The 72089-nt window shown below is 37.5% G+C and overlaps 2 protein-coding genes, 1 long non-coding RNA gene and 1 other non-coding gene across 4 annotated transcripts in view; 1 reads left to right on the top strand and 3 right to left on the bottom strand.

Moving 5' to 3' along the window:
• The window catches only part of LOC139969090 (tachykinin-like peptides receptor 99D), a 90188-nt gene extending 79320 nt beyond the window's left edge, over positions 1 to 10868 (top strand). Inside the window, exons 3-4 of the mRNA XM_071973867.1 lie at positions 7318 to 7514; positions 9819 to 10868. Coding sequence (XP_071829968.1) covers positions 7318 to 7514; positions 9819 to 10056 — 435 coding nt within the window. The 3' untranslated portion in view covers positions 10057 to 10868. The remainder of the gene's footprint in view (positions 1 to 7317; positions 7515 to 9818) is intronic.
• Positions 10869 to 21068: 10200 nt separating this feature from the next.
• Positions 21069 to 21140, bottom strand: Trnad-auc (transfer RNA aspartic acid (anticodon AUC)). Its single transcript has one exon. It is a non-coding gene; the product is annotated as a tRNA-Asp (tRNA).
• An 8909-nt stretch (positions 21141 to 30049) lies between these two features.
• Positions 30050 to 64428, bottom strand: LOC139969085 (isovaleryl-CoA dehydrogenase, mitochondrial-like). Its single transcript, XM_071973848.1, has 11 exons — positions 64195 to 64428; positions 54942 to 55031; positions 54047 to 54098; positions 52755 to 52924; positions 51308 to 51401; positions 49074 to 49207; positions 47472 to 47568; positions 46864 to 46957; positions 38321 to 38402; positions 36810 to 36987; positions 30050 to 34675 (listed from the first exon to the last, which is right to left on the bottom strand). Exons 1-11 carry the CDS (start codon positions 64354 to 64356, stop codon positions 34533 to 34535), a joined length of 1296 nt encoding a protein of 431 aa, XP_071829949.1. The 5' UTR covers positions 64357 to 64428; the 3' UTR covers positions 30050 to 34532.
• Positions 64429 to 67716: 3288 nt separating this feature from the next.
• Positions 67717 to 69875, bottom strand: LOC139969253 (uncharacterized). The gene is made up of 2 exons (XR_011793686.1): positions 69734 to 69875; positions 67717 to 68067 (listed from the first exon to the last, which is right to left on the bottom strand). It is a non-coding gene; the product is annotated as an uncharacterized lncRNA (long non-coding RNA).
• Between the last annotated feature and the right edge of the window lie 2214 nt (positions 69876 to 72089).

Genomic DNA, 72089 nt, shown 5'->3' with positions numbered 1-72089 from the left:
GGTTCAGTTGTCATACATGTTTATGTTATATGAAAGAGGACAATGAAAGAAACACAATGGTGAAAAAAACTGTTCAAATATCTTTTTCGGTTAAAGAGATATTCAAGTGTAAAGTTTTATCAGATTGTGTAGAAACTGCTGAAATCTGACTAGCTATGATGTCACATCCTCACATTCCTGAAAAGTCTTTGTTTTTTTCTCTAAATATTTTGTGAGATTTCATGACTTTCAACCAAAAGATATGTCAGGAGATCTCATATTTGTCAAAGGAAGTATTTGAGATTAAACATCTGAAGAAATTTTGATTATAGTATTTTCAAATGTGTTAAAAAATGTAAATAATTTTTAAAGAAATATATTCACAAATGTTAAGGAAGTGAGGATGCGACGTCACACCCTCACAGTAAGTCTTTCTACACCAGTCGTTTTCAAAGAAATTTTGATATCTTCAAAGTGTCATATCTCCTTAACAGAGCATGCTATCATGGTAGTTTCTTCACTGTTATTTTGTCTTTTTGTACTCTTTCATACAAAATAGACATGTCAAACACCTGAACCAATCCTTTAATGGAAGCAACTGCTAACGTTATAACTACCATGGTATCATATATTGTGTTACTATATATACGGCCTGCGCAGGGTTTTTTTATCCGTCGCCGCAATCCCGGGAAAGGGACCACACAGAAATTCCGCAAATGCTACACATTGTACGCAGCTGTGTTCCCGGTATATATAAACGAATTCATAAAAGCCGGAAATAAACTTAAGGAAAATCCTGGTAGGATGACAAAAAAAAAAGAAGAAAAAACGCAACGCAATCAAAAATTTGCACATGCCGTGTATGATCTTAAAAAAAAATCAGCAAGAAAAAAGAATTACAAAATTAATCTATGATGTGATAATTTATTCCCTTGTAATAATTAATTCCATCTTGAGAGCAATGCCAAAAAGAGCAGAATTTATTATCGCCACAGATGTCCTTGTTGTTTCTAGTATAGTAAGATCTTTCAAAGTGCATTGGCGCCAATGTCAAGTAACGGGATACGTCCTTAAAAATATGACCAATTCCGTAAAGGACATCTTAAGAAGACGGAATATATCTTGTTTCTTGAAGCCTTTATAGTAACAGCTGTTATACAGACAAAATATGTTCCAGATAAAGCTTAGAAACCAACCAACATATAAGCCTGTATTGGTATTTATTATATTTAGAAAAAAAAGTATATGTTTACAGTTGGAGAAAGCCTCAAATTAATTACTTATTACTATTCTATACACGACGGTGTAAGATGTTAGGCCGTCCGATGGAAGAAGTTGAAATATTTTGGTAGAAAACTAAGAGGTAAATGCATTTGCAACTTTTAGAGTAATGTTGAAGAATTTTCTCCTGTTAACCTTGTACTGCGCATATTTGTTGTATATTAATCTACTGCCAAGGTGCCAAGATTTCTTTTGTAACATTCTGCTTGCCGCTGGGGTGGGGGGGGGGTGTAGAGCACCCCTTGACTTAATTCTGGGAGATGGGGATAAAACACTAACTCTCCCCTCCCAGAAGGGTACGTGGTTGCGCCTCTGACCGTAACAGTTTAACCACATCATGTTTATGTTACAGAAGGGTGCATGTTTTGTATGTTTTTGCTGCATATATTTCAGTATGGTGGACTAATGCTTTAATATAGTTTGGAAAATTCCATTTTAATCGATTACAAATTTAAAAATGTTGATACAAAGATATCACATTCAATATTAAAAGGAAACCACTTTCATAGTTATTAGTCAGAGTTGATCCTTCCATTCAACATTTTAATGTTCATGTATACCGCTCTACGCCAGAGAGCTGCAACTTGGTCCACTTTCTCATTTTCCAAAGTGGGCGGGGCCTCGTTGCTATGAACCGTTGATACAATATGAATAATGAAGATAGTGGCAAAGAATTATGTCGTTAGTTAGATTTGTTTTATATTAAGTTCTAAAACCTAGCATTTGCTGAACTGTCAATCGACCGTTGTGGGCTATTGTGCGCAATAATTTATACAATACAAATATGCATATTCATGTCGTGTTTTTGTGGTGTATGCTGATTTGGTCCTTCGATTCTTATGGATCAAAGAAACCAATTTTGAGCGTCCATACGTTGTAGATTTACATGAGAAGAAGGAAAACGTGGAAAAGTAGGATCAACCCAGCCTAGGTTAACTATATAGGCCTATTCATCGTCAACGACTGGCTTTGCAAAACCTATCCCCTTTAATTATGAAGTCAGGGAAACAGTGTTAACAAGTTAAGTAAAACTTATGATATATAATATATATATATATATATATATATATATATATATATATATATATATATATATATATATATATATGTATATATATATATATATGCACATGGCTTAATACACTGTTACTATACTCATAATTTCAGTCTCTCCTTTATAAAAACTGCCAAGTCTTTTGCACACACAAAAAGACGGAGAAAATATAAACAGACCTGTCTGAAGTGGCTTCCTGAACCTTTTTTGTTTTGTTCAAAATATAAGAGAAAAATAAAAACTTCTCCCAAAGTGAGTAAAACACACATGGAACATCTGTTTTAAGAACAACATGCTAAATGGTTATATTATACGAACAGGGTCTATGTAAAATAACGTAATTGCACTTTGGTCATTTTGTAACAGACATATACATGTGTATACGATTCGAACAACGTTTCTGTCCCACTTGAGACTGAGTTTTCGCGATACTCTTCGTTTGCCTCGAATTTGGGGGGAAACCTGGGATGTTTTTGTAATTTACTGGCATGTCCTGGGTGGCCTTTCGTTTTGTCCGGAGGGCAATGTTTTGTGCAGATTGTTTCCGATGAACAGCTTGGAAAAATTCCCATCGGAGTAAGATTAATTTAATTATCGAAAGATACCGATCGATCATACAAGAAACTTAAAGGTTCGTCTTAGCCTGGTGATCGTCAGTTCTGATGGTTTACATGGCACTTTATAGTGTACTGGCTGGTTTGGGATACGATCGAATTTGTCAAGTGTGCCGACGCATACGAGGTACTATAGGTAGAGATAGTACTCAGGACCTTCCGCTGTTCTGAGGGTATTACTCCCTCCCTCTAAAAGTACACGCTACGGTAAACCATGGAGGTAAAAACAGATGGGTATAAACAGAGGACCATGTTTTGCGTGGAACAAACCAGTCAGTGGGATTAAAGGCATTGAAGACTCGCCCCAAACCGCGTGCCGCCCTGTGAAAAAGTTAACTTTCCGTTACTTGCAAGTAAAGTTTTTCTCTTGTCGCCACAAAATGCAGACAGTAATGAAACGTGATACCTTGTTATCTTTAGCTGGACCTGAGATGTCCATCGCTGTATCGTTTGTACACTGTGCTGTGGGTATTGACCGCAGCTGTATGTACTGACTGTACACTAGTGTCTAATTACCGACAGTAGCAAGCTGTGTGTGTATTTTCTGGGATCGATGGTGATGTCTAACACTTCTGTTACACCACTTTCGAAACTATAGGTCAGATTACCGGCATTAGACGTTTCTTTTTGCGCGAGTCTTCACACCCTTTAAAGGAACAGACTAAACAGAAAAAACGTCAAAAACAGGGGTCGTACAAAACCAATTGTTTCTGATCAGTAATAATTATGACTACCACCGACAGCATGAGTAAGAGCAGGGAACTGCTACTCTAGAGTAGCAGCTCCCTGGTAAGAGTACAGGAAGAACTCCCCTTGGTATATGAGTATACGCGAGGTACAAGTACCTGCTCTCAGCGCAAGTACGGGTACAAATATTCCAAAATGCCTAAATGTAAGAGTACAAATGCCACGAGGGCTACACGCTAGTTAAGACCCAGCACTACAAGCATGGTCACTTTTGTCACCTATAGTTGGGGACAATTTTTTCTATACTATACTGTCATGCCTGCTTCAGAGCACTTGTAGTGTCAGTATGAGCAGTGTATGAATATCAGGTTTCTATCAGATAAAGGCTAGGAACTGTTTGTTCTGTCAAAACTGGTGCTCTGAAGCATGACATGGGAGGACAGTTTAGAGTGGTATTAGCATTAAAATCAGATAAAGGTTAGGAACTGTTTGTACTGTCAATACTAGTGCTTTAAACCATGATATGGGAAAACACAGTTTAGAGTGGTATTAACATTAAAATCAGATAAAGGGTAGGAACTGTTTGTACTGCCAACACCAGTGCTCTGAAGCATGATATGGGAGGACAGTTTAGAGAGTTATTAGCATGAGGAAATTGACTACGTCGACGAAGTCATTGGAGGATTGCTCAATATAATGTTTTATATAGTTATACAGTTTTTCGCTGTCTTTGAAAATATTTCATATGAATAAAAAACACGATTAATCATATACCTTGCCATATATCAAGCGAAAGATAGTGTTTGAAAATTTTATAATTGCAAATCATTGTGACAACTTGATAAATGACAAATTTGAGTTTCATATCAACCCCTTATTTCCTTCCTCTTTAAAAAAAGTTATCTATATGTAAATATGTATATACGCACTTCGTATATACGCACCTCCCACGGTCCAATACTAATCACTTGAGCTGCAATAAAACGTTGTTAAATAATAAAAGATGCCTTAGCTGTGTCATAAAACAGTAACGCAAAATAAATATTAACATAAAAGAAAACTCAGTCATATTGCTGTTTAATATTTATAAATTCGATTACTGCTTCCGGAAACTGTTATTAGATTAAATGCACAAAAAGTTGAGAATTATTTAACAGAATAATGATGAGAAATCGCTACTTGAAAATGTTCCTCTACAAATGTAATTTACAATATCTACATTCGTTATGATTGACAGGCATAAATGAATGCATGAATTCACAGACACTCGAATACAGCGATACATTGGAATAACGCCCCACCCCTGTTTGAGGTGCATAAGTCCCAAATATTTAATAGCTGCCGTAATTCGCACAGTGGCGGCGGAACCGGGGGGCTTGGGGGGGCTCAGCGCCCCCAATGAAAAAGTTGAGGGGGCAAATGCATGATAAGCCCCCCCCAACATTTACCAAGGCTCCGAAACGTGCATCTGCCCATTTTTCAATGCATACTTGTCGATCTGTCCGATGCACACGTATACTATATAGGTGTAATAATTTTAGTAAATGCTGGGGGGACCCTTGGCCCGTCCCCTGGCTATAGACCACATTGTCACCTCAACCGCGTCTTCACGCCCCTTGAAAAGTGGAAGCAGTGAGTGTGAGTACCGGTAAGCGCAACACAACTTCGTCTTAGGACAATTACTTGCCTCATTTCAGCCAGTTCTCCAACATCCCCTTACTCAGTGGCGGAGCGTCCATAGAGTCAGGGGGCGGATGCCCCCCCCCCCCCGACGAACTACTGGCGCCCTTTTCAGCTTTTCACTACTTTTTACTTATTCGTGATTATTGACTATTTTATTGCGCTCTCATCTACCTATTGACATTTGTCATATTCTGTTGGTGTAATTTTCCGACAAAATGGCGACGACACCTATTTATTCTCCGTTTATCTGTAAATTAGCAAGGCCCGGAAAGGGTCATTTCCTGCAATCTGTAGAGTATCTTTACTCAAAAATTTTCTGTACGCTCCGCGCCAACCTGTGGTGGCGCTCTGCTTAGATAGTGTTGAAAGCGCCCTACAGACCATTCTTGCCCCCCCCCCCCCGACCAATACCCCTAGCTCCGCCACTGCCCTTACTACACTCAAAAACGTCTTTGCGAGTACACTACGAGTAATAGCTACACTCTTAAAACACCATCGAATATACAAATTACAATGTTTTTACAGACTTTCTCGTGCAATCTGAGAAATTGCAGGCTTGAGACCCATATTTTAGGGCTAGGTATTCGCAGCATAAAACACTCGGGAAGTGCCGTTTCCGGCCATCTGGGGGTTTGAAAAAACCCAAAATTTTCTTGTACGCTCCGCGCCAACCGATGGTGGCGCTCCGCTTAGATAGTCTCCACGCATTAGCCCCCCAATAATTTGTCCGTTCCGCCGCGCCTGAATTCGCACAGACAAAAACGTCACATCTATGGCGTGCCATGGACATCAGTACACGCGCGAGTTTTGCAGACAGCCGTACGTTTTTGACATAATGATTTCTTGCAGCGCGTTTGTATACACTTAACGATGAAGCAAATTTGCGCTAATAATGCACGTGTATTCCCCTTGACTTGGATGTTCATTTCGCGAAACTGCTTTGCCGTCATTTCTTAAAGATGGCGACCGAAACACCTGTTTTTTTTTTCGTAGTACAGACAAGGAACCATATAACAGTATAGGATAAGAACCAAGAACTCGGGCATAATTTAAATGTTAATTTGGATGTAATGTCAGAGAACTGTATTGTTTCTAACAAAATATACAGGTACGGAGAAAAGAAAGTATGTAGAATTAGACCGGAATATTCCAATTTATTTGCAGCTACGATGTACCTTATCTGTTATGCAAAAAAAAATGTTCCAAAATACGGCTGCAACAAAATTACAGTTCAGCTTTAGTTTCAGTAAGAAGTCAAGTCTCTAGCGCCTCCGGCGCTGTAACATATATCTCAGCTTAGTCTATCGATCTAAGCGCCAAAAATCTCCCCAGTTATTGAACCGGAGATATCTTTAAGCGCCGAAGGCGCTGGATACTTCACTTCTTACTGGACATGAAGTCGTAATTATGATGGAAGACGGCTCAATCTAAAGGGGTGCTTGTATGTGAATGGGGGGGGGGGGGCATAAACTTTGATGAAAGTGCTCTCGATTAGCAGGAGCAAAAGCACAAAGTAACCTCACAAGTTTCCGACGAAAAGTCGTCCTCTGTGCGTTCCTTACCAAATTCCAGTATTTCAATATTTCCCAACAAGAGGGGGCACTTCTCTTCTTCATTTAACATGACACAACATTTTTCAATAACCATTCTTTCTAATTTTTCGACAGAAAGGTTACACAGTTAGTAACGAAAGGTCACGAAAATGGAAAATGGAACATTTTGTTACCCACTGACGTACAAGAAGGGGCGGGGGGGGGGGGGTACTATAAAGAGATGCCTCTGAGGTATTTCATAAACCTGAAGGGACACAGGCTAACTGTGCCCTGGCTATATACGCGGTCTGGGAAGGATAAGACAAAATTCTTCTAACCATAAGACTGTGGGTCTAATATCATTTCTATTAACAATTTGCATTAATCTTAAACCTTCCACGGATCGTTCTTGTCATTTACTTTATACTGTTGAAATGGCTTCATGTTTTGTTCATCTCCTCTCTTTGTCTTTTATATCTTCCTCCAGGTCGTTAAGATGCTGGTTATCGTCATTGTCCTATTCGGAATATGTTGGTTACCTATACACGTCTATCAGTTTCTAGCCTTTCTAGCACCCGAGGTCTACCAACAACACTTCTCTATACATATGTATCTCTTCGTCTGGTGGCTGGCAATGAGCAGTAGTGTTTACAATCCATTCATTTACTATTGGTTAAACGACAGGTAAGTGTGTTACGTCACAATATGTTTTTCCTCCAATCCCTGCAGGGCATTTTCGTCGTCTGCTAGGTTTTTTTATATTTTTTTGCACGTTAGCCTACGTTTTGGTATTTGCTGGTTAGACTGGATGTAAAGGCCTGAGTTTTAATTTAAACTAGGTTATGTTGTCTGGTATACACTCTGCTCTGTTAATCAACACACCTGGTTGGTCTGGAAGAAGCGAGAGTCATTCATGCATTGCACGAATTTAAATTCATTGAGGAAGATATTTACGTTATATATCACGCCACCAAATTATTTAAACCCAGGATCGACCGTTCCGGTATCACTTGAAGATCGTCATTACATAGCCTCCAATAATTCTAATTGGCTAAGATATGTGATAATGTGTAAACAAAACAAAACAAAACACAGTAGATCGCTCATCAAAAAAAGAAAGAAAAAAGGCATGATCATACGATTACTGCAGCCTCCGTGCATGTAAGGGGACTGGGGTTGAGAGTGGATCTAGTCGTATTGGAATGTGGGTTTCACCCTCTACAAAGATAAGCGGCCGAATCCAAAAATGGAGGACAGAACAAGACTAGGTGTCAGTTATTTGAAACTGCATATCTTGAACTCCAACCAATTCAAACAAAGATTACAGTAACTTTATTGTGAATCTTGAAAGTTTTATACCACAGTAATAGAAAATGAATCGTGCTGACAAATCTGATAATACGGTAGCATGTGCTATTAGGAGTGTTAGCTCAGTGGTTAATACCAGTGCCTTCCAATCATAAGGTCCCCAGTTCGAGTCACTCCAAGATTAATGTATGTCGTCTAGTTACAGAGTTGTTGACAATTGACAATTCATAATCATGGACGTTAAATATGAATCTAAGAGACTGACTTCGGTCAGCTTGCGGCTTTGATAAGCCAATGAGGCTTCTCCACGAGTTCCTGCTTGCAGGAGGATCTAAACTACATACATACACACAGGATTACAGGATTACAGTAAGAAGTGAGGATATGTGTCATTCCAGCAAATGCATCAAACTGGATTTGTTGGGATTACACATATCCTCGGTTATTAGCACATTATAGCACATGCTATCGATTTATAGCACGATCCAGTTTCTACTTTGGTACAAAACTTAATATATTTAATATATAATATATATATATATATATATATTTAATATATAATATACTTTAATATATTTAAAGTAGTACCTGCATGTGTTCTCTGTGTGTATCGGGTGTGAACTTATATCAATTATCTTAACTGACCAACAGCCAATGATGAACATATTGTATTCGTGATATTCCGTTGTATGGGAACCACCCTTCACTGACACGGTGGATAACTTAGTTGAACTTATCGGAAACGGTTTTCGTTCCTATTGAGCAACAATTTACAGTTTTGAATCCTTGAATTGATCACTCTATGCAAGATCTTAACATAAATATGGTATTCACGACAATGGGCCTTCTTAGCGAATCTTTGACGGGACGTATTTTCTTCTTCGAACCAGGGAAAACACAAACGGTGGATCGTATGAAATAAGTTTGTGTGTCATAACTAACTGAATGTCATATTCAGAGCCGTATATACGGCTCTGGTCATATTCTTAAGATAGCGCCCTCAATAATAAAAGTTATGGGTAACGTCATTCCGTTACAGTATGGTTTTCGTGTACAGGCTATATACTTTGAGTGACTTTCCTCACCAAATTTATAACGGTTCTCAGAGTCTCGGATTTATTTACGCCTCCAGATTATTTACAGGTAGTGAAAAGTGATAAATTTAGACATTTAAAATAATGAAATAATCTCAAAGAGGAAAAAATATCTCTAAATGAGTAAAAGAAAAATTGACTGTAAGAAAAGAAAACACCGCTTGTCGAAGTTTGAACATAATTCATGACAATTGTCTTGATTTCCAAGCATATCTGAGCGCAGTACTGATGTTATTTCAATATTTCGGTTTCATAATTCCCAGGTTGTCATGGTAATTCACTCATCAGTGTACCATCAAATCTATTCATTTCTTTTCTTCAATTTATTCCTTTTCATATTTTCATATTTTTCATATTTTTCATATTTTTCATGTTTTTCATATTTTTCATATTTTTCATGTTTTTCATGTTTTTCATATTTTTCATATTTTTCATATTTTTCATATTTTTCATATTTTTCATATTTTTCATATTTTTTCATATTTTTCATATTTTTCATATTTTTCATATTTTTCATATTTTTCATATTTTTCATATTTTCATATTTTTCATATATTTCATATTTTCCCCCTTTCTCTCACTACAGATTTCGGTACGGGTTTCACCGCATATTTCGCTTTCTTCTTCCCTGCATACGTTTTCGGCGTATGCGCCTCTGTACAATACCGCAGGAATGCGTTCCCGCTCCTCTCAGCAAAAGGCTTCAAAATTGTTCCAGTAACACACTTGCCTCTCAAAGATCGCAATCAAATTTCCTCCTGCCGACAGCAACTTCAAGTGGAAACGAAAGTGCCATAGACGAAAATCAAGAACAAAATGTATGAAGAAAACTTAATTTAAAACAGCTTTTTGAGTTGAATTTAATATAAATATGTTGATGTTTTTTTCTTCACACCAATCCGCACCCCCAAAGGTTTACTTCATTAGCCAATCTAGTCGAGTTGAATTTCAGATATTATGGATTATATATTGCGAAAAGAAATTTTCCAATTTGCTTTGGTGACAGGTGGTGATAGATGGAGCTCTTCAGCCACGCTCAAAATTATACAGAGGGCGCTATAATATCTAGTGCCTATCTGGTTCCGATCAACTTGACAATAAAACAGCGCCCTCTGTTAAACGCTGAAGAGGTCCATTCTAAAGGCAAACACATAGAACTTGTCACCAAGGAGCTAGTCTATACGACATCATTGTAACTGTTACCATGAAAAGCAAGTCTTTGAGATGTAAACAATACATGTACGGTTACATATATAAATAACGGGTCATTGTTCTAGATATTTAAATTTGCATGAATACAAGTCCATACATGAGGAATCGTAAAACAAAGACATCAGACTGTCGCAAATTAGACAAATGAACGTTAAGTCTAACGAATTTCAGTTTCAGTTGGGACATATAGTTGTCCATTTGTGTTCCTGACTGAAGCCGGGGAAGAGTAAAAGTCGGATCAGTGAGATTCAAAAAGGAAAACAAATGTTTTCTGATAAATGCCCTGTATAATACTTTGTAATGTTAACATAGATCCTTCTTCCATTTACATTCACCCACCCGCACCCGCCCCCCCCCCCCTCCGCGCTCTCCCCTTATCAAGCAAAGTTTGTATTAAAATTGCTTCTTGTCGAAATACTTATTGTTGATATTACCACAGTTTGTACCATGAACATTAAGCAGACACACGTCATTGCAGCTTCATAATATTTTGTATTTCTTGAATTTTAGGGGAGTGGAGGGCGAGGTGGGAGGGGGAGGGAGGAGGGGAGGTTGGTTCCTAAGTACAGAGTATAACGAGTTTGGTGTATTCATACTGTAGTCCCAGTTATAAAGAACACTTAATATTCGTGTACAATCTTAAAGAACAAACGAAAATCTTGCCAGATAATGTGTAACGTCACATGTGGTTGTTTCGAGTTTACTTTGGATTCAAAACGTAGCAACAGTATATTTTCGTATCTGTTAGAAACGTTACTGAACGTGTATTTCAATAAAATGTTTAAAAACAATATACGTTCCTCTTTAAATCAGTCAAATATCAAGCTGGCTCTTGATTATAAAATTTAAGACACTGAGCGAAGATGAGCACTGTACCGTTAGCGTATAATCTAGTTGTTCCAGCCGTTTTCACTAAAATGATATGCAAGGCTGTGCATGTATTATAAACGATTGAGTTGATTATTAATTCACCTCATTTCGCAACGTGTTACTCGTGACGAGCGACACCTTGATGAAGTAATGATTTTCTTTCACTTAACAAGTGATGTCCTACACGTTTACAGACACAAATAGCTTCAAAGAGAAGAAATTTATGGTCTTTCTGACAGATAGCTTGTCACAAAGATGAAGTAAAGAATAATAAGATACGAAGTTTGCATGGTCAATTGAACCAGGAACGTAAAGTCCCTACAAACCTGCACGGTTGCCTAGTACCACGGGCGCGAATACCTTTTTGTACTGGGGGTTGGTGAGCAGGTGAGGTGAGGGTGGGGGTGGGTGTACATTTAAGAGCCGACGTTATCATCAAATTTGGGTCAAATTTTACAAGCAAATTTACACAAAAAGAAAATCGAACACGCAAATTAGAAAAGTGAAAAAGGAAGATGAAATTTGAATTCAGTCTTGGCTATATATAGAACTAAAGCATGATCTTGTCGTCTGTTTTATAATTAAAACATCTAACTGGAAAGCTTCATTCATATATATTGAACAATCCCTTGTAGCGACAATGTTTTTACATTAAATTAACAGTACGTAACTTTCTAACAACGCAACCGCCAGTTAGGCCTATCACTTTATATGTCAGAAAGATAACAATGTTCACACAACGTAGCGGTTACGGGGAGGGGATGGGGGAGGGGGTGGGGGAGAGGGGATGGGTTGGGGTTATTAGTTAATGTTCTACGAAGAACAAAGAGGACTATCAACTGGATGAAAGGAGCAGAGAGAAACAAAATCTTACTATAATAGATTGAACAATGTGTAGCAGGCTAGGACGTTAGAGTGATATGGCCCTAAGGCCCAGACACGTAGCTATGGGTGGGGGAGGGGTCGGTGGGGGAGGGGACCCCTCCCCCAGGACAGCGATTCTCCTGCGTTGATGTTGGCCCTCCCCCCCCCCCCCCCAATCGGTCACTCTGGCTAAGGGCCTGTTAAGGCCATACGAGTCCACGTATACCCCACAAGTGCAAGACTGAAATGACTTTCTAAATTGAAAAGAATCCAAATTTGTGTTAAAATGTTGAATTGGAAGCCACCCGACGTGTAAGTTGTAATCCATAAGCCCTTGTGGGTTGTTCCCACATTTGTGGTCGCTTATAGCGTCGTAAAAACTAACTGCTGATTATTATTATTATGATTACTATTAGCCAATATTTTTTTCGCGAGTCGGATTGAAATATTTCGCGGAACGGGTTTCGGCCACAGGTAGCTTATTTGAGAATCCCTGAAGAATAAACCATCTCCCACATTGCCATTCTTGGGTACATTTTTGTTCATTACTTAAAGTGGATTAGGTTATGTTGTAATATACAGACAGACAGACACGTCCGTAGTCTTACAGTACAAAGTTCTACGCAGAATGCGTTTTTATTTCTTCAAAAAAAGTGACAATTTGAATTAACCGCGAGCAATTTATGACAATAACCATTTTAACCCAATTCCGTATATAACCTTAGATATTTATGACAGCAGCCATTTTAGCCTGATTCTTGCACTTAAATTACTAGTATGGAATATAAACACATATGTATATGAATGTATAGCAGATGTAGGCCTATAGGGTTTCATATGAGCTTTGGGTATAATACTAAATTAATTAAATAGTTTAGACATCTGTTGGCATTTCCAACTTAGAGACGAAGATGAGTAATTGACTTAAGGCTCTGACGTCACAACATTCAAAAGTATGTTTAAATAATAATAAAAATAAAATAAACCTGTTAGCAAACTGCTTATCCACTAGAGAGCCTGTGTAAGAGAATGTGTAAAAGTAAGTTGGCCTGACGTTTCGATCCTAGCAGGATCTTCTCCAAAGGCTAAATGATAAGTAACAGTAACAGAATGGACAAATACACACACAGAATACAGACAGGTTAATGAGTATGGTGGACACAAAGAGATAGATGTAAGGGGATTAGTAGACAAGGGATGGAGAGAAGAAAGAAAGAAACCAACAGGGGAAGAGGAGAGGTAGGAGATAAACAGTGGAGGGACAAAGAGAGAATTAAGGGAAGGGGTTTGGGAATAAACTGGAGAAGGACAAAGACAGAAAGGTGTTGAGAAAAATGGGTGGAAGAGAGCTATGAGAAGAGGAGTGATTTGGGGGGGGGGGGTGAACAAGGGGAGAAGTATTATAAATAATAATAAAATAGAACAGAGACGATTTTGTAACCGAGAGACATTACTTTGCTGATATGCCATAGGTTATACTTGGGCCCCATGTAGCGATAGAATTGTTTTTCGACAGTTAATTATTCAACTAGGTCAATGATCAGTTTGTCAAACCACGACTGGGATCTCACCATTCACCATACGTCAATTCTTGATTCCCACAGAGCATGCATATTTCTTTTTACCACACAATGAAATATCAAACTTTAATAAACCAAGCAAAATATAACGGAGTGTTTGTTTTGACTTGACAAGATATATACTAAAAACAAAACCATGTCGGGTAAAAGAAACCGAGACTTTTCAAAAACATTTTAGCAAAAATGTCAAGATATATCGAACATAAAATGTGACTATCTAATAATCATATCGATAATATACATTCCAATTTCCTCTTAATTTCCATATTTGCGTCCGATTTGCATTTGACGAGCAGAATAATCGTGTTTAATCAGTTTGTATCTCTCTACCTTGCGTTAGTACCCTGATGTACAAATTTCTTCACAGTGTGATATGAAAATAATAATAATAATAATAATAATAATATTAATAATAATTCTCCAAAACGACGGTGAATTTACTGTTATTCAACAAAGTTAGCTTTTCTTCCCTTTGGGGTGAATAAAGTTGAATTGAAATTAATATTAAAACAGAGGGCTTTTTTCAATATAAAATTTCAAGTTAATTCTCTTTGATGCATTTATAATGCCAGCTGGCTTTATCCGTGATGACCAAACCACAGTTGCTTGTTGTAAAACTTTAAGTATGGACCGATCCGAGATCTGCGGCCTCTTGGAACGCCAAAGGCCTCTTATAAGTAAGCATCAAATTAGTTTAATCATGATGGTTTGAACAAGCAGCGTGGGTGGACATCAGCAATATTGCAAAACATCATGTAGGTCTGTTTTGTTCATGAAGAGCGTTCTGGGAAGGTCAAAAACGGTTACAGCAGACCGGCCCGATATCACGATCTATCAGTGCGTTGTTACCGTATGGCCGAGGTAAATATGTGTAGTAATGTTGTAGCATATCACCGAAAATACAGCTGGTGCCTAATTTGTAACTATGTGTCGCCATCTTGAGAATGATTTCGAACACAACTTTGATTTTAGTGAACATTAACTGCGTCAATAGCATGCTGCAGTAAATGTAGTTGCTAATTTTCATAATTAGCTTAAACTTTCCACCCCCCTCCAAAAATAAAACATTTTTGGGCTGTAAGTCGTTCTTAAAAGAGATGTAAAAGTAATCCACATAGACAACATGCATTATGTTGGTGTTGATTATAACTATAACTGAAAGAGTACTACTTCTGCGATTTTTGTACACTTGACCCCAACAATGGTTTTGTATGTATCATGTGAGTACAATGTGTTGAGTACCATTACGAGTTACAATGTCCCCCAGAACAAGAAGTTGGAGTACAAAGCCACGGATAAGAGAACGAGTACACGGTACTAAACTTAGAGTTAAGTACCAGTGTGAGAGTACAGACCCTGCATAAGTACTAAGTACAGAAATATATGTCATCGAATATAGGCTACGAGTAAAAGTATGGGAATACGGACTGAATCAGTATACATAATCTGGTTGGAGGCCCTTCAACATGTCAATCTAGGTAAACTATCTAACAGAGGTTAACATCAGGTTTATAAGCTCACATTGAAGACACTATACTCTAGTTTCGACATGATTGCTCTAATTTCACTGATGCTAAATTCAATCAGCAGACACTACGATACAATTTAATTAGCTATCTCTATTTCTCTCTCTTTCTCGCTTATCACTAGTTCAAGGGGTCACGAAAGGCCTTTACTGTTATAAGCACCCCATCCGTCATTGTCAAATTTGAAATTACGTATGTTACCCAGCGATAATTGTAACAACCACTTTTCGTCGAGTAGTCAAGAATAAAACAAATATATATTAAAGAGGGTATAGCTCCCTCATCATTGCTTATTTTGCAGTTATAATTAGTCCGTTACCTTAATATTAATTATTGAAAAGTCCCCCAACATATTTTTTTTATTGATTTTCACCGAAGGTGGACATATATTTATTACCTATAATTATGTGTGCGTAATTGATTGTATGACGATAAAATAAACTCCGAAGGGACAATTATCTACCAACTTCACCTTGATTAATAGGGATGACCGGCGTGACAGTGTAGCACATCCCCCTTCCCATCAGTTAATTCATTTGGCGGAGGTTGTTGTAAACCAGTAGTGCGAAACGTCTTCGGGGAGATACTACACTAGTGTAATATATCCAAAATTTGTATTGAAGTAAAATGATATTTTGGATTGAATTATTGCAAAGTGTATTGTATTGTACTTCCATTTGTTCCACTGCAAGAAATACTTTCCTAAACAATTTACCGTCGATAAGGCTAACTTCACTTTCTGAATTTAGGGACCACACTACCCCTTGCTATTCGGTACAAGATACAAGATATCAAATCTTAGTATTGAGACAATCGGAGAGAGACATTTACTATCGTATTTTCTCTGGGTCGCATATATTATGCTCGTGGGGGAGATTCTACACTAGTATCAAATATCCCCCTGAGGTTTTACACTAGTTTAGAATATGCCCGGATAACATACTCACGGGATGTTATACAACGTCACACCGGGGTATGATTAGAGGTGGTCAGAGAGGCGTTGAGACATTGCATAAATGTCGATGATATTTGAGACAGAAGGGATGTAATAAAGATCTACGTGTGTCGTTAAAACCATACATTAACTGCTCCATTGACTTACACACTAAATTGGTCATTTCTTCTAGACCACTAGAGATTAGAGAGAAGTCGTTAACGAATAATGTCTTACCCTGCATATGGTATAGCTAATTTAAACAGCATGATCGCTTAGATTTTGAGCCAGGAGGGATGAAATTTAATCACTGTTCTCGTCAACACATCAGCTAGCCTCCCCCTCCAACCAACTAAAGATTTCCTTAAAGGTCAACAGTGCTATACAGCCAAATCTGATTAGAAGTATAAAGCAAATGTTGGTTAATCACAACGCCCTCTCAAATCCCTCGCATCTCCCCCTCCTCCTCCCACCTATCAAAGCATTGACGCATGTTAATTGCCCGAAGTCTCTCTATCTGATGAAGATAATGTTGAAGGTGAAACCCTCAACATTAAGCACTTTTGGAAACTCAAACGAAGGAAACAGAAAATGAATCAGGAAAGGAAACTATTCGAATAACTTTTTAGCTTTATTAAACATTCCAAGACGTATATTTAGAAATATGTTGAGACTGCTTAAACTAATATGAATTATCAACATTCATTCTTTACAGATACTCGGTATATACCAAGGCATTAAAAGTAACTAAGATTAATCATATCTTATATGTCCTTATCGGTTTGGTTTTCTCTTTAACACTATTTATGGACTTCGTTAAAAAATGTTAATCCGTATTTGATGACGATGAAATGATATAATCAAACTTGACCGGTTAATATACAGTATTCCTTTGCCACAACTGACCGTATGTAATTTTCAAGGTTATATCATTATTGCAAATGTTTTGAAAGCTATTTGTTTTATGACAAGATACAAATCAAAACAAAACAAAACTTCAAGCTCTAACTTTAAAATATAAACAATGTTTTTTTTTCCTAAGGAGGTTTAAGAGATGAGGGATATTTAATCAGCTGAATAAACACAGTTGTCCGATCTACCTACGAGAGCAAAAGGGTAAATTAAAGTCATACTTTAAGATGCATTTTGACGATGAGTTTTCCGCGATGAAGTTGCCCGCGATGTAGTTGTAGATAAGGTGCCTTAAAGGGTTATTCCGGTCGCTGAAATTCATTTGCTAGATACAGCTGCTGGAATTTTCTCGCATCATTTAAAAAGTTTTGTGAGAAATTCTATTAAAAGAAGAAACAACCCAAGCATCATTACTTGATGTATGAGATATATAAAGATAACTGCCATGACAAATGTCCCTAAACAGTTAAAGATGAAAAAGTCTTATTCCATTATTTTGTGAAATATCACGGTTTTATGTTAATTAATTTAAATGTAAGGTCAATGACTTGATCAAGTCTAAATATGACATCATCGAGCCATATGTTCTTCAATTTCATATGTTTTTGTTTCTTTCTTAATTATGATTATTATTATTATGATTATGATCATTATGATCATTATAATCATTATGATCACTATGATTATGATTATTATTGTTGTTATTATGATTATGATGATGATGATTATTATGATTTTTTTGGGGGGGGGGGGGGTGTGCGGTGGCAATATTTATTTCATATAAGGTAGAAAGGGTTTTGAAAATGCTGAATCTTAAATACTGAAATTGGTTACATGACCTTTTGATGGCATTGGTTTCCGGGTCAAAACTGTTAACACTTCTCCTTGAAAATATAAAAAGGAAAACAGACAGACAGTGAAAAGCTTTCAGATCCTAGTGGCACTGTGACGTCACAGATTTACAAAATGGCAGCTCTCAGACACAACTCATATACATTATGGGATATCACCCAAGCGGAGCAAGACGTTTGGGGCAGGTTTTTTTTTTACAAAGATCTTTGTCATTCAAACCAAAGATGGCGGTAATATGCTCGTGTCCTCTTCAATGTACGTGGCAGGATGGTATCAGTAGAGTTAGTGGCGTCATCACGGTTGTTGTTACTGAAAAGGATTTTGGTTTTTCGTTAATGATGTACAAAATTATTTATCTACTGAAGAAAGTAATATTCTTACAAACTAAAATGCATATTGATAACTAGACACTTTACAACTAAGAAAATATATTAAATGTCTCACATCGGCCATGGAGACAATCACAGACCAAATATGATATTATTAACTTCTTATAGTAAAGTTAAAAATAGTTTTAAACATCGAGAACAACCACAGAGTTTTTGGAACAAGATACTGAGATGAGGTTTTCATTTAACTATAACTGTCTAACAGTGAATATTAAATATCTTTTCCATAAATGATTTCACATTGTTTTGCCGACCGGAATATCCGTTCAAAGCAAAATCTACTGCGTCTAAATCACAGTGGTGTAACCACCATTTTACTTTATGGTTATCGCGTGGGTGGGGGGTTTACGATGTATCACCGTTTTTTTTTTGCGGGGGGGGGGGGGTTGAGAATTGTGATGAAATGGAGAGTTCTTAGATGCAGTTTTGAAACAATGTGGAAGAATCTTTAAATGTTCAGGTTACATTGTTCATATACATTATATGCTATATATTATACGGCACTCCTTAAAATATAGTTATTTTCCCCATTGCTTTCTGAATTTTTATATGTGATTGTATCCCTACTAAAATCCCACCAAGAATGATAACATTTTCTGAGAATTTTGAGAATCATATTTGCAACGAAATAACTTTCTGGACTGGATTACTGATGCATCGTTAATCATAATCATTCGATTATAACCCATTACACTGATTAGAATAATAGTAATTTTAATAATTCATTTGGCAATGTAAGTGAAAGTTGCCAGCAGTGACGTCACATGTTTTCCAATGGTGGTTGGGGGGGAGGGGGGTTGTTGAGTTTCCAAAAAGAGGAATTTATACAACCCGGAGGAGTGGTCCATCTCCAAGTGAACACCTTCCCCCGACCGACGAAGGAAGGTGGCGAGATGGCAGCATGTCCCCCTGGTGCCCACCCCTCCCCACACCCTCATTTTTGCACATGTATTCCACTGGTTGCCTGCTCAAAGATCTGTGTGCGCTCAGTGTAGGTATACCTCACAATGTAACAACGCATGCAATATAACTCCTCCGTTTCTATATGGTATATTAATATTACAATTTGGCATTTTGCTGCTAAGTGGCATATGAATGATTTTCAAGTTTGTTTTTTTACAGTTCTCGAGTTGATTTCAGAGAAATTAAATACCATAAAATAAGTAGATTGATAACTCGGTGTTCACCACATAAGTTTTATTTTGGCGTTCAGTGCTAAATTTTCCTGGCTATACCACGAGAACTCATACGTTTATTGAACGGTTCGTCGAAACTAACTTTCAACTGTCGAAAATGTCCCATAGCAAACTGATATGGATTTGTTATCAAAGAGATATTTATTTGAAAAGAGAATATATTAAAAAAATTATTTGATTATTTTACGCCTTATGGAAAAAGAACGCCTCTCTCATGAGCCAACTATCAGGATTTGATATTAACTAATATCATAGTTTACTAAAAATCTCATTACATATATAAATATATATATAAAAGAAATTTTTAATTTTGCCTTTTGAGTATATGAATCTATTATGTAAATCAGATTATTATCGTGTTAATATAAATGTAAATATATATACTATCACTTTTAGCTGTATTATTTATTATTTATGAATTTTTAATTATTATTATTATTATTATTATATTAGATGTTGTACGAATAAATTATGAATAAATTAAGGCACGCACAGAATAACACAATCGTCTTTTCTCTTGACATTTTGTTCACTGTGTAGCAATTAAAATCTTCTATAACTATGCTCTGCCTATGCTAAGCCCACTTACATGCTTTGAAGAATTGAAAAGACGAAAGGTTTTGAAATAATCTATAATGTCCGTAATGGCGTTCCGGTTATTCGTGAACTCATTGGACGATCATTGTCATATTATCAATTTAATTCTACATATGTCGATTTCGTCCAATCAAAGCACAAGAAAACGACATGTGACAATGCTATATATATATATATATATATGTATATATACATATACATATATGTGTATATATATATATGTATATATATGTATAAATATGTATATATATATATGTATATATATATGTATATATATATATTTATATATATATATATTTATATGTATATATATCAATATATATACATATATATATATATATATATATATATATATATATATATATATATATATATATATATATATATATATATATATATATATATATACATATATAGGCATAATATGTACCTTAGGTCGACAGTTTAAGGTAAAAAAGTGTACCTTAGGTCAACAGTGTACCTTAGGTCGACATTTCAGTGTCGACCTAATGTTTTCACTACCATTTTAAGACACTTTTTTATTGTCGCAAATAGCTTTATAATGTTCTCCGTCCTCTAAAACGTTCATTTAAAAGTTTTGGTTAGGGTCGGTTCAGGGTTAGGGTTAGAAAAAAGGTTTAGGGTTAGATTAAATTTAGTGTGTAAGTCAATGTAACTGTCGACCTAAGGTAGGATCCATAGTTATATATATATATATATGTATATATATATATGTATATATATATATATTTATATATATATGTATATATATATTTATATATGTATATATATATATATATAAATATATATATACATATATATATATGTATATATATATATATATATATATATATATATTGCAATCGTAATGAATTGGAAAATCCAGAACAGTGAAAAAACTTCCAGCCTCCACCGGGATTCGAACCCGGGCCTCCCGCTTGATATGCGGACACCCTAACCACTAGGATATGGACGCTGATTGTATGTACAGAGGTTCGAAACCGGCAAGGAAGGTCAGGGAGAGGGAAACGATTGGAAGAGAGGGGAAAGTTTGTGCTTACACATCTGGCGCGATTGACTAATCTAATTAAGGAGAGAAACTGAGTCGCTATTTCGGGCGAAAATACTTTTTGGTGTCCTGATCCCAAAACAATGAAGATATTCAAACGAACGAGTTCCGGATTAACAATATATGCTGCTCTTCCGGGACACGTGTACACATGCAGACGATTCGGAGCATGAATATAGGTAAGCGTCCACTTCACAGACATATAGATTTCTAAACTTCCACGAAATTGGTCAATGTATAAAGCGTTCTTTATTATTCACTCTCGTTCTTTCACACTTCAAATCTGAGAGATTTCTTGCTAAAAATCGTTCATTGACACTTCAGTCACAGATCGTTCCGATTCCTCTCCAGTTGAAACACTTCCTTCCTTTTCATTTTGACGGGGTTTTTTTTTCAAATCTTTTTGAAGCAGCGCTTAGGGTTATGTTTGTTGTTTTTCTTTATTTAATTGATGCTATTCCTGTCTAAAATCCCATGAAAACATTTTGGTCGTCTATAGCTTAGCAAGATATAAGCTTGTTTCAGATTGTTAGCAATACAGAGGTGTCGATCTCAAGTTGAAAACAAAGTGAAAAGCAGAAATACACTCCTTTCCACTTCACCTTCTGAAGTGCTTTTGTGTTTTTGCCCCTGTTCTTATACGCTATTAATGTAATTTATCACTAATACAATATCTAATAACCATCTTGATTAGATGAATCACATTTACCTATAGAAGTGCAGTTTGCATGTGATTTCAAAAACATTCGTCACCCAGTATTTTTTTTTTTTTTTGCAATTAGACATATTTCGACTATAAATTAGGTCGATATAAGTATATATCCGAGAAATACTTTGAGGTTTGAAATACGGGGGAAGGGGGGGGTAGTGGGAGGAAGGCCACCCATAGTAGTGGTCTAATTCTTCCTCCGAATGATTGGAGGTGGTGAGTCCATGCACCAGGTGGTCGGATAGGGTATCTTAGTAGGTATATCTATGGTTACGGAAGTAGGGAAAAGTGCGTTTACGTCATCCCCTATGAGGAGTAGGCGTAAGTAATGCATGTAGTGTAATTGTGAGTTTTACACTAGATTTACATTACAGTGAATCATCCCCATCTCATTTACATAAAGTACGGGGAACCGACCTAATTAGCACACTAATGCTTCTGATATCCTCCTCAGATAACAGTCATAATTAGAGCATGCAATGATGTTAATGTGTAGTCATAAAACATGGGTTGCTCACCGAAACTGTATGTAAGAACAATGAAACAGCATGCACACACTGTATAAAGTATATAATGTGCTATTTGATTCGTCGCATGTAAGATGTCAGCCAGTAGCTAGAGTTATTGGGAAACGGGTGTGGGTGGGGTGTAGGTGGGCACTTGAGGTAAGGGTGATATTCGTATTGAGGTGAGCCTGGCTTGTTTGTATACGCCCATAACATGAACAAACGGCTGGGGTAGCCATTAGATATCACCCATAGTCGACGTGTATTGAATCGCTGCCGAGTGGCTAAATAATGTCGACTTTGACTTGCTAGGGTTTTTTCAATTCATATTTAACACTACGACGGTGAGTTTAAATACTAATCTATATGTAAATCGCTATTCGGTATTTTGGTTCCAAAAATGTCGATACGTATCTTTACCACTAACGTAGCGTTGAATTGATTACCTTGTGTACAAGTTACACAACAAACAAATTATATTTCTATACCCACTTTTAATTTTATCATGATATGACCCTTAAAACTCCCGAACACTCAAATGATATTAGTTTTGCATATGGGGAACTGGCCTAATGGTCAGTGTGTTGGACTAAATAAATTGTCCAGCCAATTAAAGTTATGATTAGGGCTCTGATGTTTAAAGGGTACTTTCTCAAAAACTTAAAAGTGGTATATCAAATTCAACTTTGTACCTAAAGTCATTCTCTATTATGTGTTTCCCTGGACAACCGTTTCCAATTGCACATTAAAATATTAAAACTGTGACTTTTGGTAAAAAAAAAAAATAAAAAATAAATGTAGTAAAAATGTTTCTCTCAACTTTGTTTCCTTCTTTGTATATACTTGAAAGAAAATATGAAAACGCAACAAAAATATTAACAACAGGAAATACTTAAAGAATAAAGAAGAAAAAAAATACTAATCTTGCTAATTTTGTTGACGATGTCCAAAATGTCAAGACAAGGTGAAGAAGATTTCAGCCAGATTTTCGATTTCTATCTTCGATAATCGCCTGCTTCCTTTTGTGGTCTTGGAAGAAGTTGTCGCAAGTATAGGATTACACTCGGTCAAGGTCGGACATTTTCTTTATGACGAACAGGAGCGAAGAATACCACGAGAATTTAAATAAAGCCTTTAAGCCATGTAAAACCATGTGTTATAGAGGCTGTTATACAGACATGTGGAAATTGGCAGAAAACAAGAAAACACTTTAGATCCACGTATTACATTTCCGTAATGAAACACCGTGATCAAGTAGTTATTAAGTTTCAGTTCGAGGTCAACAATTTAAGACCAGTATTACTTTTCGGTATGGTACTTGACTGAATCAAAAAGGGGGCGAGGGGAGGGATAGAGGGAGGGATGGGATGGGGAAGGGAACTTGGTGGGTTGGGACGTTCAAGAATTAATGATGTCGTCATGGCAACTTTAATGTTGTAAATGGTTTTGGGTTTCTTTATATAATATTTATAACATTTTTAATTTGGGTCACAGAGGTATATTATGTTTCTTACAACAAAGTTGCACATTGACAACATTATATAACTGCAGAGAACATTTAAATATCATCAAGCAATATCGAATAAAATAAAATTTCAATGATAAATAAACAAGAAGGTTGCATTAGTAATGAAAGGTGTTGGAAGAACTTCTGCCATAATGAAATCTCAGACCACCTTTTGTATGACTTCGTGAGGGTTTTGCCACAAAAGTACGTTACGGTACATTCACAAACTCCATCTCGAGTTCGTTGGAAACATGTTATTGATGAGGAGTGGGAATATCTTTATATTACATTATATTATTTTCTATTTAAGGTAGGTGTAAAGTGTTTGCCAACTGGCGTCATTACCATTTGTATGTGATAGAGATGACTGTTATAAACAACACCCCCCTATCCCCACAAAGCAGCGAAGAAATATCATATTGCCATATGGGAGATTTCGAAGTTTTTTGAACTTCCTTCACGACTTAAAAGTTAGTAACGTTTTACATGACATCGTTGAGCAACGTATAGGACTTTACCTTAATTTATCTTTAATTTAATACTAATGTTGCTTTCTGTTACGCTTACCTTCTCAAATGCTATTTTAGAATATTGAAGTTCATTACATCACTTTTATAAAACTGGCTATTTTCAGTGCCCGTACTTGAAACTACGAGCCCCATCCCCATCCCCATATATATATATATATATATATATATATATATATATATATATATATATATATATATATATATATATATATATATAATATATATATATAGATATTGATATATATAGATATTGATATATATATATATATATATATAGCATCATGTTTGATCTCTTGGATAGCATCATGTTTGATCTCTAGAGTAGGGCAAAATATGTCACCAAAAACAGAACTAGTATTGTTCGATATAGGTGACAAACGCCTACAGTGGAATTACGATCTTCCTTACCGGTTTCGAACCTCTGGACATACAATCAGCGTCCATAGCCTAGTGGTTAGGGTGTCCGCGTACAGAGCGGGAGGCCCGTGGTTCGAATCCCGGTGGAGGCTGAAAGTTTTTTCACTGTTCTTGATTTTCCAACTCATTGCGATTTTCATTTATATATTTCATTTGCCTTTGTCGTTTACCTCCATTGCTTTAACATAAAGTCTGTTCAAAGTATCTCTTTCGAGATCCGGCTTTAGGAATCACAAATGATTTTCGAGTTGGATAGCATCATGTTTGATCTCTAGAGTAGGGCAAAATATGTCACCAAAAACAGAACTAGTATTGTTCGATATAGGTGACAAACGCCTACAGTGGAATTACGATCTTCCTTACCGGTTTCGAACCTCTGGACATACAATCAGCGTCCATAGCCTAGTGGTTAGGGTGTCCGCGTACAGAGCGGGAGGCCCGTGGTTCGAATCCCGGTGGAGGCTGAAAGTTTTTTCACTGTTCTTGATTTTCCAACTCATTGCGATTTTCATTTATATATTTCATTTGCCTTTGTCGTTTACCTCCATTGCTTTAACATAAAGTCTGTTCAAAGTATCTCTTTCGAGATCCGGCTTTAGGAATCACAAATGATTTTCGAGTTGGATAGCATCATGTTTGATCTCTAGAGTAGGGCAAAATATGTCACCAAAAACAGAACTAGTATTGTTCGATATAGGTGACAAACGCCTACAGTGGAATTACGATCTTCCTTACCGGTTTCGAACCTCTGGACATACAATCAGCGTCCATAGCCTAGTGGTTAGGGTGTCCGCGTACAGAGCGGGAGGCCCGTGGTTCGAATCCCGGTGGAGGCTGAAAGTTTTTTCACTGTTCTTGATTTTCCAACTCATTGCGATTTTCATTTATATATTTCATTTGCCTTTGTCGTTTACCTCCATTGCTTTAACATAAAGTCTGTTCAAAGTATCTCTTTCGAGATCCGGCTTTAGGAATCACAAATGATTTTCGAGTTGGATAGCATCATGTTTGATCTCTAGAGTAGGGCAAAATATGTCACCAAAAACAGAACTAGTATTGTTCGATATAGGTGACAAACGCCTACAGTGGAATTACGATCTTCCTTACCGGTTTCGAACCTCTGGACATACAATCAGCGTCCATAGCCTAGTGGTTAGGGTGTCCGCGTACAGAGCGGGAGGCCCGTGGTTCGAATCCCGGTGGAGGCTGAAAGTTTTTTCACTGTTCTTGATTTTCCAACTCATTGCGATTTTCATTTATATATATATATATATATATCTATATATATGTTTATATGTTTATATATATATTCATATATTTATTCCTTGCACATTTGGAGATGGTCGTTGTGCATCTAAAAAGCAACGTTATCACACAATGCTTGGGCATATTTCAAAATATTTCTTATATATTTATGTTTTTAGTGGGTTAGACACTTCGTTTCTTCAATCCTATTACAGCGGGTTTACTGCCCTGATTCGAAGTTTCTCTTGAAACCTTATACTTAAATATATTTTTCTATAGCCTTATTGTAATATTTTCTTGAAGCAAACTCATTAACATTCATTTTTAGTTGACAAACCACAGCATAATGACGACTTTGCTCCGAGCCAATAATTTATTTGAAGATCACTTTTGCTCCATCCTTATTAAACATCACGCACTGGCACCTTCAAATTTTGGATCAACTTAACATTTCCAGATGTTTTAGCTACTCGTTAAATCTATCCTACAGCAGTTTACTGCATTATAACTGCATTATAATCATTATATTTACATATTTTTCTATAGCCTCATTGTAATATTTCTTTGGCTGTATATTTTGCTTTGAGTTATTTATTCCTTTCATTATTCTAATGTATCTCTATTTATACTGCTTAAGATTTTGTCCCAGCGCTATAGAAATATATATAAAAGTATGATGATAATGATGATGATGATGATTATTATTATATTTCTGATTAAGTTCACAGAAGAGAGCAGATTTCGATAAAAATCAAAGTGTTTGTTATATACCCATGTACATAGATTGTTTGGTTGCAGCATATTTAACCTATACTTGATAAAGACATAATCGGTGAGATGAGTTAATTAACGGTATAATTTCTTACTCGTTGAATGTGACAGCTGTTATATACAATGTTAACAGTATGCAGTTTAAAGGCGCATGATATACACGTTGTCCAGCGCAAGCCTAACTTAGTTATATGTTAATGGCAAGTTATATGGCAAGACATCTTCTCGCATGCGTTATATATTCAAACTGAACCGTTGTAAACTGAGACAAGACGTGGTCATCAAGTTTAATTTTGAGGGGGCGGGTGGGGTGTGGGGGGTTGTACTATTCAAATGTGCCAAAGAATATGATTTCTTTAGACCATTGAGACTGGTACGATGCTCTTGTTTACAATGAAAGCAGTACTGCTTATTTAAGATATTTTTTTTTTTTAAAGCCACCTAAGATAGGGAGAACATGGACACGGGAACCAAACAACTTGGTCCACTAGAAACCCCAGTGTCCTTACATTGAGATTATAACCGTATATGGCTGAAATTGATAATGTGTGAACTGTAGACCTGACAAACTAATGTGTGAATTTCTAAGTTAACAATGCGTGACTTTATAACTTTATGACTTTTATGTGTGAACTAAACCATACATAATTATGTGTGAATTTGATAAAAATAAAGACAAGAAGAAGAAGAAAAAAATAAGAGAGAAAGCAAAATCATGGAATTAAAGACATCGAAAAAGTGAGATAAAAACTGAGAAGTTTGGTCATTCAGTGCTTCCGTGCGAAGCTTACCACTAACAGTAAAACTTTGAAATTCATTATACACGCCACCATACAGGTATACGGCCACGGGCAATACAATGACCCCTCATAATGTGTTGTTAATTACACTCTATATTGAGCTATTATTATCTCTGTCAGTTCTACCAGGGAGTTGTTATGGAACAACTCCCTGGTTCTACCAAGATAATTCAACCTGGGACAAGCAGGGAGTTGTTTCCATAACAACTCCCTGGGACAAGCGAGTCATCTTTGATTTATATGTTGTGAACCTGTGTAGGAACTAAAGTACAAATATGCAGGACAGACGAGGACGGGGCACGGGGGGGGGAGGTGAGCTTCGGCAGTTGACCTACAATGCCGATCATACACACTCGCGATGTACGTTATTGTGTGGTTAGTTGCATGTAATTGCATGCTAATGGGACATATACAGGTAAACATACAGATGTATACATAGCCGTCCGTCCATCCATCTATCTATATATGTGAATATATGAAACCGGGTCGTGAAGTGGAAATTTTCTGGTGTGTTGATCTTTATTAATTTTAATATATATATGTCATACCACTTGCTACCACATTCATTTCTTATTTACCACTTGGCTTGCGCCTATAAAAAGTGGTATTGCTATATATATATATATATATATATATATATATATATATATATATATATATATATATTTATATATATATATATATATATATATAAATACATTAATATATATATATAAATATATTTATATATAGGCCTATATATACATATATATAGGCCTATATATAACCTATATGTATGAATGTATGTATGTATAAACACCATCAACAACAACAAATTACCATAGATTTAATCATTAATTACACGATCTTCAAGGCGAATATCCAAACAATCAATCAAATTGTAGAGGGAGACACGATCTGTTTTGAAAATAGATTAGCACCTACCGTGCAAACAAAACCACAGCACGTGGCAATGGATAGTGGGTCATATATAATTTCCAAGCCACGCGTTACGATGGCACGTGTCGCTGAAACCCGCCCACGATATCATGAGTCTTTGACCATTGTTATATGGTTAAGTGGATATTATAAACCCAGCGAATGACGCAGGTTTGGATTGTAAACAACATCATCCCTGTCTCTTAATTTACACAGACTACAAACTTTTGACTTGAAAAACGCAAATATTGAAGTAAAGCAAGTTCAGTTACGCATTGGACACGGAAAAAAAAAAAGTTAAGGGTCGTGCAAAACGGATTTCAACCAGATATTGTCATAACTTATTTTGGAACTAAGAGAAAAACAAACATCCACGGTAAATCTCGTATAAATTCTTTTTAATGGCTTTTCGAAAATAACCCAGTGACTTTGTTGGCCTGAAGCGAAAATTTGATTTAATCCTTGTGGCTTAAACCAGTGATCCGGGTGTTCGGTTACATATAGCCTGTCTCCACGGTATAAGATAATTGTAATCTCGGTGTCGTCAAAAAAAGAGAAAAAACTGATGAATTTTGAACCTTATTTGACCAATATCTTGATCCATTGATCCTCAACGGATCATCAAGTTGATCAGTTGATCCCAGTGAAGTCATTTGATTTCACGGCTATTAAAGTCCCTGATATCGAAAGCATTAGCATGTAAAAGTAGCAAGTGAGGGCTTATGAAACTCTCCGAGGAAAGTAGCGGTTTGGACACACAAACCGTCGTGGCACGGCAGTAGTTAACTAACAACTCCCTTTTTCTGTTTTCAGTTCATAGTGTAATCCGTTAAAGGTAGTAATGAAGATCATTGTACCTAGTCAATGACAATTTCTTTAACGGAACACCAAACCATCATCACTGATCTATTTGACAGAGATAACGGTCACGTCCCCCCCAACCCCCCTTCAACCCCCCCCAAAAAAAAAACATTTAAGAAAAATATTCTTCCATTTGGAAAGAGATAATAAATAGATTTAATGCTTCTTCACACACACATCTGAGGGCTTGATCAAGTCTAAATATGACATCATCGGGGGCCACACATGCTTGAAATTTCTTTTGCTTGATTTATAAATACAATGCTTATTTTTTTGTCATTTTGAGATATGGATTTTGCAAATGCTAAATCTCAAATAATGAAGCACTTCACAATTAATGACCTGATGATTGCATTTGTTTCAGGGTGTCAACACTTAGTCTTTGAAAACAGAGTTTATAAAATGTAATCGTGGCCAAATATACAGACAACGGATCTGCTAGTACTCAATGTGGGTATATGATTTTAACAACAGTCATCATACCTGAATGGCCGATCCAGCTGTTTTGGTTAAAAAGAGTAAATAAAAAAGAATACCACCTGATAGTGTAAACTCAGTAATCACATAATTTATTCAAATGTTCAAACATTTTACTTCAAGTATACATATATTACTGCAGGTACATATTTATACTGAAGTTACATATTTTACTTCGAGTATATTGTCGATGCTGAAATATACATCTTTTTTTTTTAAATTCTCGTCTTTCACATGTAAAATATATATCTAGAATTACATAAGATACAAAGCAACTCCTTTAGATCATCGTTGGCTGGAAAAAGAAAATAGCTAAGTATACCATTGTTGTCTACAAGGACAAAACCACCATTTTTGTTATGGGAGATGCTGGGGGTGGGGGGGTGGGAGGGTACGCCCACCCTTTAAGAAGTTTTGGTAAACTGGAGGCAGCTAATGTGCAAACAGAATGATGCTATAGTTTGCACATGTTGAAACAATGTTGAAATATTCAAACGTTTAGGTTGTAACGCAAATATGTATGTATGTTGTTAATTCTGCCTGCCGGTGGGTGGGGAATGCGGGAGGGGTGGGGGCTGCACCCCTCGGTTATAGTATCCCCAGATGTTTAAGTGGTTGTAGCCCTGGTTGTTGATATAACAATGACCAGGATGGGAGCATTGAGTAAAAATGGAAATTGGATATCAGTACCAACAACGTAAGATTTTTTTTGAGACCAAACAACGCTGCAACCATGGAAACAAGAAGTTTAGCCAATCGAATATTAAAAAAATAAACAACGTAGGATGTTATAAGACCAAACAACGATGTAACCATGGAAACAAGAAGTTTAGCCAATAGAATATTAGAAAATATATAAATGGTATTTTTTTTTTATTAAGAATGGATATCTGATCTTGAATATGACATACTGATTTTGAATCATGATTTAAGGATGAAATAATTCTTCTTCGGTTATATCACTGCGACGTTCTAGCCTTTGTATGACGATATCTGATGGACCGCACTATTGTTACTAGCGTGTATCACCTGGCTTTCTACAACAAGACAACGCTTGCGTGTCCCTGTAAATATTTAAAAAAAAAACAACTCTTTTCTAAAAAGCCCCTGAGATTGGTAGTAAAAGAGTTGTATTAAAACATGATTAGTGTCCAGTTTTGGTTTTCCTAGCATTTTAGAGGGAATAATGAATAGCCTTGCATGCATAGAAGACTCAACAAATCTACAGCTGTGATTTAAAATCATGATACACCAGCCATTCATCTCTTCCTCAACTTTAAGGATCAAATATGCCGTTAAGATTTGACAGTTATCAAGGGGGATGTCCCTAATTGACTGTTAATTATACATGAGTTTCGATAAATAGGTGCATAACATTTATGCTAATTAAAATATGTTGGTAACCAACACACAATAAAATAAACTAGATAAAATACACAATATTTACTGACAATGGCAGTTAACTGTAATTGTAATTCCTAAAGAGGTGACCTCTCAATGTCCTCTTCTCACTCCTCCCTTCGGTCTCACCGAGAATGTCCAATTTAGCTGTCTGTTCATATGTCGGCTTCTAATTTGTCCTTAGTCTCAATGTCCTCTCAATGTCCTCTTCCCCCTCCTCCCTTCGGTCTCACCGAGAATGTCCAATTTAGCTGTCTGTTCATATGTCGGCTTCTAATTTGTCCTTAGTCTCAATGTCCTCTCAATGTCCTCTTCCCCCTCCTCCCTTCGGTCTCACCGAGAATGTCCAATTTAGCTGTCTGTTCATATGTCGGCTTCTAATTTGTCCTTAGTCTCAATGTCCTCTCAATGTCCTCTTCCCCCTCCTCCCTTCGGTCTCACCGAGAATGTCCAATTTAGCTGTCTGTTCATATGTCGGCTTCTAATTTGTCCTTAGTCTCAATGTCCTCTCAATGTCCTCTTCCTCCTCCTCCCTTCGGTCTCACCGAGAATGTCCAGTTTAGCTGTCTGTCCAATACAGCTGTCTGTCCAATTTATCTGTCTGTCCAATGCAGCTGTCTGTCCAATTTATCTGTCTGTCCAATGCAGCTGTCTGTCCATATGTCCGCTTCTAATATGTCCTTAGTCTGTTCATGGAGCTAAGCTCCATGGTCTGTTGTCATTTCAATAACTCTGAACAAGGCAATTGTAGTCAAGAAACTCTCCAATTTTGATCCTATTTTTGTTTTGAAGACATTCTGTGTGATGCATGTGCAACTTAAAGGTGGTATGGCAATAGTGTTTCAATCTAATTTAATAACTAAATAGAACGATATCATCAAATCGTTTTCTTACATTCACATTACTTTTACTAAGCACCACTAAAGAAGGTCACTGACACACACACACACATCACACAGGTGAGTTTTATATTCAGACCTAGGACCCCATTGTTTTTCCATTGTTCAAATCCACGTACCCTAACCTTAACAATACCCCATAACAATAAAATTCTTCAGAGGACAAGGTGTTCCTTTAGAAACCACATCCGAGGACCTGGAATTCTTTTGTTCAAGTCCTCGGTCAGAATACAAAACAAGTGCACACACACACACCCACACAAAAAAAAAATAGAACTGCAAAGTTTGCTCAGACATGTTGATTGTATTAAGCTTTACATTCTCTCTCAGCCCAACAAAACTCACAAATTAAGAAGAAAACCCTGTCCTGCAATTTCTCACAAGCAAAATAAAATATTAAACGGGAGCCGTCAGCAGTTTTTGAAATACCTTCAAGTCGTTTGCAGTAGTTGACACGACCTTACTGCTTGAATTAGAAGACATTAGTCAAGTGCTATCATCTAACAGCATCCATAGTGTTATGAAAGCTGTAACACTGCACACAGAACTGCACGTTGTACTTTTTACGGTACGCCCCTGCGCTACAGTTCATTCCATCCGTACATTCATTTAAACGTTTGATCAAAGACTGATGCGACATAGGACGAGCTTATCCTTAGAAACCGTCATTCCGCAGTTTACCCATCGACACCATTTATACCCACGGACATCGGACCCACCACATCCGAACCGTTTGACAGTTCGACTGGATTGTTGACTCAAGAAAATGATTACGAAACATCATCTGAGACAACAAAAAACTCAAGAACATTCAAGAAAGTCATTTGCCCAAACTTAATGCTACCCTGTTTATCTACCCAGCCTCTTCACATTTTGGGAGAGGGCAGACAACGTCCACCAAGATGTCCTAGATATTTGTCTTTGTCGTTCATCGACTCGACGGTTTTTGAGTAGGTGGCTTTTTTTTTTCCGCCTTTGGGAAATGAAGATCTAATTGACACATTAGACGGCACTTTGCAATATGCCAGGCTCATTAAGGGAACAACAGAATAAAGGTGGCCAAATGCTCCAAACAAAAACACCTACAATGGCTGGAGGTGCCTATAAGGGTATTGAGGTAGCTGTTTTTGTCAATAACGTACATTTCTTGTCAACTCATGATAAAGCCAAGGTATAAAGGGAAGCTTGGACTTATTTAAAACATGTCGGAATAAACTGAACTGTATGATACGGATCAGCTTATGGAGATTAAAAGATTAGAATGAAAAAAAAATTATCTTTCATTTTCAATTTCATATCAATTTTATATCAATGTTGTGTTTTCTGTGTAGATGCTTAAAAGATGATTTATCCAATATCAAAAGAAATAAACGAAAAAAATAACGAAAAGAAAAGAAAAAAACATATATTTCAGCACGGACCAACACGTTGAGAAATGTTTACATCTATTCAATTTAGATAAGAAATCTCGTGGATGGTTTCACTCAAACCCCCTTTTTTTGGGGTAGTATCGAGTTCCATTTCCCTAAATGACTTTCTTATAGAAGAAGCGGAAATGATGGACCGGACTCATGATCGATAAAATTCATTTTGGAGGCACGATTCAAGATATTCGGTTGGAATAAGATGCTAGAAATAATCAGCTGCCTGTTGCCTTGGTGATGAGTGCTACCACCTGCCAATTTTACTTTATAATTATCATAATAATATTTGATTTTTATATCGCGCTTTATACCAGTGATAGGTCTCAAAGCGCTTTACAGACGTTATATTACCCTGGTCAATGATAACCTGTCTCAGAGACAATCCCTCCAGTCGGCAGCAGTTATATACTGCGCCCAAATGACAAGTTACCTCACAGGTACCCATTTAACCCCCGGGTGGAGAGAGGCAAGTGAGATAAAGCATCTTGCTCAAGGACACAATGTATTAAATGAACTATGCAGGAATCGAACCAGCAATCCTTGGATCACGAGTCCGACGCCTTAGCCAATTGTCCACCCTGGTCTCTTGATAATTCAAAATCAGTTTATCACACTGTGTCATACTTTACACGACACACTTCCTTACTTAAGTTAAGTGTAAGTTAAGTTATGTAAGTTCAGTGGAAGAAAAAGAAAAAAAATTGGTAGGAAATTGAGATTGTGTTTATGACGGGAACGGTATATACATCGAGATGGTATAACAATTGATCGACAGCATAACGGATGGAGTTTTCGGAAGGTTTTATGTCGAGAACATAAATAAATAAAATCTGGTTACTTAGAATACAGATACTGCGCATTGATAGATCGACCGATAATCATCTTTCTTATCTCCTGGGTGCCTGCTCCGATCTCGTAAAGCTTTGCGTCTCGCAGTAACCTGCCCGTCGGATAGTCGTTGATGTAACCGTTCCCTCCTGTGAAAGTAAAGACGAGCAACTGACATTTGATACGTTCAAAGCCCTCGGTCAGTCGATATCACCTAATAAGAGAGTTTATTATTCACCAGGCGTACCAATAAAATATTAGAGTGACCAAATTCTCTCTTTTATTTTTTCAGGAGATCAGGGGGAGATGATAAAGGTGCTTAACCCTTTTATGTTGACATCAAGGGTCAGTTAATTTCCTACACGGTACGTGTAAAAAGAGGGACTTGAATTTGATGGGGCCTCTCATGGGTGACGGTGTGTTCTACTCTTTATTTCAAGGATGAAGGAAAAATGCAGTGAATTACCTCAACGAGAAACAGGTGTAAATTTGTTCGAGTTAAAAACTCCAATGCCAAACACCCCAAAATAAAACTTGAAGGTAACTGCACGAAAGTCTCATTATTTATCACTAAGTATAAAAAGATGTTTGTCATTTGAATGACAGGCTATGACATTATCGAATGATCTGGGGTGCCTTTACATTTTACAGTTTTGAACAACAGTATTTGCATTCAAGCTGTTTCTACCAACGGAAGCCCAAGCAGGTACAAATGAAGTTGTTATGGGCCTTTCTACAAATTCAAGAACATTTCCAAGACATTAAAAAAAAAATGCCAGGGACAATTCTGGGGACAACAGTAAAATCAGGGGAACTGTCCCCGCAAATCGGAAATGTCTGGTTACCTTACAAGTGGGCATGGATATGTTAAATACTGATCTTGCACAGTGAAGCCTTGCTAGCAATTCATGTTGAAAATAATGGTGATATGAATCATCAGTTATAATTGAGGCTAATTTGCATAAATGTGAGGTAATGTTAATATTGTCTTCATGTGATTAATATTTTGATTTGACAATTCTGAGTTAGAAGAAATGTTACATGAAGTTGTTAGGTATTAGTGCACCAATGTTTGTTTTTTTGTAATTTTAATCGAGCAAACACTTCATCACATCAAGCCAATAGCCTGCACTGTTATCACATGCCAAGAAACAATGTTAACAGTGTTGCCACTTGGAACAAATGAACTCATTAGGTCACAGGCTACTTAGAAGGTTCAATATTTTAAGATTTAGCATTTAGATTGCAAAAACTTGTCTTTCTTTATTAATGCAGAAAATAACCTTTGTAGATCTAATACTAAAGTAGGAGAACACAAACAATTGAAGCACATGTGGCTCGATGATGTCATACTGTAGACTTGCTCAAGTCTTCAGCCTTGTGTGTTGTCAAGGAACATTAAATCTCTCCATATAGAATCAGATTTTTCTTAGCTGTTTGGGCTAATGACATCTATCTTTCGTACATATCAATAATTACAGTTGGGTTCGTGTCTGCTTCGATTAAAACCGTGGACTACTTTTTGGTTCCGTGCTAATTCATCAGATGTCATCGGGCCACGTGCAAATAATGTCAAATGACATTCACAAAGTCATTACAAAACACCATTAATCACTACATACCTAGATAGCATTGTGATGTTATCCACCATTTTGATAAATGATTAGACAATGCTGACAGATTGAATACAATAGCTTGTAATTAGCATATTAAAGGGAGGAATTTTAAAGCAAGATTCCATCCCTTTAATACCATGAACGTATCAGCTTATCTATATGTTTCCATTTAGAATATATTTTTCCAAATCCATTTAAAATAATAAAAAATGACAGTTTTTTTTTTAAATGTTCATTAAAACAATCCCATTATGTTAACAAGCTGAATTAGTAAGCTAAACTGTTTTTCTTTATGTTTTCATGTTGTCTAAAAAATTCAGTAGGAATATACGGTCAAACATTGTAGTCCAGGTCTTGTCCATGTTGTCATATTCTTTACCGTAACTTTCTGGACCGATTTTAGATACGGTTCAAGGAGCTCGTAGATAATGGTCAACCTTGCTTGCGAAATGGATCTGAGAAGGGATTCTGGGATCTCAAGAGTCCAACAGACATTCCAAAAACAAACAAAAAAACAATAGATGTTTATCTTGTACAACAAAGAAGCTAAGTAAAAAGGAACAAAAAAATCAACACTCAAATATTTTTTGGCATTTCTTGAAATATCAAAAATACTTGCCTTTTAAAAGGAAATCATATTAAAAAGAAAACGGAAATAGTATCTTACCAAGGCACTGTATCGAATCGAGGGCTACTTTTGTGGCATTCTCAGCTGCGTACAGGATAGCTGCTGCGCAGTCTTTGTTGCTGACATGTCCCTTATCTACCGCCCTCGCTATATTGTAAACATACGACCGGCAGGAGTTGAGGCGCACGTACATGTCCGCCATCATCCCTTGCATGAACTGATAAACGAAAACGAATAAAACAAGTTAAAAGGGATTTTCTGGTGGTCAAAGTCGATTGGTCGAATTGCTGTATCGTTAGGCGAATACCAAACCCTTGTAGCATTTCGTATCGCGGAAGATACAGATTATTTCAAGTTTTGTGATCCTTGTTTGTATCTGTAAATGATATTTTGTATTTGATATTTTTTATATTTTATTTTGTATTTGATATTTTGTATTTGAAAGTGAATCTGGCAACCACAGAATGCATGATGTCATTAGGACAATTCAGCTGAATATGTCTTTGTTGCTCTTAATAATTTGTCAAACCATTTTTTCACAGATGATAAAAGAATAATTGTCAAAAAATTGACACATTTTGATGAACTCGGACAGCTAAGCAAACATTCCAAATGAATTTTTGGCAAATCCCCCCTCCCCCCCATCTCTTTCTCTCTGTTGGTATATTCATATTTAGATACCCTGTTATGCAATTGCCATATATTGATGCGATCACTCTTCTTACAAAAGTCAAAGCCACAACATCTCCACTGTAATAATCATCTCTAAGTTGTATCTACAGCATATTACATGTGTTTAGTGTGATAATTTGCCTTGAATGTATTGACACATTGTGACATACGTCATACATGAAAGTGCCTCAACACAACTTTGCCTGCAGCGTTATCCGTCTGTGATTAATGTCCTGGCTATGTTGTAACGTAACATCCCCTAAAACATCTGCATGGCATGCTTGATGAGTTTGCCGTTAGTTCCCTTCTTAACCTCAACTCTTTAATAACACATCGCTTCATGACATCACAAAACTGTGTCAAATTGTCTCATTTACGTCCTCGGGTGACTTTTATGTGACATTTTGTTCTCTAACAAGACCTTTTTTTTTTAAATCACACACGTCTTATAGATTAGACATCAAATATCCTCAAGCGACTGTTTTCCACAAGACATGTCAACCATTGACACTTTGAGTGCCATAACTTCAGAACGTTTTCATTCAATCATTTCTATGACAACGAGAATCCAACCAGGTGTAACAGACTGCAGTGAAAGGCGGTCTCTATCAAATTCCTTGCTTTTAATATGTTAAAGGTAATTAAAACATCTAAACTGTGAAACAAATCTCCTACTTTCCACACACTTATGCCACTTCCCCAACGTCCCTTTCCCCACCCCCCCCCTTCCCTAACTAGGTCACTTTCCTGAGAAGGCAAAGATTTAGCATCATTTCACATTCAAGCTTTTCTGAGGAGATTCAAAAACTTTGATGATCTCAGACATACACAAGACGAGACAAAAATGAAAGGTTACACATGGTTAAATCAATTCATACCTGGAACTCTCCAATTGGTTTTCCAAATGCTTTCCGTTCATGGAGGTAAGGGAATGCTACATCGCAGGCAGCTTGCATTAACCTATACACAAAAAAAAAAGACAAAAAAAGATAAAAGTGTAAAATGTTCATTAATTATTTAATGAATGGTGCTCCCAAGTAATGGGACATTTGACATAAATTGACCTTGCCCCCTTAAATATGACATTCTTGGGAAAAGGAACCCTGAATTTCTATAGGACGTAACGTCTCGACAAGACGATCAGAAACTATTCTCAGGAGTGAGAGGATGTTTCTTGATTGAATCAGGTTGTACTCTTCTTGTAAATTGCCAGGTCAACTCAAATGATACAGACACAAGAACGTTCCGCAAGGACGACAACATTTAAAGGCATTGAAGACTCGCCCCAAACGGCGTGCCGCGCTCTGGAAAAGTTCATTTCCGTTGCTTGCAAGTGAAGTTTTCTTCTTGTCGCTACAAAATGCAGACTGTAATGAAATGTGACACCTTGTTATCTTTCATCTAGACCTGAGATGTCCATCGCTGCTATGCACACTGTGCTGTGGGTAGTGACCATAGCAGTATGTATTGACTGTACACTAGTGTCTAATTACCGACGGTAGCAGGCCGAGTGTGTATTTTCTGGGATCGATGGTGGTGTCTAACACTTCTGTTACACCTCATTTGAAACTAGGTCAGATTACCGGCATGAGACGTTTCTTGGTGCACAAAACAGCAGCAATGATGACTTGATCTATGGTTTCCTCCGTTTTCTGGGAATAACTTAGTGTTCAACATTTATACGTAGAAGTCTCAAAGGCAGTGGACATTGTCTCTTATATAACGCTATGGTTGTCTGTACATACAGTACAAAGACTTTTTTATGTATATTTACACTTATATATATATACTACTTTGCCCACTATTAAATGTTAAAGTTGAACGTTTACAGTCTTATATCACGGCCAAGGCTTTCGCACATGGCATTACAACACTTTATTATAAACCCCTTGTCGTGGGAAACTTGTCAAAGCCACACACCCTAGTATTTATATGCACAATTCAAGCAGTCTCTTCACTTTGATGCACCACAACTACGTGTCCCCTGTAGGACTCCCCCCTTAGGGTTCCAGTCATAAAGCGTTGTGCGCAAATACAGGATATTTCACACGTTACCTTGCAGGTCCCCCAATTTATACACCTGGCTGAAGAGATGGGATGGTGATTAAGTGACTTACCCCTAAGGACACAACATTTAATGATCTGGCCAGGACGTAACCCTGCAATTATCAGTCCACTGCTTGTAATGATTAGATTATAAGTCCACTGCCTGAACCACTCAACCACAATGCTCTCACTTTGCATATAATATTGCTATGGGTACAGTAAGATGGAGGTACGTTGCTTTGATTTCAGATCCGTGACTCGTTAAATGGTCAACTTGGATCAATGTGACCATCAGAGTAATCTACCATATTCAGTCAATGTTATAATATTACTGAAATTAAAGGCTTCTTTTTCTGGTTATTCTCGTCTGCTTTCTGGTGTGACAAAAGAATTTTCCGCAAATCACGTGAGAAGGGGGCCTAAAACACGGAAGCAGAGAAATGTTTTAAGTATCTCACAGATTTCTATTAATTGATGGAAAGAAGTTCCCGAAAAACTCGCAATTTGAAACAGATGAAATAGAAACCACGGATGTATAAAAATTCTGACATTTCTTTGTACATACAAACAATAACCCTTGGCGTTTGGTACGACATAGTCCTATTAAACTGGTGCAAACGTTTGTTTTCCTAATCAGATGATGAGGCATGCTCATAGGCATAGGAGGCGGGGGGGGGGGCTGGGGGGCTGCAGCCCCCCAACTAAATATTTTTGAGAATTTTTTGGGCACCTACTGAAGAAAAATAAATTTGTGTGCTTTTCAATGGTTAAACGTATATTTTTATTATCATTATTATTGTAACGACTTCCCCAATAATTATAACCAATATAGAAGTGTAATAACACGGCAAATGATATTATGTTATTGATATGCGATGTAGTAACCAATGCATGCCTATATGATATGCACATTAAAATTTTGAATGTGCATGGAGTGGCAAAAAATGTTGGTTATATTTTTCGGGAAAGTCGTAACAGCCCCCCCCCCCCCCCCAAATCAAATTGGGCTCCTACACCTATGGGCATGCTACAGATCAACAACCACACATGTGATTTTATACAAATTTCTTTCCTCACACACTGAAGGAGAAAGCCAGGGAAGGTCCTTCTCTGCAAGTGAGGACACCTCTTCACGCCAAGAATGACACTTGTACCACTGAAATACCGTACTACAAATTAGCTTATGTGAAAATTATGTAAAAATTTCTGTTATATTTTAAGGAAACAGAACTTCTGCTACTTGGCAAGGGTCTGGCTTTGTGCATGTGTGAAGAGGCTGTTGGAAGAACTCTTCTCACAAAACATTTATCACCACAGCTTGTTAAATGTCACCTTATTTGCAGCATGCTTTAACCCTTCCTACTAGCTTATTAACGCTTCCCAATTACCATGCAGTCTCTCTCAGTGTTGTCAGCCTTACAGTCAGGGGGGTAGGAAGCTTCCAAAAAGTGGGGGGCACAACATCAGAGGGGCACTTTCTCATTCCACAAGCACCACTTGTTATGCTATAAATATATATGATGTGTTAGTATGCTATCAATACTATAATGGTGCATGTGACTCTATTTAAAATTAACAAAGGCTTAAGATATCCACAAAAAAACAGTTCTTCATCAATGGGGTTCATTTTATTTGCCAGTAGTGCACATTTACTATCTTGGAAAAAGTGGGGGGGGGGGGCACGTGCCCCCTGCGGCTCCCCGGCTCCCACACCCTGCTTACAGTAGCATGTACTCCATGAACTACATAACCCAGCCATGGATGACAAATGGTGACGTACGTATTGGGGCTGATGAAGAGCCAATTATACAGGTTTCGTTTGTTCTCCAACTTTATGTATACTGCTCATCACATACAGTATGGTGAGTGGGAGAGGGGGCGTTGTGGTCAAGTGGTTAAGGCAGTGGACTTGTGGTCTAAGGATTACAGGTTCAAGCTCTGGCCAGATCATTGTGTCCTAGGGCAAGGCACTTTATCTCCATTCTCTTCACCCAGGTGTATAAATGGGGACTTGCGAGGTAACTTGTAAATATAGTTGCGTGCGCCAGTTTGTGGCTGCACCCTATGGGAATTCCACCAAGGGACACATGGTTGTGGTGCACTGTGGTGCCCCAGGAGAGATTGATGGAATTGTGCACACTTTGCACTGAGCTGTACACCCTATGGTACTAGCGCCTTTGAACAATTGTTTTTGATTTTGGCGCTATATAAATGTCTTCTGATTGATTGATTGAGAGGGGTAAGGGAAGGGGGAAGAGTGAGGGTAGGTTACGTAGAGAACAGAAAATGGCATTTAGGCTTCTAAGTTGCTTGCATACGACTTGATATACTGCTATCTGCATTCAGAAAATATAGCGATAAAACAAAAAGGTAAATCAAACCAATATCATTTCCATAAATAGGAATGAATTGATTGTTTTTTTTTTTTTCTCCTGCATTCCCAGTTGTAAGTTTTTAGGAAATCCCATGGAGACAAAAGCGTTGCAAATTCTCCCTGAATTTTTCGTACAGGTTGGATGATGCTGGTTTTTTTTTTATAGTGCACATACTGTAGATAACTTATCAGACTGTGCTTCTGTATATACTGGTGTGACTTCTGACATTCTCAATGCACACAGACATTTTGCTCTGCCTTTGAAATTTTCTTAGTTGGCAATGAGCGGTCAAAGGAATCCAACAAACATGAATGAATTGATAATTTCATATTGAATGGATAGTTGATTTGTTATTTATGGGTCTCCCTTATCCACAATCAGCTTTTAAGGAAAAGCCATAGAGGCAAAACCGTTGCAAAATACTCCCAAGTTACCTTTGACATTATTAATACAGACAGACATTTAATATGTCCTTCTATGAAATTGTCTTTAATAGTTGGGTCTCCATGGTGAGCAGATATCTAATAAATTTTAAATTCCATTTTTAAAGCTTTACCACAACTGAACATGGTTTAGCCCGATACTTAGATTTTTAACACAACGAAACAGCAATACACAACATATGATTTGATAAAATAATACTATTTCCAGTATTTGTCTTATGTAAAAAAGTACATAATTATGTTTGCTTTATATGATATAATTATGGTTTGTAGTTTGACTTGTTTCTGCAAATTATCATACAACATCCAGATGATGAAAATCAGTCTTCACTAGTGGACGAGTCAGAACCCCCCTTCCCCCCGCCCTTCCCCCTGCCCTTCCCCCCCTCCTCCCATTTGTCATTTTGAAAAACAGCTTTTAGAGTAATCTAAGGTTTTAATACCCCACTAGCAAAACACCTTTAGCCATCTGTTGTGAAATTATGTAATTTAAAAACGAATGATTACCATCAAAGCTATCCCTCCTGGAGCCAATTAATATTTTGTCTTTATATTTTTGCAAAGACATGTCTACAAACCCTGGAGAAATTGTAACAAAAAAGTACAACTTTGATTGGCAAGGGTGCCACAGGTTTCCAATGACTTTTTACCAATGATTGCTATCTTTATATACAGTAGTAGCCCTCCCCCCTCCACCCAGTTTAGGTTTCCAGAAACAACTCTTTTTTGCTTTTGTTATAATGAAGAGGTACTGCCAGATAACGCTGTAGAACTGCCGACAGGCGATCCACTTGATTGATGTATTAAAGAAAGTGAAGACTGGCACACAAAGAAACGTCTAATGACGGTTATCTGACCTAATTTCCGGCACGCGGCTTGGGGCGAGTCTTCAATGCCTTTAAACCATCGGCCCTCAGGCTAGTCGCCGTCCCCTTTAACCCGCAAATATGAGGTTAAAGGGAGTGTCTCTTAATAAAAAAATAGAATGATCTTCTACTGTGCTTGCATACTGCTGCTTCTCAAAGGAGAAACAAAACCCAAAACAACATTAACTGGTCTCTGTGATAGAGATAAACTGTCACATGGAACAACTTCCCTAAACAACTTAGAAGAAAGTTGGGAGAAAATCACAGATTTGCATGCGTTTTTTCAAACACAAGTTTTCAACGATTTGATCGAGTCTAAAATATGACATCATATATGCCACACATGATTTGGCGTTTTATTTTTATTTTTGGGAGGTTTTTTAGTTGATAAAATGATAAAATCTAAAGGTATTGATTGTGATTACTGGACATATTGATATGCATTGGTTTCATTGTCAACAATGCTAACACTGTACCGAGAATATATGAATAGAAAACAAAGGGAGAGCTGAAATGTTTGCAGTCCCCACCAACCCAAAATTTTGGTGCAAATTTGGGCAATATGCTGAGAATTTTTCGGGCACCTACTGAAAGAAAAATAATTTGCAATGTGTTTTTCAATGGTTAAACTGATATTATTATGATCATTATTATTGTAACGACTTTCCCAATAATTCTAACCAATATGGAAGGGTAATAACACGGCAAATGATTGTATGTTATTGGCTGCGTTGTAATAACCGTTGCATGCCTATATGATAGGCACATTAACATGTTGAGTGCGCGGAAAACTTTGGCAATATTTTTCGGGCAAGTCGTTACAGACCCCCCAAACCAACTTGGGCTCCTACGCCTATGACTATAATATCTCACAAACGGAACAAACAATTTTCTAAGCTGATTGGATTGGGTGGGGTGGGGGGTGGGGGTGTTGATGGGGGAGTTGTTCTTTATTATATAAGATCTCTATTATATAACTTAAAGATAATGGCTGGGTTTGTGTCCCCTTAAATGAAGTCACCTTAAACTGAACCAAAAAATGAAAGTGGACCTAGTTAATAAAACAGACAATTTCTTGCTCAAATAAGTTGGAAATAAATCACTCTAGTTTGTTTATGATCGGTATTGAACTTTATCAAAAACCAATGTCTCTTTTTAAAAATTTGAAAATAGGAAGAATTTGACAAGAATTCACTCTGGCTGTTTTATGATTAATATTTATAAACCTTTCTTTAACCCAACTTGGTCTGAATTATTTCATCCATTTCTACCACATTGTGGCCAACTGTTGGGGGTTCGATGATCTCTAACGCAGTAGTTTATTTCTTTCTTTCGTTTTTGTTAAAAAATACCAGATTTCGCCCTGAGACCTGTATTCACCTGATAATTTGCTGGCTGTGCCAAGGAGCTCTGGGGCCTAATTATTTAGAAGATGGCTAAAACTGGAAGCTGTTTTGCATAATTGCGTTGCTAGTGCACGATTGCCTAGTTTGAATTATCCTCAATCTCTGTGCTGTGGTGTAACTGGTTGTGTTTCATAACCTTCCGGCCATCAGATTCACTCGACTAAATTGCTAATACAATGTCCCATGCATGAAAGAAGGGAGGAGGAGGGGGGGGGGGTGGAGGGATAAGATTTGAAGTCGTCATGAGAAAGGTTAAAGGGGGGAGAAATCCTATCCACCTGAGTAAATTTTGGTAAAAAGGAGGGTTATTAGATGCAAAATGGTACTAATATGTTTTTGCAACTTTTGAGACAATTTTGAAGAATTTTTGACAAAACCTGGGTCCAACCTGACTTTATTCTGTGCTAACCCCCCGAAACTTATCTCTCCCTCTGGATAACTTGATTGCATTCATGAAAGCCAATAATTAGCTTTTATGAAGAACCACTTATCTACTCCTATTAAACTACTTTGTTGGGTCCTGTGACCAAACGTGGGGCTCAACTTGTGTGGGAGATCTACTCAAAATGTTCCCTTGAATTTTACAGGTTGCATAAATAGTCGTACGGCAAAGAATTATGCCATACCTTGGCATAACCGAGTCTGTACGGGGGAGGGGGCCATCAGGGAGAAGTTGAGAGCACAGAGTTCCAACTGTGTAATTAAATCTTTTGGATTCCTAATTGTGGTAGCAGAATTACCATTTTTAACCACTTTTGCTTTGTCTAGCATTATGTGGTTAAGGGCAACACTACACCGATTAACAGAAAAGTAACAGAGAAAAGAAAATATTTGTTATTGCATTATTGATTACTTTCTGTTGGTTTTTTACCAGCAAAAACTCAAGAATAATGAAGATGGCTGGGTAATGTCACATGACATTGTATCCATGGGTTACGTCACATGATAATGTTATGTAATTCTCGAGTTTTCTCCTCAGGAAAGTTGCCAAAAAGCAAACATTAGAAAACTTCTTTGGGGATATGGTATCAAACAGGAACTGGTTTTTGGAGCTTGGATGTTCGAGGACTCAAATGGAAGTACAATTGGTGAGAAAATCTTAGGCAAATATAAAAGAACACTTTTATGAGTACAACAATTGTACTGGTTGAGTATAGAGAGGGTTGTCTACAATTGAAAGAAATTCTACAGGTTCATGATATGGAAAATTGAAGGTGCCATGAATGGCCTAACTTGTCAGCATTACCATCTGATGGGTAAGGGTTCAGCATGTGAGAACTTCTACAAGGACTTTAGAGACCACATTACTTGGACGATTTAGTGGTGTAAGTCAATGGTGCAACTATAAGGAGTATGCTACCTTTAAAGTGATTTAAATTATTATCTGTGACACATACTGTGCAAAATTTGACAGAATCAACGTAACCCATTCCACAAAATGTTTTCAAATTGAGGACTATTGCACCGTATAAAATCTTGTCGCAGGAAGTGCTAACGATCTCACCTAAAGACAATGTTTCTGTTTCTTCCTTAATTTATCCTACGTAGCTGTAGTGTCGTAACCTATCCTATCGAGCCGTACGATACATTGTGCGAACGGGGCTTTATAGTTTTCCGATGTCTCAACAAACTCAGCATCAAAATTGAGTGTATCTTAAAATAGTCAAGAAAGACCAAGAAAAAAACATCTCTGACGCATTGGTGTTACATAACGAAATTTGCATATGCCAAGGAGACCCAGTTTTGAGTTTGAAACTGAATTATCTAATGCCCTATTATTAATTTTTTCTTACTTACTGACCCTTCACCTCCATCACCTTGGCGACCGTCCAGCGGCGGAAGTTCTGGCCTGGGGAAGGGGATTATGGGTAGAAGGTACCCCCTTCCCCATTGAGAATATCATTGTGTGTGTGTTTAAGGGTGCTTAATTATAGATTTTCCCATTTTTGAAGTGAATTATGTGACAGATTTGACAGACATTTTCTTCCAAATTTCTTTGGCAACTCTCCAAACTGCAAATTGACAAATGGTTGTGAGTTCCCACCCAACTCCATCACAACCTTTGAATAGCAGGAATCTAATTAATATTCAACTAAAATACCCTAAATACCAAGTACATCAAAGCTATTCTGACACACACTGGTGTTACAGAAGTTCAACTTGAAATTTACCCAAACTTGACCCAAATTTCATTTAAAATTGAGAAAACTGAATGATCTGTGAATCTGCCAAAAAAAACGATTATTTTGGCTCTAGGAAGCAACGTTTAAAAATATGACTTTTACCCAATTGGTCCAGCAGACAGTACCAGTCTCTCCAGATCCAGTCCGCTCATCAGAACATATACACCGGCGTTTAACCCACCCATGACATTTGAGACTGCAAGAAAGCAAGGTAAAAAAATAAACTTAAAAATAAAAAAATAAAAATTAATAATAATAATTTTTTTTTTTTTTAAAGAATCAACTTTTTTACTGTAATTTCCAAAAAGATCCGAAAACATTACATGCAACAAGACCTGAGTCTGTAGGACTTCATAATTCATCATTTGAGTGGAAAATAGCAAATTATGGTCGGTAATGTAACCCCCTCCCCTCACCCCCCCCCCCCATATTCAATTTGGAAAAGTAAGTAACATGGTTGTGACTTCACAGATTCACTTTTTGTCCAGACGATCGAATTGTTGCAAATCAGCAGTCTGAGTTCATAGTAAGTAATAGTAAGCAGTAACTTTAAGAGTTTCAAAAATAATCCACATTTCCTCCAATTTATACCTTGATGATATCAAACTTGAACCAGCACCCCCTACTTAACCCCCTCACCCACCCCCTCTTCCCATTCAAACTATATTTCATACATTTTTCCATGGATCTTTTACCATGATCATACTTGCCTGGTACTTTGCAATCTTCAAAAACCAATTCACATGTACTAGAGCCACGCATACCCAGTTTGTTCAATTTCTGTGCAGTCGTAAATCCCTCCATGCCCTGTTGGACAAATCATAGAGTACATGAAAAATGTTACTAAGTGGTGGGCAGTCGCTCCCTCCATGCCCTGTTGGACAAATCATAGAGTACATGAAAAATGTTACCAAGTGGTGGGCAGTCGATCCCTCCATGATGGTACGAGCGCTACAAGAATTATTTCATAGTTTGTTTGGCGCTATATAAAAATTATAATCAAATAAAACTGTTAGCAAACTGCTTATCCACTAGAGAGCCTGTGTAGGAGAATGTTTAAAGGTAAGCCTTTGAAGAAGATCCTGCTAGGATCGAAACTTCAGGCCAACTTACTTTTACACATATAAAAATTATGTATTATTATTATTATGGTAGCATATTCATAAAACATGTTATTGTATCTTGATGAAATTGATCCTTACAAAGAACTGAATGTTTAAACATTGACCCTAAAAGTCACTGGGATCCATTCGATGCAGAGAAAGCCACATCTACTAGCACGAACGCTATCCATCAGAAAAAAAAATCCTTATCTAGATTAATTTATCATCAATAAAAGTCCTCTCCATCAGTGATTAAGCGAGACCTTGTACAATAACATAGTTAACACAAAATCTCTCAAATTTTGTTAAGCCGGCCGCAAACTGTACAACTGAAAAAGTGTACCGGCTTGGCTCCACCGACGTAACTCAGAATTTTGAAGATAACGAAAACAGGGCAGTGAACTTTTGCCAGCTTTAAACCGCATCGCCAATGGTTCACGACTAAAGCTCCCCAGTTTCAACAAATGTAACGGTGTCGGGGAAACTTTTTGTGCATCTGACATAGCTGATCAAACGATCGTTACCAGAAAACAGCCATTGTGTATCCTCATCAGTCCTTCAGTGTGCGGGAGTCACTTGTAAAGCAACATGGGTCCGTGACGACTCTCAAAACTAGGTCGGGACGGGTCGAGGTCGAGTCGGGTCACATTCAGTCGGAGCCGAGAGCCTTAGAATGACACCAAACGAGAAATGTGCTTGAATCATGCATCATTTGCGGTTTGTTCAATTCCCGAGTGGTTGTTCAATTCCTGAGTGGTTATAAGACCCCTCTCGTTGATACGGTAATCAGTATAAATATTTCTTGCTGGGTTTCCCCGCTGCTGTTTCGTAATAGTCACCTTTCAGCTAGTGAAAATCATTTATGCGACAGTACTTGCCCGTGGTAAACGTGTAATCGAGTTGGATAGGTGAAGTAATGATATACTACACAGAAATCTTCCTGATACTAGAATCAGGGTAAAATGTAACATCTTCCACTGCAGATATGAAATAATTGCCTAAATAAACAGCAGCAATATAATTATTTATTAAAACCTATGAATGAAAGCAAACTTTTTATCATCTTCAATATAATTTCCGTTTTATAAAACTCGGAGACCTAGACGGAGTATTGAATCCCATGCAGACATTCCTCCCTCTCCGTACCACAAATAATTATGGTCTTTCAATGTCAGACTTTTTTGGGTTCATGCTCGAGTGTGACGATACCTTTTCGATGAGGAAAGTCGATATTGCGTGTTGAGCTTTGGCCTTTGGGTCAGTCTTGGCGTAGACAACGAGAACGTCCGCGTCTGGGCCGTTGGTGATCCAGAACTTGCTTCCGTTTAAAACATAGTAATCACCTGAAAGACGATAAAGCAGAAATCAATCAAAGTGGCTGGCATTCAAATATAGGCCTTCTCTCCCCCCTCCTTCCCCCTTTTTTTTCCCTTCACCCCTTTTTTGGGGGAAATACTGTAGATGACCGGAAAGAAAAAGAATAAGACAAAATAAAACAAGGTTGTTGCGATTAATAGTGAAAAGAAAAATTTGTTAGCCTTTTGACAAATTCAATTTCTATCTGTATGTCTGTCTGTATATCTGTCTATCTATCTGTCTGTCTATCTGTCTGTCTGTATATCTATCTAGCTATCTGAAGGTGTGTATATCGATCTATCTATCTGTCTGTCTGTCTGTCTGTCTGTCTGTATATCTATCTGTCTGTCTGTCTGTCTATCTATCTATATGTATGTCTGTGTATCTGTGTATCTGTCTGTCTATCTATCTATATGTCTGTCTGTCTGCAGAGACGATGTTATGAACCTTTGACAATTCTGATTTTTTTTTCTCTTTTTAATTCATTTATGATGTATTTATCGAAATAGTGGTGCAGTGGAAAGAACATGGTGAGAAAAACACTAGTGTAATATTAACAGAATTCATATTTATAATGATAGAAACCATAACATCTACGAGAATACAGAAACATAACTTTGTGACTGAAATTTACACAAAACGGAGAGGAAGTTTCAGAGAAACTTATGCAAAATTCTGGTTACCTAAAGAAATCTTACAAGACAAAAAGAAGGGGGGGGGGGGGGCCAAAGAAGCTGAAACTTTTCAAATAAAGTTTTTTATACTCAGCCAAGTGTCACAACACTCTAATCACAATATTTAAGAGTATAAAATCACCTTTCTATATATTTTTTTATATTTTGGGAAATTAACGTAATAAATTGATATAATGACTGATTCCATTCAATTTTAACATTTTTCCATGTTACTACTAATAAAATGAATAATCTGGAGTTTAAATGATTTCTGATTTTAAATTTTAACTCAGTATTTCATGTCTCAGATTTTTTCGTCCTTGTAAATCGTTACCCAGTTTCAATTAAAAAATGCCTGCGAATGAAACCAAGTGGCACACACTAATTTGCATATGAATAATACATGAATAATTTAATATATATGAATAATTTTCACAATGCATGTTCTGTTAGGCATGTCAAAATGTTGCCAAAGAGTTAAAAACTCAAATCAATAAATCCATCCATCCTACCATCCTATCTATCTAATTTGCTGGGAGAGGCAATGCTACAATAACCGAAAAGGAGCTTTCAATAAATGTATTAGAGGGGCGGGCGGGTGATTGGTGAGGTACAGGAGAAGGTGGACTGTGTTTACCGCTGCCTAATTCGTAGCCAACTGGATTCCCTTTGGACTGACAGTAATCCCCCCACTATGTCCACCTTATGAGACAAGTAATCCCACACAGTGGTAGGATCAGGCAGCCTCCATCTGTTATACCCAAACCTGCTATAGTTTATCTCTCATTCCTCAGGCTATTAACACTCATTATATTAATTTTAAACGTTAGATTATCTTTCTTGCCTTTTCTTACAGCCTGCTGCTTTGTCGTGTTTTTCTTTCTTTTTAGTTTTACTTCTTACTCTTTTCTGTTTTTTTCCTTGTGAGCACTGTAGTTTCCTTTTAAGGATCAATAAAGTTATGCTTACTCTTACTATATATGTCTGTCTGTCTATCTGTATGTCTGTGTATCTATCTATCTATCTAACTGTCTGTCTGTCTGTCTGTCTATCTATCTAACTGCCTGTCTGTCTATCTATCTAACTGTCTGTCTGTCTGTCTATCTATCTAACTGTCTGTCTGTCTATCTGTATGTCTGTCTATCTATTTGCCTATCTATCTATCTGTCTATCTATCTAACTGTCTGTCTGTCTAACTGTCTGTCTGTCTAACTGTCTGTCTATCTATCTGTCTGTCTGTCTGTCTGTATGTCTGTCTATCTATCTGTCTGTCTGTATGTCTATCTATCTATCTCTAAAAAATTCAGATATGATTGCACTACATGCACTTCACACATTTCGGCTTTAAATATAAAACCATGACTAAAACCTCAAACGATATTTCGCACGTCATCTTTCAAAACTCTGCCTTACCTTTAAGTTCTGCCTTGCATTTCATGGACACAACATCCGATCCACTGTTTGTCTCGCTCATGGCAAGAGCCCCGATATGTTCTCCACTTATCAACTGTGAAAAGAGATCAAGAAATTTGTAACTAACGAAATTGGGAAACGTTATTCTCCTTAAATCTTCTAAATATTTCAAATTGTGAAGTTTGTATCGGGCCATCATGAGCATTCAAACAGACTTCTCAACTTTGAGATCTAGATATCATTACAATTGTTACATTTAGGGGACGGAGTCAGGAAAAGTTGAGAGCTGTATTGGTCATTAAAAAGGTTAAAAATGTCTAGAATTCTGCTCACTAATGAGCCTACTGATTTGCTGTTTCTAAATGTCCCGGTTAGTTTTGGTCATTAAAAGGGTTAAAAATGTCCAGAATTCTGCTCATTAATGAGCCTACTGATTTTGTGGCAATAGGCCAGGTGCTGGTCAGGAAGGTAAAGAATCAATTTATCGAGGCGGAGTGCCGGTCGATGCCAGCCACAGCTGCCAACCATGCAGCTTAGCTCCATCACTCATTTCCAATACTTATACACAATAAATATATCAATAATAATAATAATCCTGCGGTAGGTGTTATATGATTTTAAAGTAAATATGCATAGATCCAAACAGTCTGTAATTTGCATATATACCTCTTAATCTGAGCTGAAGTTGATGTCATTGGGTCTCTGAGATACAGTAATTGCCTTCATTAACTTCATTTAATTACCATAGGATTAACTTCACTTAATTACTAGAGGGTTACTAACATTTAATTACCAGAGGATTTACTTCATATTTTGGGAAAAGTGAAACTTCTGAGGTTTTGAAACAAACAATGACTGGCACTAGATTGAAATGAAGGGGGGGATGGGGGTGGGGAGGTGGTTGGAATTAAGGTCATGTTATGTATTACATTTTAGTCCTGACAACATCCTTGAGTGTTAACAGATTACTTTTAACCAGAACTTTAGTTTTATGTATATATATATATATATATATATATATATATATATATATATATATAAATATATATATATATATATATATTATATATATAACTTGACTGCCAGCTTTGTTTCTATAAATATTCCCGGGTTTAAAGATAGCCACATTCCAGCATAATTGGATTGCCGAGCTGAATCCAACCACTGAACAAAGTTTGTGATGAAACAACCCTCTGTAGTAGGGCTCCGTAAATGCTTTCGACAAGAGTCGTACAGAAATTTTGCATCCCCACAAGCAAATCTTTATGTTTTCTTTCCTAGTTCATGCCTATCTGGTGTTCACCTTGGCTCGATACGGTAAATTAGCTATTACAATTCGTTGACTCGGCGATCCGTTCACGAAATGAGTGCAAGTAAAAGAGGAAGCCTGGGAGGAAGAGCTTTCAGTTACTTTACCAACTGAAAGCTCACGTTCAAAAGTGGATACCTTAGGAAGATATTTGGCTTTTTGTTCTGCAGTCCCGTTCCGACTGATCTGGTTGATACAGAGGTTGGAGTGAGCACCGTAGGCGAGAGCGATGGCTCCAGAGGCTCTCGATACCTCCTCCATGACGATACAATGGTCCAAGTAACCGCCTCCTGTTCCCCCATCCTCTTCTGCAATAAGAAAGTAGTTGCTGTGTACAGTACTGTCATTTATGAAAAACTTTTACAAGTGAAGAGATATTATGTGAGAATTTGAAGGTTTCGGGCTAATAGGCCGAGTCAAGTTTTTACACTCGGGTGTGCTCATCATGGGATAAGGAGCACCTTATCGGGTACTGCTGCATCTGAGGACAGGAACTTCAGGATGCATGTGGCGGCCAAACTAGTGGGGGGGGGGGGGTCCTGCGATGTGTGAATGCGATAGCTTTGATAGAAGACAGATTGAAGTTTTACGGTATATATCCAGTACGTTAAACCCCATTGTTTTTTTTTGTTTTTTTTTGTGGTTTATGACATACTTATGTACCTGGTGGGGTAGTTTATAATTAAAAATGAGATGGAAACTAAAAGTACCAACACAGTGCAGGGATGTGGCCAGGATTTCCTGAGTGCCGGGTATACTGATCGCCGTCCTGGGGGAGGGGTCTAAGGGGGAGGGGGTGTCCGATTTTTTAAGGTACTCAGATGCCAAATGCTGGCATTTTGTGTAGCTTTTTAAGCACATACACAAGTACTAGTTTTGCTAACAATTTACATTTTTAAATTTTTTGTTTTTCAATTTATGTTGAATATAGGAATGTCGGGAATTTAGATGAAAATAGTGCTGGGCAGGATTCATGATTTTTATGACAGTGCTAGGGGTGTAATTTTAAGTGCTGGGCGTTGTCGCCCAGTGCCGCATAGCGTGGGCACATCCCTGCAGTGTCTTTATGTTCCTGTTCTAATGATAGTATGAGCAGGATATATACAACAGTACCTGGTTTGCTATCAGGTATAGGGTTAGTAACTGTTTGTACTGTACTGCCAGTACGAGTGCTTTGCAGCATGACACGCGAGGACAGTATAGAGTGGTATTAGCATTAGAATCTGAGAAACATTAGCAACTGCTCGTACTGTCAGTACGAGTGCTTCAAAGCATGATATGTGAGGACAGTATACGGTGGTATTAGCATTAGAATGGAGCACCCAAGACAGAGGTACTGTACAGTAGCATGGACAAACAACCGGCTTCACAGGAGTTCTTATTGTAATTTCACTATATATAGATGAAAAAATGTTATCTATTTCACTTACCAGGAACTGTGATCCCATGGAGGCCCAAATCACCCATCTTCTTCCAAAGATCCTAATAAAGAAAAATCATGGAGGTTCAAGAAAAGAGACAAATTAGTCATTTGATCTTCCCAAAAATTATTAGTTCAAGTTTTCACAGTACTTATGGTGTACAGTACCAGTTACCCAGTGAGTCAGTACTTCAAACATTTTCTGTGGAACTTGTACCTTCCATTAAAATGTTTTCAGCACAAAAAATAACATTGTTACAAAGATATAGCTTAAAGGAAAATTTATATTCTCCACTGATGACAAAGGAACATACAAAGCATCCTGTTGAAATTAAACTTTTCAGGCAATTCCTACGTAGCATTCTCCAGAAAATTGACAATTGAAGTCAGCACAGTCTGTACCGTAAGTGAACTTGAGGCAAACAGCTGTGATGTCATACTTGCACACTGAAAACAGGAAAAGTGGTTTTGTTTTACTTTATTATTTTCACATTACTTTTTTTTACTTTGAACTGACTGTAAAATATGGCTCCAACTTTACATATAAATGGGAAGTGAAGTTATCAATATACTAGTGACTTGAAGCGCATTCTAATGATATTAAAACAATATCTCCCTTTATAACTAATACATCCCAATTTTGAAGAAAAGTGAACAAAGATTTGAAAGGGAAAAAAAACACTGGTCGGTATGTACTGTACATGTGACATCACACCTGTTTGCTTCAAGTTGACGTTTAGCGCAAAACGGGTCAAATTTCAATGTTGTTATCTCAAAAACGACACGTAGGAATTGAATGCAAATTGTGCGGGGATATATACATCGAACATACAGCGCATGTAATTCTTTCATACTTTTTAAATCAAAATCAAATGTTTCCGCCGTTAAAAGAACAAAAAGTTTACCCTTCTCTCTGTGAATTCATCTGTGGCATCAATTTCTGCAGCTTTGGGTGCCAGCTCATCTTGAACAAACCTGAAAACAGCTTGCCGGAGCTGGAATTACAGAAAGGATAGTACGGGTTATTATGTTGGTCATAAACAGTTAAATAGTAGACAACACAAGTGATCAACGAAATGAAAGCCCTGTGAACGTGGTCACAGATTCATGGGACTCAAAACCACTATTTGCATCAAATGCATCCGATCGAACTATGGCGGCAATGATAATAATATAAGTGATATTGAGGATTTATAAAGTGCAGACATATATCCACCGATAACTGTGCTCAAGGCGCATCACAATATTACCCTGGTCAATGATAACCTGTCAAACACAGAGGCAATCCCTCCACATGGCAGCAGCTAAACAGCGCCCAGCTGACAGTTTTATCTCAAAGGTCCCCATTTATACACCTGGGTGAAGAGAGGCAATGGAGACAAAGTGCCTTGACCAAGGACACAACAGAATGATCTGGCCAGGATTCAAACCTGCAAACCTTAGATCACAAGTCCACTGCCTTAAACCACATGACCACAACGCTCTCTTAAATTTCTATCTCTCTCCATATTGCTCAAAATAACATCACAGTTGATCAACTTGGCTTAAATGCTGACCTTTGTACACGCACACAGTCTGGCCAAAGAATGATGAAAAAAACGAACGGTTGTATAATCTTATTGACCATTAATCAGGTATGGTCAGATATAAATGGATCTATCAGTTAAAAGTCTTCATACAGCATTGGTCGCAAATTTATGAAAACCTCATAAATGGTCACAGAGTTTAAAAACAACCTTACAGTACAATTCAGTATAGGGCCCCAACATGAACCAAGATGTTAAAATTTACAGAAAATTACCAGTGCTTAATACTTCTACTGTACCTTCCACTGTCACCCTCTTTACTTATTTTCAAAAAATTTCATAGCAAGAATTAAATTCTACAATTGAATGAGTCAATGGAGGCAAATAGTTTTATAGTAGGCAGTAAAAATAAGAAATATATATATCAGCATTTTTTATTCAGATGAATGATATTATTTTTTGAATATTCTGATTATTAAGCTTTGTAATAATCACAAATTAACTACTGTACCATTACATCTAACAATGTGACCTACTGTACCTACTGTACAGGTTTGTAACCAGTTGATAACATTTGTTGAATTTTTCAAAGAGGATAATTTTGTATCCATTAATTTAACTTTTTTTTTCAGCAGTGAAAATCTATGCCTAATTTCAACCATTTTGCTTGGTACCAATTTGGTGGCTGAACTGAACAAGACATTTTCAATGACCTATTGAACCTCTAATAAATTTGATTCAAATGCAAAATGCAGCTCTTTAAATTATGATGATTACAAGAATTTTCTGGAGGTACTGATGAGTGTCTGTTGTGTGGTTAGGCCTAGAAGATCTATTGTCAATAATACCAGATCACAACCAAATTGCACTTACAGTAGGTGCAGTAGCATGGTATGATATTTGAGAAGACTTTTTAAGACAGTTTTGAAAAGTTTCTAAGACCACTCCTTATCAAATACTGTACCTGTATCAAAGTCCTGTAATTAATTAATTAATTAATTAATTGAAAGGACAGTACTGTACTCTATATATTTGCACTGTTTTCATACATACTGTATGTGCTGAATGTACAGTACAGTACAGCCTCTACTGAACATTTGCTTTGATAGCACATTCATCAAACTCTTTGAGTACACTACGTAGAAGTACCTCCACAAATAATCACACGAATACAGTTCATCATTGTTCAGTCAAACTCTACTTAAATACCTGAGTGGAATGCATCTGAAATCCACATGACTAATATACAGGCAAACCTAGTTGAAATGCCAACTTCTAAAAATTACATTTTTATGCAAATGTGACAAGTGAGAAGAAAGAAAAGAAGATAAATTTTTCGGGGAACTTATAATTTCATGGACGCGAGAACAAACAATTCAGCTGCATGGATATATATCCTTTATACACAACAAAAAACTTTACTTCATGGCTCATGATCATCTAGGTTATATGTAGACTAATACAGACTTTACATCAGTAAGAGATTTGCTAGGAATTTACCGAGATGGATTGTTTTTTGTGGAAAAGTCATCTTGGCCCACTGTATTTTTCATCACAGTTTTAAATATGATGACATTTAATGTACGATACTGGTAGCCCGCTGTAGGTTTCAGAACAAGGCTAGAGCCCTATACAGTACAATAATGACCTGGGCCTCTATAGAACTCTTTATGATCAAGTATCTTTGTGGTTATGCCATATTAAAATGCAAGCACATCAACCAGCTTTAAGTGCAGAATGCTGGCCGTATGCTTGATTAGATAAATGCAGGTAGGCCTAGTGTATTGTACTGTTTGTATAGCTTCCCTGTAGTCTGTAGTATATTAAGGTTCATTCATACATATAAAATTTGTCCATCTAATGCATTATTCAGTATCATGACCCATGACCGATAAAAGTTCAGATTTAAGCAGCCTGCCGTATGCACCTCACCATTTTCTGTATCTATGAGATCATAAAACGTTAGACATAAAACTGGCCTTCTAACTGTAACCTCCTTGCATTCTATCTCTGTGTGATGCCTGTTATACTTACACAGTCATAGTTTGTGATACACCAGGTTTATCAGTACCTTCTTCCAAAGACCAGGGACGTAGCCAGGGGGGGAGCAGGGGGAGCGACCGCTCCCCCCTTTCAGTGTCGAAAAAAATGTTTAAAAACTGTTGTTTTTTTAGCATGGTATTATGTCAGTGCTCTTTTGATCTTGAATACTCGTCAGCTCCGTTAACTCAATTATAATTGTAGTAACATTCACGCCTACTGATTCAACTACTTACTTAGTTTGGCAGATGCAATTAGCTAACTTTAGCCTATAGCCTATTACAAGCCTACAGTTGGCCACTGCGTAATAAAATACATATTGCCTACCTAACCGCACTCTATGGAATGTCACGAACCGTATGCACAACAACGTCGACAACGTTCGTTCTCATCCTTTCTATCATTCGTCCTAAGTTGTTGCACGAACAGCATGTTATGAAGCTAAGCTAGCAATCGTACGTGATACGCACTTCCTATAAATAATTATTACACTGCTAATACACTGCGATAACGATATTTGTTTTTAGGCCACTGCATATCTGGCTATATTCCAAAATATGAAAGTTTATATTGTCCATCAGTTAAGTTGGTCAAATGTATTAAAGTCCTGACATTGGACAATAAACAAGAATCATCCTACTTGAAAAATTGTAAAAGAGCACTATGTTTGTCTTTCTGATATATTATGTAAAAGAACATGTAAAAGGATTCAAACAGGAAACAAAATCTGCTGATAATATGATATCATATGATCAGGGGCGTAGCCAGTATGTAGCACTGTGGGCCCGGGCCTACACTTTTTTTGGCCAAGTTATCTTTTTTTGAAAACACCCATATTTCAAATCCATAAGCTTGTTGGACGAGTTTAAGAGTCTAGACAGGAATAACTATTGAAATGAACGTAGCAAGAATATGGCTTAATTAGGTGACCTAGTCTTCTAATTTAGGCTGTCATTTCTATCGCGTGCCGTTTCTTTCAACACTCTACCCGCCGAAAAAGACTATAGGATCCGATCTTGTCAGTGTTGTAACATCTAGTTAAGAACCTGTTTACGCAGATAATATTTCAGTTGAGAAAACAGTTGAGAAATTTGAATCAGATGGCAATCGTCGGATAGCTCTCGCCTTCTCTTATTAGGCTAACTTAAACATTTACAGTTGTATCAAAGACAATTACTGGCTATAGTAGTATCTAAGACATTTCTGGCCTATCTATATATGTAACTACAAGTATCAGCAGTTGAAAAGTAAGACTACTCTGTACATGTACCTTGCTAATTTTAAATGCATTATGTATTATTGAATTATGTACTATCTTAACTCGTTTGTTTTTTTGGTTGAAAAGTGATATTGAATGAGGTGTCTGAAGTTAGCAAGAGGCCATGGAACCAGCATGAACACTCGGGAAGGGCCGTTTCCGGCCATCTGGGGGGTTTGTAAAACCAAAAATTTTCTTGTACGCTCCGCGCCAACCGATGGTGGCGCTCCGCTCAGATAGTCGTGCCTAAATTTTTGAAAATCGATATCAATCGCAAAAAGTGCTCCCCCCCTTTCAAATTCCTGGCTACGTCGCTGTTCCAAGATACAAAATAGTCTTTGCATAATTATGCAACTTAGGTCTAGGCAGGTAGTTCTACTACTAGTCCTGCTACTAGCCTCTAGTATAGTTAAGTTAGCCTAGTACTTTGTTGGGCCTACTAAGTACTCGTAGCACTAGTAGTCTAGTAGTAGTAGCATGGTGGGCTCATAATTGACGCACTTAAGGATTTGATTAACAATGTCTATCAACGAAAAATTCAAATCACTCAACTGTATGCGTTTCTCATATGTGTAGTTCCTCAGAAATGTAATGATCTCCAAAAAATGTATTGTTCTGTGTCTATGTAGCATACAATTGATCAGAATTTGCCCACAAAATGTCAGCCTTGTCAAGTTTTTTCATACCCCTAAATTGAAACATTTGTCAATAGGGCTAACAGTAGTGTAGGTCTTAGTGTATGCTCTGAGCCTCTGAGCTTAGACAGGTCAGGTCCCAGAGAGTAGTGATAATTTTGGTTATTTGTAGGGAGTAAAATTTCCCAATGCTAAAAAATTGTGGGGAGGGTGTTAAAGAGCTCTTTAAAAAAAACATTCCATCCGCGTATACTGGAAATGGATTAAAATTCATCAAATATGTAACTCTGCTTGGCTGCAAAAAGTTTAGGTTGCCTGCTGTATCATTGCAGCCTGTTTGCTAAGGGAGTGTTAGATCAGTGGTTTACGCCAGTCCTTTCAATCATAACAGGTCCCGAGTTTGAGTCACTCCAAGATTAATATATGTCGTCCAGTTACAGAGTGCTTGACAATTGACAATTCATAATCATGGACGTTAAAATATGAATCTAAGAGACTGACTTCGGTCAGCTTGTGGCTATGATAAGCCAATGATGACTTCTTCGCAAGTTCCTGCTTGCAGGAGGATCTTAAATACATACTGTACATACTTACATTGCTACTAATATTTGAAGGTGCGTCATTTACGAAGGTGCGTCAATTATGAAGCCTTACAGTATATTGGATTAATTTGTTTAGAGATATGAGTGCTTCTCAGTCTTGGATTTGTTTTGCTGATAAAATAAAGGTCATTATGGAAAATCATGTTCCGTGGAAGAATCGTCGTCGTAAAAGCAGTATGCCTCACTGGATGAATAAGAAAGTTAGATGTGCAATTAGGCAAAAACGTAGAATGTGGAAGTTGTTTAGGAGGACTAAATCTGATTCTCTTTTGGCCAAGTTTAAAATTCATCAGCTGAAGGTAGAATGCTTAGTCTCTGATGCAAAATTGAATTTCGAAAAAAGCATTGCCCTAAAAATTAAGGATAACCCAAAGGCCTTCTTTTCTTATGTCAGGTCAAAGCAGAAAGTTAAAGATGCAATTGTTTCTCTTAGGGCACCACAGGCTGATAATATAGTTACTGATAGTCAGGATCTTGCAGATCTTTTGAACAACTATTTTGTGTCGGTTTTCACAAGGGAAGATACGAGTAGTTTTCTAGATTTTCAGGGAGGCAGTGATAGGCCTAAACTGGATACGGTCTTATTTTCGGATGAGGTTGTCTTAAAGGAGCTGCTTCGTCTAAATGTTTCTAAAGCTTCTGGACCGGATGCAATCCATCCGTATTTGTTGAAGACTTTTGCACACCATTTCTGTGTTCCACTCTCGTTGGTTTTTAGTAAATTTATGGATGAAGGATATGTTCCTAGGGACTGGAGATGTGCTAATATTACCCCAATTTTCAAGAAGGGTGATAAGTCTAAGCCCTGTAATTATAGGCCCGTTAGTCTCACTAGTGTAGTTTGTAAGGTCATGGAGTCTATTGTTAAAAGGTCTATGGTCTGTCACTTCAGCAGTCAGTCTTTGATCAGAGAGTCTCAACATGGCTTTTGTCAAAAAAGATCTTGTCTCACTAATATCCTTGAGTTTATGGAAGATGTAACAAGTTCACTAAATAGGCAGAGGTCTGTAGATGTTGTGTTCTTGGACTTCCAGAAGGCCTTTGATAAAGTTCCCCACCAGCATCTTTTACTTAGGCTGAAGAGCATGGGTGTCATAGGGAATTTACTGTCTTGGATCGGGAATTGGCTTGGTAATAGGGAACAGAGGGTGGCAATTAAAGGCTGTGCTTCTTCTTGGCAGAACGTTACTTGTGGGGTTCCACAAGGGTCTGTATTAGGTCCCTTGTTGTTTGTTGCCTATATAAATGACATCGACGGAGATATTTTGTGTAAAGCTAAGAAGTTTGCTGATTACACCAAATTGTATTCTAAGGTCTCTTCCAAAAGCGATTCTGAGAAATTTTAAGGGGATTTGGATAAGATTTTTTCCTGGTCTCAGGGGTGGCAAATGCTTTTTAATATTGATAAATGTAAGGTAATGCACATTGGTAGTAGTAACCAAAAGTTTACATACAATCTTAATGGTGTGGAGTTACAGGAGGTCTCTGTTGAAAGAGACCTAGGTATCTACATTGACTCATCTCTGCAACCTTCTAAACATTGTCTTGAAGCTGCTAAAAGAGGTAATAGGGTTTTAGGTATGATCAAGAGGAACTTTAGTTTTCTGAAGGAGGACATCGTAGTTAGGCTTTATACATAGGCGTACGAGGCGGGGGGGGGGCAGACTGCCCCCCCAAATTTCCAGAGGACAAGAAATTCGGGCAAAAGGCTTGAAAAATTTGGGCAGCCAAAGAGGAGAAAAAAAATATATATATATATATTTTTTTCTCCTCTTAGGCTGCCCGAATTTTTCAGGACTTTTGCCCGAATTTCTTGTCCTCTGGAAATATATATATATATACATAAATATGCAGTAGCTTGCCCGAATCTTTTTCAAATATTTGCCCGACAATTCCATGATTTTCTTTATTTAGCATCATGATGCCCGAATATTTACGTGTAACACCACCGTAAGCGCAGTTCATCTGGGCTACCACGCTTTTTGCACGATCAATTTTTTCTAACTAGTCAATTGTATACCTGGACCAAGGGCGGCGGAACCGGGGGGGCACAGGGGGCAGGTTAAAACTGTGCCTTTTTTCTACATAAAAATTGAGGTGCCTCAAGTTAGCAAGAGGCCAGGGAACCAGAATGAACACTCGGGAAGGGCCGTTTCCGGCCATCTGAGGGGTTTGTAAAACCAAAAATTTTCTAGTACGCTACGTGCCAACCGATGGTGGCGCTCCGCTCAGATAGTCGTGCATACAACTTTGCAAATCCTGACTAAGCCCGTGACTTTTAATGAATTTCTGTAGGTCAAACTCAAAGCTATTTCGAATGGGAAAAAATTGTTAAGATATTAACAAGAAAAAAACTCTAATTCGGAAGATTCCTACATTAGCAACTAGCATGATTTCACCACATTTTGTCTCAAAAGAAAACTTGTTCCTTTTTTCCCAATTTGCACATTGGATATTGCAGTGCTAGTATGCATATTTTCCTTTGGGGGGGGGGGGGGCGTTGATGGAGTGATGTGTTTACACAAATAAGATAATACAATAAGAGTTATAAAGGGTACTAAATATAAGGCATGCATCAGTCCAATCGAATTTCTGCAAAGTGCCCTTTAATGTCGGTCCCCCCCCCCCAGATTAAAAGTGCTTCTGCCGCCCTTGACCTGGACATCCCCAACATGAGTGTATATAAGAAACATTTTCTTTTTCATGGATGGTGGGGGGGGGGGAGTGCCTACAAGCCTAGAAGTACAGGTTTATCGTATTCTTTGTTATATTTTATACTTTTTTGTGAGACAAATTGCAGTCTCACCCGACATAGCGACATTATCCCGCCTACGTGTCGTTGAACAATGTATGTTTTTCTGGAGGTAGCTGAGTACTGTGTTAAAATGATAAATAAGGTAACTAAAAAGGAGCTTAAAAAATATACTGTCCCATTTTTCCCCTTCAAAGTGATTTTACCATATTTTCTTCTTCTAATTTACCAAATTTTTGGGGAAGTGTAAATTTCTAAAACGTTAAATTATAAAATAAAGAATGTTTAGATGCAACTTGCAAGGCCTCAGAAGTGCCGTTTCCGGCAATCTGGGAGGCAATCGTGTGCCAAAAATTTTCTTGTACGCTACGCGCCAACCGATGGTGGCGCTCCGCTTAGATAGTGTCACGGGAACTTTCGGGCACAAAAAGTTCTGCCCCCCAAACTGAAATGGTCCCGTACACCTATCGCTTTATAAGCAGTTGGTTAGGCCTCATCTGGAGTATGCCGTGCAGGCTTGGAACCCTTACTTTGCTAAGGATAAGGAAGTACTTGAAAAGGTCCAGAGGAGGGCTACTAGGATGATTAGTTCCTTAAAGAGGGTTCCTTATTATAGGCGATTACAACTGTTGAATCTCACCACACTGGAGCTTAGGAGGTTACGTGGGGACTTGATCCAGGTTTTCAAGATTGTGCATGGTTTCGACAATTTATCCTTTACCGACTTTTTCTTGTTTGCTAACAGTAGTTGTACTAGAGGTCATTGTCTTAAACTCCAAAAGTCACATAGTAGGATTAATATTCGGCATAACTTTTTTGCTAATAGGGTTGTGAATGAGTGGAATGGTTTGCCTGAGAAAGTTGTACTTGCAAGTAGTGTGAATGGGTTTAAGAATGCTTTGGACAAGCACTTTAAGCATTGTAATCGGGTCTGAGTGTCTATGTCTTCAGGTTTTTTTTTCTCTCTCTATAGGGTCCTTGATTGGGACTTAAGTGTCCCTCCTGATCCTTTTTTCTACTAAACTAAACTAAACTATATAAGACTTGGCCAGTGAAAGCAGTGTTATCTAATACTAAATTGTTTCAAGACTAATTCGACATGGTAACACTAGTTCTGGCCGAAAGATCATTGTAGATTAGACGTTTTTGAGCTATAAATCGTTTCTGAGCTATAAAAGTTACGAAATTCACCCAGAATTCATCATCAAAAATTGAACCCGGCTAAATGAGAATGTGTTACATGTTTCGCATAACTGCTACTAACCTAGTTAATGTTGGTAAAATTCGGCAACCTACTGTAGTAATAGCCTACACAGTACATTCCTTACCTAGTTCAGTCACTCACCTGCTGTTGCTCCTCCGTTAACCCAGATACAATATCGTCGACCTCAAAATAACTGCCATTTTTACGCAACGGTACTGTTGTAATAGGAGAAGTTACTCTACTTAAAAAATTGGGAATTTGTCTAGAAAGCTTGGGAAGCTTCTTCACGAATCGTAGGGCCATTATTTCCTTTCGTAAATTTTGTTAGCGGGTGTATGTATTAGTTACTTTCACAGTTTCATGTAAGCAGCAGTAGGACAGTCAAATGACGTTATCAACAACTGCATCACCATTGGTTGATGGGGTCCCACCTCCCGCAATCCCTTGTAGCAAAGATATTAATTAACTTTGCTTATAGTCATCTATCGTACCAGGTGCGTATCCAGGGGGGGGCGTTGGGGGCGCGCGCCCCCCGGGTAAGAAAAAGAGGAGAGAAAAAAAGAGAAGAAAAAAGGGAAAAAGAGGGGGAAAAAGAAAAGGAGGAGAGGAAGGAAGGGAAAAGAAAAAGAAGAAAGAGAGAAAAAGGAGAAAAGGAGGGAGTAGAATATAAACGCCAAGACACCGGGAAGAGAAAGAGGAACAGTGACATAATTACAATGCTGATCAATATTATAAACATAGGGTAGCCAGTGACAGATCGAGGATTACGGAGGGGACGTGCACCTCACCCTACCCCTTACACCGACAACTCCATTTTTCCTCTCTCACTAATGTATCTATATGTATACTATATATCGTCTATCATAATTAACTGTGGCTGGTCTGGAACTCGACCGAGTCGTCGGGGAACATGCATTTCGGGAAGGGGGCGACCGCCCCCCTCCTGAGCAAATTTTCTTTATGATATCGCTAGTAATTTCAAAATAGAAAATGCTTAGATGCAACTTACAAGGCCTGGGAAGTGTCATTTCCAGCGATCTAGGAGGCATTTTCGGCCAAAATTTTCTTGTACGCTTCGCGCCAACTTATGGTGGCACTACGCTTAGTTGCCTACAGGCTTCGCCCCTCCCTTGGCAAATTACTAGCTACACGCCATTTCAAATTGGTAAAGCAAAGAGCAGATATTACGTCATATCAGCATCAAAACTGTCTATGTGTGTGGTCAAAGACGTAGGAGCCCAATCGGATTTGGGGGCTGTAACGACTTGCCCGAAAAATATAACGAACATTTTTCGCGCGCTTCGCGCGCGTTCAATTGTTCAGGTCAATATCATATAAGTAGGCATCTGTTATTGCATCGCATACCATCGTGTACCATACGGTCGGTGAAAGTTGCACAGTATACCGCCGGATGCTAATGTAAATAACGAAATGTCTTATGTAGATGGAGAAAAAGCATGGAGGTCCAATTATGTCAAAACTCTCTTTTATATTAGTTATGGCGAATTAGTCGGCCAAGCTTAGAACTTTATTTAAATTACCAAGGAGATCATTTTAAACTATTCATTTCCTTAGGCTACATCATTGCAATTTATTTTTCTTTCAATAGGTGCCCGAAAAATTCTCAGCATATTGCCCGAATTTTCAGGGCGCAAAAAATTGGTTGAGGGGGGGGGGGGGCTGCAGCCCCGCCTCCTACGCCTATAGTGTATGTGTAGTGTTCGGTTTCGAAATATCTGATACCTGATATCGGAAATATCTGCTATTTTTCATTTCCTTCAACCAAGTTTTATAATAGCTGTTATAAGAGGTTTAATATTTGTACACCAATAAATTAACTGTGTCGGAATTTTCGAAAAATTCCTCACCAACATTCTTCATCATACTTTGCTCTACTCGTACAATTTTGACCTGTCTCTTAGGGGTTCAAGGAGGTTTTTCTATATTGGTTGTCCATAGATTAAATTTTGTGCAACATTATGGGTATGTTTTCAAGTGATTTTATTCACGAGAAATGGGAATTTTCAAATTCTGAACAAATAATGGGCTTAAAACCTTGAAAAGTGGGGCTGAAGGGTATTGTGGGCCGCGGCGTAGAATCACCTACAAAAACAATGATCCACAGGACATGCGATGAGGTCGAACATGATGTGTGACTGGTGACAATCTTGAAAAAGTTTATGGATGGAAAAAACAACTATTGGGAAATACTTGGTTCTCAGGCAAAAGTGTACATCTGGTTGCTCATTTTCAAGCCCGATAGGTGCCATTTCCGGTGATCTGGGGGGTATCAAAACCAGAAATTTTCTTGTACGCTCTTAGAAAGTTGTACTTACAATGAAGTGTGAATGGGTTTAGCAATGTTTTGGACATAGGCGTACGAGGCGGGGGGGGGGCAGGGGGCAGACTGCCCCCCCCCCCCCAATTTCCAGAGGACAAGAAATTCGGGCAGCCTAAGAGGAGAAAAGATGTATAAATATGCAGTAGCTTGCCCGAATGTGTTTAAATATTTGCCCGACAATTCCGTGGAGAGCGTTTTTGTTATTTGGTTTCTGACATTAATATTAATATAGGCCTAATGATTTTCTTTATTTAGCATCATGATGCCCGAATATTTCCATTTGTTCTTCTTCTAATTTACCAAATTTTTGGGAAGTGTAAATTTCTAAAACGTGAGATTATAAAATAAAGAATGTTTAGATGCAACTTGCAATGCCTCAGAAGTGCCATTTCCGGCAATCTGAGAGGCATCTTTTGCCAAAAAGATTCTTGTACGCTACGCGTCAACCGATGGTGGCGCTCCGCTTAGATAGTGTCACGGGAACTTTCGGGCAAAAAAGTTTCTGCCCCCCCCCCCAAACTGAAATGGTCCCGTACGCCTATGGTTTTGGACAAGTAATTTAAGCATCGTAATCGGGCCTGTCTTGTTTTATTGTCTTTGGGGTTTGTTTTCCTCTCCCATATGGTACTTGACGGGGACCTGATCCCATTTCCCCCTACTAAAATAAACTAAACTAAACTAAATACATAGGTCTCATTTTATTTAACCCAATTGAGACAAATAAATGGTTAGCCTATAGATGCAGATGTCGTCCACGTACGCGGCGTGTACAGTAACATATGTTTACAAATTCGATTGCAAACCACTTGAACGTACGTAGCTTGACCTGGGTCCAGTTTGGAACACACATGATCACAACAGCCTGTTATCTATGATCTGTCTGCCAACAAATTGTAGTCGGGGTGGGGTGGATGGGGCGTTAATGGGGAGTATCGCGTACGCGTTGGGCCATAAATTGAGAGAGAAAATATGGCAGTAACTCCTCACATGGTTATAAACAGACCAGAATGTTACTTCTTCATAATTTATGCTGAGAATGGGTTGGGTGTAGAGTGTGGGGTGTGGTGGTGGTGGGGGGGGGGGGTCGATACATGAAGAGCTTACGCTTTAATAAAGTGACGAGCAATTATGTTCACCTCATTTTTTTTTTGCTAATGGCCTATTTGATTTATGTATGTCAGTATCCCGCCGTGTCCTTATTAATGTTACGTTAATTTTGATCAACCACATCCCCCACCCCCTCCCCCCAACACCACCATCTCAACAAAACAACAACTATCAATCATAACAACAAAAAGAAAACAATTTGACTCGGTGGAAGATTAGGTTAATTCGTCCTTGCTTTATTTCATATTCTCGCCGGTTCAAACCAAGGAGAGCAGAATGTGTGCAAATTCTACATCGTGTAAACGGCGTGCAAAATTACGAAAACGACTTATCCATCTCTCCTCTGGTAACGAACTAGTAATTTGCAACGACTTCTGGTCCTTCCTCCAACTCTCTCGTTTCGTGATTGGCTTCCTGCTTACCACCGTGTTGATTGCCATGATGGCTCTGATGGCCATGATGGCCATGATGCTCATGATGACCATGTTGAGGTTTGGGATGCTTACCCCACCAGAGAAATCGCTGACGCAAGGAATTAGCTGGAGATTCGTCTTCTAAAGAAGTAACTGGAATACAAAGGAAAACAATATATTTAAATAGCCATATATATATATATATATATATATATATATATATATATATATATATATATATATATATATATATATATATATATATATATATATATAATTGAAATCGTAAATATATATATATATATATATATATATATATTTATATATATATATATAATATATATATATATATATATATATATATATATATATAGTTATATATATATAGTTATATATATAGTTATATATATATGAAATTGTTATGGGTTGGAAAATCCAGAACAGTGAAAAATCTCCCAGCGGGAATCCGGGATTCGAACCCAGGCCTCTCGCTTTATATGCGAAACCCTAACCAACTAGACCATGGACACTGATTGCATTTCCAGAGGTTCGAAACCAGTTATAGAATTTTGTCATTCCACTCTAGGCTTTGGTCACCTGCAGGGTTATAGCTAGGAGATTGTGAGTGCTGGTTCAATAAATTTGCGAAGCGTAGCGAGCGAAGCTCTCGCATCTCACGGCCGGGGGTCCAGGGCCCGCTTAAGGGCCCCTGGTGGGGTCCAGGGGCAAATAACAGAAAAAGGTGACGTTATTATCATGTTTTACGGCAAGGGAAAGATAAATTTGTTACTTTTGTTGTATTTCACAAGCATTTTACTATTTTTTTGTGCCGGCCAGTGGACTGTTTATTCACTTCCAATGCCGGCCGGCAGGCGTGGCTATAACCCTGGTCACCTGTATCGAACAATACTAGTTCTGTTTGTGGTGACATATTTTGCCTTACTCGATCTAGAGATCAATCATGATGCTAACTAATTATTAATCATTTGTGAATTCCTAAGGCCGGAAACTCGAAAGAGATACTTTGAACAGACTCTGTTAAATGAAATAATGAAATCACACGAACTGCCAATCTTTTCTAAAAATCTGAAGCATTTACTTTTATCCAATTACTGAACAGGCTAAGGTAATACATATTTTTTGGTTTTTTCTTTTCATTTCATTTTCTTTTTGTCATTACGTATATGATAATTCTTTAAATTGCATAATGTTATCTTATGTAACGTAAGTACAGTTACATGGTTTATTTGTGTGTGCAACCTTTGTTTTATTGCATGCATTGTTCATTTTTGTTCTTTTCTTATTGTCTTTGTACAGGGGGTCTGCCTCGTAAGAGCCTCGGCTTTCTCAGACCTCCTCCACTTGTCACATACATTTTCTTCTATTATTGTGTAATATATTTTGAATATGGAAACAAATAAATGAAATGAAATGAAATATCAAAAACATCTCAGAAAGTTCAGAGAAGTTATTGAGCAATAATGGGTGTCGCCTAAGTTGCCTGAACTTTGACTTTTAATAAACTCAAATAAAAATAAGAGCCCAAAAACATAACACGAAAACTTTTCATCGATTGTAGTATAAGCAGTGTTATGTCACTGCTCTCTGTTCTCCCAAGGTCAAAGAGGAAAACTAGGCCTGCAGTGTTTCAAGCAAGACAATATAGGTAGACTACTTTACATGACAAAATAATATCACTAACTTCAAGTCAAATGTTGCCTAAATTTACCATGTTACTAAACAATATAGGTCGCCTACTAAGTCAACAAAATTACATACACATTTTTAATGGTTATACAGTGCATGCTTCTTTACTCACCGAATGAAACGACTGAGCCAAAGACTAGCAACAGAACCAGACCACGATGCACCGACAACATTTTGTTGAGGAAATTTAGCAGCAGCAAGAAATTAAGTCTTCAGTGAAATGTTCAAAATTTTCAGCAGAGCAAAGAAACGTTGTTCCGGCTTCACAGAGCAAATAAATACTACTTTTAAAATCATGTACGGAACAGAAACTGGGTAAACTTGCCCCCAAAAAAAAAAAAAAAAAAAACGTGATTAATCATTTTGTGGGTTATGTATGTTCCGTAACGTGAGAATACACGAAGAAGTTAACTTATAGAGATTTATGAAAGTAACTCTGTCCAGAGACAACAGACAACTCATAAATCATGTTGTTGTTAATCGACTTATATGGACAATTAATCTTCATTGTGTTTCCTGCCATTCCAGTAAAGTATTCACTTACAGGTCAAGTGTGGTCAAGTATATGCGCAATAACAAAATCGTTTTGAGGCAGTACTGACTATTTTACGAGAGTATTTAATGACATGCTGGGGGTATAGTTTTCGGGTTGGCTTGAAAGGGTATGGGAGGGGGGGGGGGCGGAGTTCCTGTTGAAAAATCGTAGCTATATATGAGTATTTGTCATCTTCTCTCCCTCGATCCTCCCTCCTCCCTCCTCTCTCCCTCCCAAAGATTTCTTGAATCCACATCAAGCGTTGTACGAGTTGCCTTATTTTTTACTGTTAATTAATATATACTCTCAATTAAAATTGTGAAAAAAAGTTTTTTTTTAATGAAATATCGTCCGCAGTGCCTTGGTCGCGTCTACCTAGTTGCATATAAAAGAGAGAGAGAGAAAAAAAAAGGAATTAAACTACACTCGAAATGCAAAGAGTTCTAGTTTACCTGATAGGTCGCTATTAATTGCAGGGGATGATGTAACCCTGTTTGAGCCTGATAAGAGGAAGAGCGTTACTAACCTTTAACATCTTTTTAATATGCGTTTGTAATATAACGGCACGGCAAATGGACAGAAAAGTTTCCAAAAAACGGAATAACGCAAAGACCAAGAGCAAGAAGACTATAGGCGAGAAATACAGCTTAAGTTCCGAAGGCGGGCGGGGGTTCAGTGGCGGGGAGGGGGGGGGGGTGTTGGTCTGACACCACCATCCCCATGGGAAACTCTTTCTATTTCTGCCTGTTATTGTCTGAATTGCTGTTCATTCTTTTATCTTTGTTGTTATGCATACTAATTTTCTACTTCTCTCCTTTGCTGTCAATGTTTGTTTTATGACCCCCTCAGTAATTTCCTGTTTCTTAGTCAAGTAATTCTGCGGGCATGTGTAAACAATATGCCAATAAATAATGAAATGTACGTACCCTCACCCGTTTCTAGATTACAACCAAGTCATAATCTTAATTTATTGTTATCATAACAAATAATTTAAAAGAAAAATTAGTATTTCCACCTTGAAAGAGTCGCGGTGGCTGAATAATGATCCCTTAGGAAGCTCACTTTCAGAAAAAAAAATTATTTAGTGGGAGGGGGCTGGGACCGCAAATAATTTTAAAGGTCGTTCTAATCTGCATTTGTCTAAAGTTAGTTTAAATTTGGTCATGTTTCAATTGGTCCTTAAGCAAGAAACACCAGCTATACCTGAAAATATATTACTTGCAATTTGCATATGAAACAAATATGTTACCTTAATTTGTGGGGGTGGGGGGGGGGTGTATTGCTTTAAATACGAGGTGGGAACTTCAGAGATCATGAAGGAAAACACGGAATTAATTCTGTACCCAATCCGCGGGTCACAACATATACCAACGCTTATAGCCTATATACCTCGTACTAAATTATCATTTTCTCGGAAATATTCCCTTTTCGACTTATGATGAAGTCGATTCCTCAGTACAGGACTAAATGTTAAAACTAATCCTTTTTTTTTTAATTAAAAATAAATTCTAACATCTCCTTCGAAATATGTTTATATATAAATAACAGAGCATACTTGGATTACATGCATGCAACATCATTTATCCTTAGCTACTTTATAGGGTTTACCGTAAACATGTTGTTAGAGGCCATGACATACTTATGTTTTCCCGTTGTTGCTTGTGTGGAACTGAACTAATATAATGTGTTAGACTATTTAGTCCAGTCACTTAAGAAATGAACATTAGCTGCTTAAAGTGGTATATACGTACAACCTGGACTGCTCTATCAGTGTTTTCTATAGCTGTCCAGAACATATTCAACTCAATATTCTGCCTAAATTTGCACCTTTTAATTGGTTGATAAAATAATGTTAAGAGATCTTGACTTTTATGAGTTGAGCTGCGCATGTTCAAAAGAGGACTAATTGTAAGAAATCCGCTTATATCCCTAG

Source organism: Apostichopus japonicus, chromosome 6, assembly GCF_037975245.1.
Source record: "Apostichopus japonicus isolate 1M-3 chromosome 6, ASM3797524v1, whole genome shotgun sequence".
NCBI classification, from domain to species: Eukaryota; Metazoa; Echinodermata; class Holothuroidea; order Aspidochirotida; family Stichopodidae; genus Apostichopus; species Apostichopus japonicus.
The sequence above is the reverse complement of the archived record's forward strand: the minus strand, read 5'-3'. Positions and strand labels throughout refer to the sequence as shown.

Bases quoted from the DNA above. Each gene is read 5' to 3' on its own strand.
- LOC139969085 (XM_071973848.1), bottom strand. From the start codon at position 64,356: ATGGCCCTACGATTCGTGAAGAAGCTTCCCAAGCTTTCTAGACAAATT. The intron at 55,032-64,194 runs GTGAGTGACTGA...CTGTAATTCCAG, and splicing joins TAACGGAGGAGCAACAGCAG to CTCCGGCAAGCTGTTTTCAG. The intron at 51,402-52,754 runs GTATCCACTTTT...CTCTTTTCACAG, and splicing joins AAGCCAAATATCTTCCTAAG to TTGATAAGTGGAGAACATAT.